This window comes from Sceloporus occidentalis, unplaced genomic scaffold (assembly GCF_023333645.1).
Source record: "Sceloporus occidentalis isolate IW3139 unplaced genomic scaffold, rSceOcc1.0.p SCAF_8, whole genome shotgun sequence".
In the NCBI taxonomy this organism is placed as follows: Eukaryota; Metazoa; Chordata; class Lepidosauria; order Squamata; family Phrynosomatidae; genus Sceloporus; species Sceloporus occidentalis.
The window spans coordinates 10,370,710-10,442,798 of record NW_028316988.1 but is presented as its reverse complement, the minus strand read 5'-3'; positions in this window follow the sequence as shown (position 1 = coordinate 10,442,798).

The window sequence follows — 72,089 nt, the reverse complement described above, 5'->3', positions numbered from 1 at the left end:
GCCCATTTATGAAATGGAAGCTATCAGGTGCTGTGAAGAAATAGTCCAAAGCTAATATAAAACCTGGGATTTTCTCAGGCTCTGGTTGCATCACAGAGCTTTTTTCTCTGGTGGAAAGATGCAAGGGCTAGCAGGTTTGCAAGCTGTTGTCGCACGTCAACAGGAGAGGAAAAGCTTTACTCTGACCTGCCTCTCCTCCTGTTAAATCGAGGCTTAGCGGTCCCTGCGGTCCAGAGATGCTGCTCCTGGTTTGCAAAATAAATGAAGTCGTTCTCTCTTTCTGACTCCTGCTCAGCCCTCCTGAGGATGAAGGTTTCTGTCTTCCCTTTCCCGGTCAGAAGAAACAGATGTGACTTTTGCTTAAGCAGGCCTTTCCCTATGTGCCGAAGGAAACCAAAGCCGCCTGGCGCCCCAAAGGCCCCGAAGGTTATTCTCCTTGTCAAGTCCAAAAAAAGAGGACAGGTGCTGCCGAGTGGGAATTGTAGTCCAACTTGCACGGTCGACATAAAACTAGTGCAGAGAACCACTCAGAAAGACCGACTCTTGGAAAGAACGGAAGGTTGGGTTTTCTGAGCTCAAAGCGTTCAGGATTCTCAGGAGGATGATTTTGGGAGATACAATCCGAAAAAGGGAGGAGAGAGCTGTTTCCAGTCTCCATGGCAGTCGTGTCACTAGGTTTAAATGCTGTAGCTCCAGGATCTCATTCCCACTACCTTTTAAACCGGTTCGCAAATTGGTTTGAAGAGGTTTAAATGATCCTGGTTCGCATTGGAACCAAATCGCTGAAGTGGTTCAGAGAGGGGGGTCCATGCACTAGACTCATTTAACCCGCATCTTTTTTGACACTGATTTTCCGTGCATCTTTTTGGATAAATTGATTCTGCACAAGTGTGTGAACTGGATGCGGATCGGAATCAATTTAAATTTGCCCTTTTCGCCGACCAGAGCAGGTCCATTTTGCATTGATTCCTTCTTCAATGCAAACCACAAGTGGGTTATTTTATTTTATTTTGCAGCAAGAAAATGCAATCGGGGTGAATGTGGTGCCAACCGATCCATCGATTCGGATCGCAGAGTGATTTATTTGTAAGTAGGAACGCAGTTGTAGTTTTGCAAACCCTTTAGCCTTCTCTGCCAAAGAGTGCCGATGCCTCACCAAGCTACAAACCCCAAGGTTCAATAGGACGGAGCCGTGGCAGTTAAAGCGGTGTCAAACTGGGTTAGTTCTACAGTGTAGATGCACCCGATGACAATGGAGCTCTGTCATCATAGGCACTTCTGCAGTCTGGATGCACCCAGAGTCTAACTACTAACTAGCCAGAGGTTTAGGTCCACTTCTCAATATTTTCTTCCTTGTATATTTTAGGTTTAAAATGCTTTAACCTGTTGTGCATTGAGCCCTGGTGAGCTGAGAAGCAATAGACAATTTAATAAAGAAAGAAGCAAATCTCCGCACAGCATGGTAATAACTTATCGAACTCCCTGCCACATGACGGCAGGGATGTCTACTGCTTTAGATGGCTTTTTCCTGGGGTTGGATCCTGCCTTAGTCTGAGCCAAGCGCCGGATCATAGGCAGATGCTCCTGACGGATGATTCGCTAAATGGAAACAAGCCCTCCTTAAACACAATCCCAATACCACAATTAACTCGGTCTGAAAAGCCTGATCAATAGCTGTTGACAGCAGAAGCCATCGGCGTAATGACCAGGGCAGATCAAACAAAGATATTGCAAGCAGCAACAAGAGCTTGGAAAAGTTTTGGAAGGTGCGTTCGTTTTTGCAGCAGAACGTCTTTTAGGACTACAAATCCCACAGTCCCCTTTCATGGGCAGCCACAGAGCTTAGGAAAGTTACGTTTTGGACTCGAAACCCCTTTCTGGATGACAGCTTCCAGAATCCCCCATAACAGACAACCACAGCATATAGGTGATAGATATATAATATATCATATAGTAAAATGCAATGTTGTATATAGTACTTTGTATGCTGCATTTTGTTGTTCTTACACTACTCTGTGACTGTAATAATTATTTACCTTCATAAATATGGACCTCCATATAGAGTACCCAAGATTCCCATCGACTTGCTGTTGTTTTATCATTGGATATTACTTTAATAATAATAATAATAATAATAATAATAATATAATTTATTTATATTTTCCCACCTCTCCCAGATGGATCGAGGCGGGATTACAGTCCACGAAAACACATATATCAGTAATAAAAAACATATAAAATGCATCAATAAAAATACAATTAATCTTAAAAAAATTATTGTTATTATTAACTGGGAATTTTAAGGGTTGTGTTGGAGGGAGGGATAATGGGTTTTATTCTGAACTTTTATTGTATTTTGCATTTGTATTTCACTCTTTTGGAAGCCGCCACGATCCAACCAGAGTGGCAGGATAATAATAATAATAATAACAACAACAACAACAACAACAACAGCATATGAAATAGTTGCGTTCCTTGGACTGCTGTTGTTGCGTGGCCCAGGCTGACCAGATGTCCTCCTTTTCCCAGGACATGTCCTACATTTCAACCCTGTGTTGAGGAGGCGATTCCAAAATGCCCTCCATTTTGAACTCCTTGGAACAATGAATCCCATTGTGGGAGATATAGTCCTGGAAATGAATAAATAAGATGAAAATGTGAGATGTTAGTCTACTTGGCAGCCTGTTCTGGTGGCTTTTTCTGGTTTCTTTGGTGCAGACGCAGCCTCTGCTAGAGAGAGTTAGAGAAGCAAAAAGCAGAGGCAGAGATGAGGTAGAGAAGGGAAGGCATTTCGGGGTTTTTTTGGGGGGGTTCCAGTTAGGTTCACCTCGGATTATGAAGAGATATGGAGAAGACTTAGTGAGATGTGTTAGAGTCAGTTAGGATTTGGATGAGATAAATAAGGAGCAATGAGAGCTAAGCCTTGGAGTTCTGGAACCATAAGTTTCTGCACGCAAAATAATCTTTCACTGCGTGTTGAACCCCCGCGTAATAAATTGTTATTTCCATTATACGCAGGACCCTTTGGGGAATGCTCTTGGAGTGGTTGCATCCGGACGCATGTCACCTGCGAAACATCAGGCGGGTTTGTACGGATGAGTTTGGATCCTTCAATTAAATTGGCACCGAATGGTATAAGGGGATTGGGATGACCGAAACTGTGATGATTTCAAAGGTTCATAGTTGGAAAAAAATGAAATGGCTACATTTATGGATTTGGCTTTTGTGGCTTCGATTATTCACAGGTTTGATTAGTATGTTATCTCTAAGAAATCTCTAGGTTCTCCAGCACGACTCTGCGAGAAGTTGACCATAGAGTCCCACTGGAAGACTTACATATTCCTAGAGGAAACACCTCTCTAGGCATTTGTAGGTCCTCCAGTGCAATTTATGGTCAACGTCTGATGGATTTTGGCCATGGAGCCGCACTGGATGACCCCTAGACATATTCCCTAGGCATTTGTAGGTCCTCCAGTGCAATTTATGGTCATTTTCTGATGCATTTTGGCCATAGAGTGGCACTGGAAGATATGGAGATTCCTAGAGAGGTGTTCTCTTGGGTAAAAAAAGAAGTATTTTATAATAATTTGCAGGTTTTTCACTTTCATGGCGGTCCTGGACCCCTAACCCCAGCAAATGTGGAGGACCCACTGTATCTCTCAAGTTGGGAACTGTTTCCCTTTCAGTCTCTGTCTCTCTCTCAGACACACACCAATAAACCTTTTTTCTTTCTTGACACCAGATAACCTTGACAAATTCCCTTATTAAGCCTAATATCTTTGATCAATCTCAATAAACACCGGCCGTGAATTATTCAGGAGTGAGATTTATGGTGCTCCTTGAATTCCAAATGAAGTCGGCGTTCCTCAAGACAAAAGTCTTCAAGACCAAGATCAGCTCTCTCTCTTCTTGGAGCTATATATTTTAATGGTGTTGATCCCATCTCTCTTCAGATGGATGTGATTTTCCATTATTTCCTGCAGGGAAGGGAGGAAAATGAGCATCCAGATGCGTGCCGTGATCCTGCAGTGACAGGTTCAACATCATGCGCAAGTTTTAAGTGCAGGAACTCATGTTCAGAGCGACACCGGCTGCATCTGCACTGCAGAAACAATACAGTTTGATACCGCTTTAGCTTCCATGGCAAAATGCTATGAAATTCCAGGATTTGTCCTTTAGTGAGATATCTTGCCTTCTCTGCCAGAGAGCTCTGGGTCCACCACAAACTGCAAACCCCAGGTTCCTATAGCATTGAGCCATGGCAATGAGGGGAATTATTTCTGCAGTGCAGATGGGATCAACAACTTTGGAGACCAGGGTTCAATTTCCCCCTGGGCCATGAAAACCCACTTTAGGCAAGTCGCACATTCTCAGCCCTTAGGGTTGCCGTAATTCAGAAATGGCTCGCAGGCACACAACAGGGCAGGGATGTCAACATTTTGGAACAGAGGAGAAGACCTGTACAAAATGGTGGAAAGCCATCAAATGATGATGCGAGAAGGAAGGGGACGTGGCCATCAAATGTGGACCACAAGAAGGGTCTCCTCCAGTGTAAGAGGCCCAGCATCCAAAGAACTGCTTCCACTGACACTGACTCCATCCCATGCTATCCGTCTTATTTCCTCCTTCAAAGACGACTCAGAAGCAAGAGAGCCATGGGTCTGTTTTTTGTCATTGTGTCGCCCACACTGACCCTTTCCATCACCGCCTGCCACTTTCCCCCCCATTTGCTGTTGCATTGATGGATGGGCCGGCTGCAGAAGGACCCTTGGCGGCCGGGTTTGCTGCCAAGGGATGATGGATGGCCAGAGGCGGCATTTATAGGAATTTGATAGCTGGCACTCAGCAGCACTGCCATAGTTTAGTAGTGCTTTGTTTGGGGTTGGTGGGGAACAGGGCAGCGGGGGAGAAGAGGGACTCCTTTAGCCCAAGGGTCACATTCAGTCCTAGAGATGTCCCCAGAGTTTGCAAATTCTTAGCATTGCAATAACTCAAATGTTCAATTGAGCATTTAGGGGGGGAATGCCCATTTTTAATGTGGCAAAGGCTGTGTCGGCACTGCGGAAATAATGCAGAACTGGCACCACTTTAACCACCACGGCTTTGTACTGTCATCCTGGGATTTGTAGCTTGATGTGGCCATTCTCTGACAGAGGAATGGCCCACAAAACTACAAATCCCAGAATTCCATGGGTGTCTGACTGCATTCGTTCTGCAACCAAAGTTCGGAGAGCCGATTGTTTGTCAATACAGGGCTTGACACAGACAGGGTGCTTCTGTTTGCAACTGCTTTTTGTGTTCAAAATTCACGATTAATCCAGGCACGTTTTGATCATGGATGTTAAACATAAATTTTATATTGAAAGTACAGTATTGTCCAGCGTATTGTAATATAATATTGTAATATAGAGATGCAGCGTAATATGTGTATTTTATGTAACGGTTGTGTTTTAAGTATGTTGTAACCTGCCTTGTGAGGAGAGGCGGGTAAGAAATAATAATAATAATAATAATAATAATAATAATAATAATTTTATTTCTTACCTGCCTTTCCTCTTGGCTTGAGGCGGGTTACAACATATTATTATTATTATTATTATTATTATTATTAAGTTTATAAACATATGCATTAAATCATGCTAATAGTTTAATAGCATTAAAGAAGATGGCGTCTCCATCTCTGGAGGTTTTCAAGCAGAGGCTGGATGGCTATCTCTGTAGGAAGTGCTTTGATTGTGTATTCCTGCATGGCAGATGGTTGGACTGCATAAATTCTATGAATCAATGAATTGCAAGACAAGAGATTCCACCTAAACATTAGGAAGGACTTCCTGACGGCAAGAGAAGTTTGAGAGTGGAAGATGCTGCCTTGGGAGATAGTGGAGTGTCCTTTTTTGGAGGTTTTTAAACAGAGGTTGGATGGCCATCAGTCAGGAGTGCTTTGACTGTGAGTTCCTGCATGGTGGAATGGGGTCAGATTGGATGGACTTTGAGGTGTCTTCCATCTCTAGAATTCTATGGTTCTAATGTAGTGTCTATCCAGCACCAATTTGTCTTGATGGAGCAACCTTAAGAAAAAGTTCCATGAATATGACTGCATCTCGGTCCATTTGTCATCATTCCAGTTTGTGCACCAAAACCTGAGGACGTTTTTACTTCTCCCCAGTTATGCAACGCTGCTTCTTCTGCAGGGCCCCGTTCTCCATCAGAGGACATCTTCTTCCTGGGGTTTTCTCTCTGCAGACCAGGAACGCAAAGAGATTCGGTGCCTATCGTTTTCACTCCCTCCACTCCACTCCGAACCACCTCCAGCAACACTTCTATTGATGTTTCCAGCTATTACCTTTGGCACCCGAATCCATTTCATTTGCGTCTCGGGCACCCATTAGATTCCACCATAAGGTAACTGCAAATCCCTTGCCAGCCTCTGTCCATTTTTAACAGCTTGCTGTTTTGATTAAATTTTTTAAAATCGCGCCAAGCGATGGAAGAATTCCAATAAATTAAGCGTTTGGTGGCTGGGATTTATCAAGAGCATAAAGTTGCCTTTATACTTCAGGAATCCATTTTATCTCCCTCCCTCCCTCCTCTCCATCTCTGGGAAAAGTGGGACAATTTATAGCAGGGATGTTCATTTCGTTTCCGAGACCTGAGCATGATGGACTCACTCTTTTATAAGGCTGGCAAGCTGTCGATGGAAGGGATGCCAGTCTTGGGGAGGCTGGCAAAGCAAGGGGCTATTGGAGTGGCCTGGAGACTGCAATTGCTTTGCTTTGGTTCTGTCAAGCCTTTCTAGCAAGGCCTTGAGAAGCAAAATCCAAAACTAGTTACATCTTCCAAGGCAGGCTACTTAAGGAAAGGACATGATAAAGTCATGGAATCATATAGTTGAAGGGACCCACCTAGTCCAACCTTCTGCCATGGATTAACACATAATTCAAGCACTCCCGAAAATGCCCATCCAACCAATTTTTAAAGACCTCCAAAGAAGGAGAACCCACCACCCTCAGAAGTCATTTATTCCTCTATACAGTCAAGAAGGTCTTCCTAAGGTCTGACTGGCATCTCTTTACTTGGAATTTGGGATGCACCTACACTGGAGAAATAATAACATCACTTGAACTACCACAGCTCCATCTGACAATCCTGGGATTTGTTGTTTGGTGGGGTAGCAGCACTCTTTGGCAGAGAAGACCCCGTAAAATGACAAATCCCAGGATGGAGCTGCAGCACTGAAAGTGGTGTCAAACTGCATTATTCCTAAAGTGTAGATGTGCCCAATGTGCAAAGTCTTCCTACCACAAAGACCTCCTGCTTCCAAGGAGGCCCCTGCTGCTGAGAAGACCTCTCTTAAAGTCACCTTGCTTATTCTTCCATTCTCTTTGTGTCTCTCTCCGGACAGGAGAAGACCTTCAGAGGTGACCTTGGGATGAGAGGAGATCTTTGGAAGTGACTTCAGGATGGGAGGAAATCTTTGGAAGTGACCCCAGGATGGGAGGAGATTTTTGGAAGTGACGTTAGGATAGATCTTTGGAGGCGACCCCAGGATGGGAGGAAATCTTTGGAAGTGATCTCAGGATAGATCTTTGGAGGTGACCCCAGGATGGGAGGAGATCTTTGGAAGTGACCTTAGGATAGATCTTTGGAGGTGACACCAGAATGGGAGGAAATCTTTGGAAGTGATCTCAGGATAGATCTTTGGAGGTGATCCCAGGATGGGAGGAGATCTTTGGAAGTGACCTTAGGATAGATCTTTGGAGGTGACCCCAGGATGAGAGACCTTTGGAAGTGACCTCAGGATGGGAGGAGACCTTCGGAGGTGACCCTTTCCTCTTTGTCATCTATGTCCGGAGGCTCCAGAGTTTCTTCTGAAGAGAATCTCTCCAACGATGACATGACAGTAATAACAATTTGGCTTTGCAACATCACAATTTTCTTACTAGGAGGCATTGCACAAACAAGACCTGGCTACATGAGTGTGAAGTTGTGCCTTGTCTCCTTGAAGCAGGATCTTGACCTAGAAGCAGACACAGACACACACAGATCTACAGATCTCAAAGATTCCCCCATCCACTACAGATTTAATATGCTGCATTGCATCTATCTTGGAAAGAACAGCCCTGGACTGCTCATATATACTCTCATCATATAACTGCGGGTTTGATAGGCTTGGCAGTCAAGGAGAGAGAGAGTGTCATGTAGCAGAAGAAATACCTCCAAGAAATTTGATTAAACCTGACATAAATTTAAGGAAGGCTTCTGTGAAGAGTGATGTGCGGAAAGTCGTAAGAGGAAATGTACTGTCATCGGATAAGTAGCTTTCCTTTCCCCATGGAGAGGGATTTGGATAAACTTTAGCGGTGCATCGATTCATTTATTGATTGCATTTATATCTCTCTTTTCTCTCAGATAATAGAGTCTCCCCTTTCCAAATTTATCCTCAGAGCAGCCCTGCAAGGTAGATTAAGTTGTGTATGTGAGCAGGAGAGATATTGATGGGCCCATAGTCATCCAGGGAATGCCTTGGTTGAAGGCAATAGCAGCTGTCAGTGAATCCACTCTGGATTTTAGTCCAAACTTTAAAGGAACAGTTGTAGGGGGAATGTGCCCATCGAAGATCCAAGAACGGACATCTATAGTATAAGAAGACAGGATTTTATTGATCATGGTATGCAGATGCCAGCACTGAAATTGACAGTCTTGAAGTTGGGTGCCAAATCTTCTATCCAATTTGTTCGCTTGATGATTTGTTCTCAGCACATGTTGCTTTGCAGTAGTGACTTGGCAACCTTGGCAAACAAATATATTAAAATGTCTGAACTCAGGGCTCCCATTCTGTTCAGATTCTGGTCTATCAAGGAAGGGGCAAATAAATCTATATTTTCTCTAAATGAAGTTGGGTCCTACTAATCTTCCCTGGTGCATCTGGGAGAAGCGGTTCCATGTCTTCCAACTCTAAGTACATATGTTTCAATGAATGTAATCCCTCCTTTTATCTTTCCCAAAGATAGCACCTTTTCTAATCTCTGCATGATGTCCAGTCAGCAGATAGGAACACAATCGTCTCACGGTCCTTTGCAGAAAGTCCCCATCTCTCAAAGGTTTGCTTCCAAATTAAAGGTTCCTGTCTGGCAGTTTTAATGGCAACTGGGTCACCTCTATGTTCCGGGAAGCCGCCATCCTAGAGAGAAACATGTCTCTTCCTTATTGTGCTGACACACACCTTTTTATGGAGAGTCCTCTGTTGCTTTTGTGTCTCTCCAAAACAGTTTACAGGATCTTTAAATAAACTCATGTCGTCCGTGATCTTCCATAAATCTTCATTACCACACGCCTCGGCTGCTGCTCTCGAAGTCTTGCTTCCGCCGTAATGGTTCCCAAAGTGCCCATCACTCTTGCTTGGGTCGAGAAGTTAATAATATTTTATCTCCAATAGGTATGTTCAGCCCAACCTTCCCCCTTCCCCATTCCCATCCCCACCCCGAAAGAAAAGATGTAAATATTGGTTGGATTTCTCTTATGCAATTGTTAATATGTAACCTACAGCTATGCATTCCCAGCTGCTATGTATTCACTCATTTCTTTGTCCATTGGGAAGCAGCTGTCTGATATTCCCACCTCCCTTTGTGCAAACAGGAGTTCGGTTTCCCACAGAGGTCCCTTTTCGCCAGACATCACTCACTGGAGAGCATGCATTACAATTCAAAAGAGATACCATTACAATGCAGACATCCATACATTGTAATGTCAACACCTGCCACGATGTTACGAAGTATGGATGTCTGTTGTGCATTGGTAGCCAGTGGAGTGACCCATGCGCCATGGCCTGATGCATCATGGGCACTGTTTGGCATAAAATTTGCCAGCCCAGACACTGGCTAGGAAGTGCCAGGTCACAATGGGAGCACTGGGGGAGCACTCATCAGAAGTGTCCAATGTGCATCAGAAATACCCAATGCACATCAGAAGTGTCCAGTACACAAGAGCAGTGCCCAATGTGCATCAGAAGAGCTCAGGTTGTATCAGAGGTGCCCAATGTACATCAAACGTACCCAGTGCATAACAGAAGTGTCCAATGCACATCAGAAGTGCCTGATGCATCTCAGAGCACTCTTGCCAGTGCCTGGATGTACAACTTTGCAATTCAGTAACAGAATCTCATTGCTATTTTGCAACATATCCAAGGATTATTTTTAAAGTTGTGAAAACTAAACCGTGAGGTGGGATCTCAACCATATATTTTAAGTGATTAATTGCATCCTTCTGGAAACTTCTCGGAGGTTCTGTTTGCTGGCTTTTAAATCACACACACAACTTAGTTGTGCAAAATTTTATGCCAGTCTGTTCCCTTTCAGCCTTCTCTTATGAATGCTCCTTCTCTCTCTTCTATCTTCCACAGTTTAGCAACAAATGGCTCCAAGCATCAATCTGGAAGGACTCTGCTCAGGGAACATCGGAGGGCTGTGCCTTGGGGATGCTGGGGCGCATCATGTTCCTATTCCTTTTCATAGCAGGCCTGGATTTTTATAGAAACTCCAATCCAGAAACATTTCCACTTTACTCAATAGTTATGAAGCCAATTTTGTTTCTAGCCATGGTGGAATAAACCCATATTTCATTTCAGCGATCCATCTCAACGCTCCATGTCAATGGACTGGTAAATCTGCTCTGCGTATTAGATTTTATCGGTCTAAAGTGCTGAACCTTATCTCCCCAAAACAGGTTTCGACCTTTGGATCATTTCTTTAAAGTTCAGGTTGAAACACAACATGGATTTACTATCCCAACAACATGGGAGCCATCAACCAGTGTTGGCTTTATTCATGCCGTATGGTGCAAAAGTCAGAAGCCAAAGATAGCCTGGGTTATCTTTCCTGTCCACATTAATAGGGCTCAAGTCACACAAAGTTTCCCAGAGACTGGGAAATATCTTCAGTGTTCATGCGGCCGCTGTAATTTTTAAGGCATTCTCTATTTTCCTCCCCTTTCCTCTTGGCTATTGGCAATCTCTCCTGCCAGCTAAAAGAAGAAGAATAAAAATGGTCCGTGTCAAAACCGTAAGCATCCTGAAAAGGTCAGAAGCATATTTCCAGATTACCTTTTGGGGCTGTTAAACCAAGATCAATATGTAAGAGTGTCCTCCTCGACGTGATCGCGGCTCAAAACAGCGCTGGCAAAAAACTTGTGGACCAACACTTTCATCAACTTTAGGAGTCCGGTTTCTGCTATTTGGGGTGGGTTTTTTTTTTGCCTATGGAAAATTTCTTGTGGATTTTGGGGCTCTGAATCAACTGCTGTGCAGCAGGATTGGGCCATTAAAAGACGGGTGGCCAACACTTGGACCCTGGGCCATATATGGCCCCAGGTTGTTTTTATGGCCCTGAGCTTCTCTTCAGCTTCACATGTCTGGAATCATCACTGTGCAAAAAAACCCCAAACAGCGAAGCCCTAGTAGCTCAGTGCCAAGTTCATGCCTTGCTCAGAGCTCAGCGCCAACCTGACCGGCTTCATCTTTGGCCTCTTCAATTAAGAAGCATCCCCTTCGTAACTGTTCAAAGGAGACCTTTCTGAACCCCGGCGGACACGCTGCCCCCGGCTTGCCTGGCGCTATCGCAGAGACCCGCTTGCTAAAAGCCGGGGCCTTTCGGAATTGTCTTTGCTCACAATGCTGCCTAATGAGAAAACATGCCACAATGATTATAGATAAAGGCAATTACTACAGCATAATTAGTTCCAAACACAAGAGCTTTTGTTAGGGCTCCTGCGTGGCCGTCCTGGAGGATTCTGCAGTGTTTTTGGCCGCAGTCTTCGATCTCGGCAGAACTGCCATACGGACCTCTGGTTCAGGGATTGCACAGAAGGTTTTATGCCTCACCGGAGAGGAAAGGGGGAGGGAGAAACAGTCCCCGCTTTGCTAAAAATTTGCATGGTTATTTCACTTAGTCACCAGGGCATCAGATCCTCCAGCGTTTCACGGGTGAAAATGGAGGGATGGGTGTCCAAGGAACATCCAAATGTGGTCAAGATGGAAAAGGTTATTAATGTTGAAAAACTCGCAAACTAAGAGAGGCTTCAGAAGTTTGCTTTTGCCAGAGCCCACTGGTGTATTGGTCTGAGCATCAGAGTATGACACTGGAGAGTAGGGTTTGAATCACACCTCAGCCATGTAAACCCACAAAAAACTATGGATGCCAGCCATGACAGCCTTCGACGTCCCATTGGGTAACTTTACCAAATCAGACTCTTTCAGCCTCAGAGAAAGGCAATGGCAAACCTCACCTGAAGAAATGTGCCAAGAAAATCCCATGATACATTGGTTTAGGGTTGCCATAAGTTGGAAATGACTTGAAGGCCCACAACGACAACAACAACAAACTGGGGAGGACAGGAATCTACCCAGTTCTCTCCTCTTCCCATTGCTGAATTAATTGAACACAAGCCACTTTTGCACTTTGGACTCAATTTGCAGCAATTGAAATCTGCTGAGGACAAAGGAGGAGGAGGAGAGGAAAACCAGGACATTTTAAATGCAGATGGAAAAGCAGAATGGCAGAGGATTAAATGCCAAATTACATTTGGAGGTTATGCAAAAGCAGGATTTTCTGGTTATGTCACATGGGCTTGAGTTGCATGCTTGTCTTCCGGAGCTGGGGGAATTAAAGGAGCTTGACAATAGTTACCGAAAATAGTGGCCCCGAATCATCTCCTTGCCCCTGTTCCTGGTAATATGTTGAAGCTTTCCAGCCTATTGCTGTTGCTTTCTCACTCGAGCTGATCCAGCGCATTTCCTCCGAGAGATGTGGGAAGAGAGCACCAGCCGGGAGGAGCATTGTCTTTGCGGTTGCCAAGTTAAATGGCTTTAAGATTAATACCGGCGTAAAGTAATTGTTTACATTAAAACTCTGCGATGCTTAATAAATAATGAAGGCATCCCACAGACTGCTCCATTTAGCTGCAGCAAGAACAAACAGCGGGGATCGGTCCAAATGGAGGACCCATGTGCGCCAGCCTCTTTCCAACACCCCACATGCGTATGCGCACATGTGCACACTTGGCATCCTTTAGTGCAGAGTTTAAAAAGCCACCTTTGCCCCCCTTCCCTTAGTTCCTGCATAATGCAATGATGACATTTTCTGGGCAGGGAGATCTAGGTCTCCCAGGGAGAAACGTCTGCAGGTGCTAGAATGAGAAAGAACCCCATATGGACCATGTGAGCCTCTGCAATTTTGGGTTGTTTTATAAAAGCTTTTAAGTTTTTTCTCCCCCCGAAACATGCCAGCATGCTGAGTGAGGAAGCAAAGGGAAATGCAAAGCTCATATTTCCCCTCCTCTCTCACACAAATAGTTGCAATGGAGATTTTGGGGAGAACTCCTAATGTTTCTTATTGGCCACTTAGACTTTTTCCTCTGAAAATAGCAGCAATAATAATATTTTTTTTAAAACCAGAATTCCCCAGCCTCCAAAGCATGGCAAAAATGCCTCCTGCACCCCTTATATTGCTGCCGCACTGCAGAAATAATGTGGTTTGAAATAATGGGATCCTGGGATTTGTAGTTTGTTGTGGTGCTAGGGTTCTCTGGCAGAGAATGCTAAATCTCTTGCAAAACGACAAATCCCCTTATTCTATGGCATTGAGATGCGGCAGTGAAAGCGGTGTCAAACTGCATCAATTCTGCAGTGTAGATGCAGCCTGTACCTCACATCTGGGAATGTCTCTTTTTAGGGGACTATTACTCCCTAAATTACCTCTGCAACATGACTACAGTTCTGGAAATTGTAGTTCTCCCATGTTGCCAAAAGCAAAACCAAGGCCCTTCCAGACTACCCAACTATAGTGCTATAATTCCACTTTAACTTCCATAGAAACGTCCGGTGGAATAGAGGGATTTGCAGCTAAGGGATGGGTATTTATAATTTTCAGCCGGAGAGGTAATTCACAAAATCCAGAGGAGGGAGAGCTCCATCTGAGAGATATTTCACAAACGTCACTCAGGTTGCTTTCCCCCAAAAAGGCTTAGCAAGGAAAGACAATGGCACGCACGAATCCGAACCCGATGGGTGGCTTTTTCGGCTAATAAAACCGTAATGGTTTGGAATTAGGATTTATTGCGCCACGCTGACGTTTGCTCAATACTTTTGAGTCAGTGACCCCAACGCTGGCTCTGAACTATTGTTCAATTTGTGCAGGCTGCAATTTTAAACACGGAGCACATGATTAATCCCTGGCCTGGAATGGCGCAAATTGGCGGCTGGGCGGAGGCGCCGAGGAAGGCAGCGAAAAAGCCCAAAGACAGAGCCGTAGATTCGAAGCAATTAGAATGGAGACTGCAAACATGGCCCTGACCTGCCGGTGGGTTATTTCCATTTGGAAATTTAAAGGTTGTTTCTCCCCTTTGGTTAAATTAGGAGAGGAAAGGGAGAACTCCAGGGAGCAATGTTGTCATGCGACTAGAAGGAAAAATAGGGTCAGTGAGACATACAGTATACTAGGGTTTGTTTCATAGGCTGAGTTTTGCACTTCCCAGGCATACTTTCCCTGGAAATAGGTTTCCCTGCCTTGGTCTGACCAATTTATTATTGTCCAGATACCTGGATGTCTATCTGTTGGCAATGTTTTGATGGTGTGTTCCTGCATGACAAGGAGTTAGACTGGATGCCCTTTGTGGTCTCTTCCAACTATGACTTTATGATTTTAGTCCCTCTTACAACTCTATGGTCTTTATCACACAGGCAAAATGGGAAGGTTAACCAAAGGTTAATCCGGGCTTGTCCAAAGTATTTCATGTAATTTCGCAAAAGATTTTCAAACGATCTTGCATGCAAACAGAAGGCAATCCAAACGCAATTGAGAGACATCCCAGGAAAAATGTCAAATTTATATATCCTTTTCCACTGCAAATGTGCAGTCAATCCGCATTTGCGTTAGTATGAAATGCATCTCCGGTTCGGCCATGGGATTCCTGTCGGCCATGGGATCCTGTCCTCCCTGCGCATGCGCAAAGACACTAATTCAAAATCAAGAATCTGATGGGTTCATGTGATGAATTCATTCACATTTGCACTGCTTTCTCTTTTGGATGGAGTTCGTCTGTGCGTGTGATAAACTACTACGTAATTTAGTGCATTTTCAGATAGCTCCCCTTTCTTCTTCTTTCAGGATGGTGACATTTCTATACTTCTATTGATGCAGCCTAGAATCACATTGGCCTTTTTAAGCTGCCACATCACAGTGTTGACTCATGTTCTACTTGTGGTCTACTAGCTTGGACTCCTAGATCCCTTTCACCAGGTAGCCTTGCAAATCGCAAGCTGGAGTTGCACAAAGCCCCTTCTTCTTGTCTGGTGTCAAGCCCCTGAAAATGGGAGGATTTGCATCCTCCTCTCTCACCGGACCGATGAAATCTGGAGACTTAGGGCCAGGCCTTGCAATTTGACAGTGAATCACTACCAGAGAAGCCTTAGCCTTTCCTCTTCTTCCAAAGAAAAATATTCCAGGATCCCACTAACTCAGTAACTGTGACGGGAGAGAAGAAAGTGCTCTGTGTTCCCATGTAACCAGGATTGTTGGTTGATTAATTTTTCAGAGTGTTTTCTGAGCATTACACACGTCTTCTGTGCCGACTCCAGAAAGTGGAAAGGGAGGTGGCGCATTTAACACAGCATCCTGATTATTAATGGATGCTCCCAGAATGCACAAAGCTGCAAGGAGTGTGAACATCTGAAACCCTGACAGGCCCAACGAAACAAAACGACACGTTTTAAAAATGGGGAGCCCCCCCCCCCCCCCCGTCGAGAGGAATCCTTGCATCTTGGTTGTTTGCAAAAAAAGAAAAGACGTAAAACGTGTAACTTGGAGCATTTAATGGTAACGTCCATGGGATGTTGGATGCATTTGCATTGCTTGTTTCTGTCATCCTTTGTTCAGGGGGAATGACAGGGTTTGGGGAAGGAGGGAAGGAGGGAGACAATAAATGAAACCCAATGAATTATTTGTGCACCCTTTAAAATAAACCAAGTGTTGTTCCATAGCTGTCAGTGTTTCCCAGGAGCTGTCTTATCGGAGCAATTAACTCTGATGCTGAACAGAGAGAAGTGGTTTCTTCTAAAATAATTTCTTTTTTAAAAAAGAAGATAATTAATGATATTTAATATTAAAGTCCCTGGACTGTTGGTGGATGAAGGGCAGCCCTCCCGATGTCGTCAGACTGCAATTCCCAATACGCGACGTGCTACAATTCCCAACACTTTGCACTTATATCCCACTTTTCACCCAAATGGGATCTGAGGCAACGATCGGTGCTGAACCTCTTTTGCAAACTCAGCACCCCCAAACAGCTTCTTGAAAGCCTTGGTTTGCTGTCAATACAGTTGGCGATAAAATGGAAACCAGCGAAAAAGGCCAGGGCTGTTAAAAACAATGCAGAAGCAAAGCACAGATAGAGAGGGCAGCACGTTTTTGCAAAGGCCAGCCTCAAGCAATCCTTCCTCAAAGCTGCTGCAAAGGCGGAGGTGTACCTGCTCCAGGTGAGTAACCTAGATGTAGCTCTTTAAGCCAAATTGGGGTTTCTGAGCCCTTTTCAAAGGCAGCCCTACATAGAGAATATTGCAATGATTCATATCACCGTGGCATGCACTACCTAGGCCAGATCAGACATCTCTAGGAATGGGCACAGCTGGTGCCAAGTAGGGCAGTGTGTTCGAAACCCACAGCATCTCTCTCTCGACTTATCCAGCTCCTTCGCACACTTTTGGGATTGCACACTTCAGGTCTCAGTGGCTGGCTTCATTAAGTCTCATTTCCTTCTTTGGCACAATTAGTGGAAGAGATTCAAAGCGTTGTGCTCCAGTCGCACAATGCCGTGCCTTTCTACAGGCAACCAAAGGTACAATCATGGGGTCCAATTACACCGACTTGTGTGGGTGCTTATCTCGTTGTCAAACTTTTGCCCAAGCTGCTTGAAAGTCGGGGGGGGGGGACAGGGAAAGGCAAACCCAGTCATTACAACGCTGTGGCGGTGAAACGTCTGTGGGGGTGAACGTCGCCGCCGTGTGCACTCAAAAGAATGAATCGCTTTCAGTGATGGGTGGAGGATTAAAACAAAGGCGGCTTTGCCAAAAGAAGGTCCCCCAGCCCCACAAGAACTGCGGCAAATGGCTTGGGCAATTACAGATTTTAAAAAATACAGCCTTTTTGCTGGTGCCACCGCACAAAAATGAAATGAAATCACACCTTGTTCAAAGAGGGAGGCTGTCTCCAGGCTGCTCTGGAAGCCATTGCTGTTCTTCTGCTGGGTCTCCATTTTGCAGACTATTTTATTTTTAAGGGAGGGAGGGAGGGGTAGGGAATGATGTAGAAGTGGTTTTATACTTATTATATGTATTTTATTGTTACTTTTGTGTTATTGTAACCCGCCTTGATCTGTAGGGAGAGGCGGGATATAAATAAAAATTATTATTATTATAGTATTTTGTGGGTTTTTCGGACTGTGTGGCCATGTTCTACAAGAGCTTATTCCTGACGTTTCGCCAGCATCTGTGGCTGGCATCTTCAGAGAAACTGAATTATTATTTGGAGAAAGATATCACTCTGTGGTGGGAATGGCCAGTGGGTTTAATAATAATAATAATAATAATAATAATAATAATAATAATAAATTAGTAGTCATCCTGGGAGACTTGGAAGACCATTTGCAGATCCTCCGCCCTGAAACCAGAGGATGGCTTCCAACAAAGAACCGCCTGATATAAAGGAGGAAACAGGGACCGAAAAGAATGATACATAGCCCTGTTACAAATATAACAAACGTTTTTCTATGTAGAGATTTATGAATTGGGCACTCGTCCAGTTTCCAATAAAGTGGCATCAACAAGTCCATTAATAATCTGGGTTTGACCACCGGGTCTTTGTAACTCTCAAAATCCATCTTTTGAGCACAGACTGCCAATGTTTTGGTTCTTTACGTTTTCCAGACTGTGGAAACAAGGCGGCACATTCATAATTACTTTCATCCATTAGCGATTTCTATTTTATTTCTATTTATTTTTTTGCAGGATGTTGGCTTTTCATCACTCAAATTCTTCCCTTTCTCTTCTTCTCCTTTCGGTTTGATTGTTTACACGCTTGGTGCCTCACAATGGAAACACCGCCGGTCCCTTTTGTGCCAACCAGGTTGGAGCACTGGCTTTCATTTCCATATCCATTCATTTCCATTTTCCAGCACCTCTAAAATAATGGGCGTTTGTTGCAAAATCAATGTTCGCTGCCTGAGCCGTTTTTAATGGCACCATTAACATTCATAACCAGTGTGGCATTTTATGGCAACATGTAGGGGTTTGGGGAATATGATACGACGGAGCAGAAACATACTTTTTTCAAGGCTTTGTGCTCTGAAATGTCAAAGAGGTAGCCTTCTATACACAGTGAATTTGCAACAGATTTGATTTCTTTCTGTGCCACGTAAGGTCACTGCACACATTTTCTGTTTTATCACACTGCAGGCCCCAAGATGCCAGAAATGGACTTTTCCTGGTATATAAGAACCGCCTTGTTGAATTTGTCCAAAGGTCCATCAGGCCAGAGGTGAGGACCCTGAATGCTGTGTGCCTTCAAGTCATTTCCAGCTGCTGGTGACTCCAACAGCAAAGCGATCGTGGGGTTTTCTTGGCAAGATTTGTTTGGAGGAGGTTTGCCATTGCCTTCTCCTGAGGCTGAGAGAGTGTGACTTCTTGCCCAAGGTTGCCTACTGGGTTTCATGGCTGAGCAGGAATCAAACCCTGGTAGCCCAACACTCAAACCACTATGCCATGCTGCCTCTTCAGTTCAATTGCTCTGTTGAAGTAATTTAATGGATGCCCCCCAGGAGTAGGAATCCGACAACCCATTGGCCATTTTGGTGGGGCCTTCTGGAACCTGCTATAATATGGGGAGGGTAATCTTTGTATGCCGGGCTTCTCTGAACCCCAGCATGCACTTTTGCATGCGAAAAAGCTGAGTATTGGTGGCAGGGGGATTATGAGACATCGGTTCCCCATTCCCATGATGACTGCCGCCCCACCTTTTCCTTAGTTAGGGATGCAGCCATTGGGGTGATGCCATGAGCTGAACTGGGGTAACACTGATCCTAGTGGTGCCACTGGTTGTGTTGATCTCTGCCTATGAAGTTATGCATTGATTGTGGTATGTAGCCCTTGCCTTGCATGAAGATGTTGCTCAGCTGAATGCACCATCAAATGCATAAGTGAATATGCATATGCAGCAGTGTGGGCATGCTGGCTGATGGGAAGAAAGATGAGAGATGACCAAACAAACTTCTTGTGGGAACGAGTTCCACAGCCTGGGAGCAGCAACCAAGATCCCTCTTTCCCACATGCCTGAGATGGTGGTGCTTTATGTAGTGTTTGCTTGGTAAACCTCAATAGCTTAGTCCTTCTGTGTCATGACTGGCTAATACATCTTATGGTGTGCTATGTGCCGTTGCGTGTCCTTGTGGGTAGATTTTCGAAAATGAGTCACAAATGGTATGGTATGTATTTGCTTCGATGCCAGCTTGCTCAGCTTGAATGCTGACATCCGGACTGATGTAGTATCATGAAATAAATACATGACTTTGGATCACTGATCCACAAACCAAAAACTGGGCCTGTTTCCCCTTCAGTGTTTTAGACACTAACAGGGCTCCAGCCGCTGTGACTTGGGGGAAACCACAGAATGAATTTTAGTAAACTTTCGTTGTCTCTTTGTGCAGTTTTATCTCAATGAACCTGGGCATCATTGCTTGACCACTCCACTGCCATCTCCAGCCACTCGCCGGTCCAAAGGATCCGACGACGGTGTGCTTTCCAAAACCACTTTGGTCTCTTTGTTGTCATGGCTCCAGGCAAAAGGAAGATGACAATAAGACTAATTTGTCAGCGGAATGTTGATAAAACTCCGGTTATTGCAGGCAGTAAATTAAATATGGACACATTTCTACCTTTATTTCCCACCCAGGGAACAATATCCACTCACAGCAAACTCCGAGGAGAGTCAGGGATATAGAACTATCCATCAGCGTCAAGAGTCATGCTGAGAAACCCATAAAAATTAAGGCATAATTTTTCATTGCGGTAGAGGATTTTATGGATGCTTGGAAAGACAAGCAAGCCACAGAGTCATAGAATATGAGAGTTGGACGGGGCTGCAAGGGCCATCCAGTCCAACCCCATTCTGCCATGCAGGAAATCCAAATCAAAGCATCCCCATTGACAGATGGCCATCCAGCCTCTGTTTAAAGACCTCCAAGGAGGGAGACTCCACTACACTCTGAGGAAGGAGTGTGTTCCACTGTCAAACAGCCCTTACTCTCAGGAAGTTCCTCCTAATGTTGAGTGGAATCTCTTTTCGTCTCTCCCAAGAGCAGGCCTTTTGTAGAACGGATGGGTCTTGACGTCCCATTGGAGACTGAGCTCTCCAAGTGGCATCCGCTGTTAGACAGGGACTGCTTCTTCCTTGTTCCTTTTAATGCCGATGAGCAGAAGTGGGTTCCTTACCCTGACAGCTCGAGTTTGTTTGAAAGAGCAAGGCGGCCTAATCCCAACCATCTGAAGGACATGACAGGGGAATGATTTGCTTGTCTCAGCACAAGCCGCGCGATGTACAGAAAGTCGAAAATCAAAAGGGAGATCTGCATATTTTAGAAGCGCCTTTGAAACGGCGGGGCACCTGTCTCTTACATTCTCATTCTTCTGCATCTAATGAGATGAAAAGGGATGAAGCAGGGACCCTGTCTCCCAGCTTCTTTGCAATTCTCTGGCTGGTGAGACATCATAAATGGTGACAGCAAGGGCCCGTTTGGATGGGGACCGTGCCGCCTCCCGTCTCCTCTCCATGGCGACCTCAGGCCTGTCCTGCAATCCCAATGGACAGAGTTCATGCAAAAGCAGCCGGCCTTCCAAGATCCTCCAATGAGGATTTGCTTCTGCAAAGCCTCTGAGCCTAAGAAGAAAGAGGTGTCGGTGTCAGTAGTTTGGAGAATAATTTTTCCTGGCAAATTGCACTTGCAGTTGGCTTGCTTGGGTCCCAGGACAGGTTCCACAGACGTCCAAAGAAGGGAAAAGTATTTCTGCATTGGGAGCGGGAAGTAAGTAAGTAAATATAAGGTATAAATGAAATAAACAAGCAAACTACTGAATCTTATGGCTTAGAACTGTGTAGCCAGCTCCGTCTGTCTGTCTTTCTAAGCTACCAACCCACTGAATATCTATCTATCTATCTATCTATCTATCTATCTATCTATCTATCTATCTATCTATCTATCTATCAATTGATCTATCGATCTAGATATATGTGTGTGTGTGTGTGTGTATTGCTAGTTGATGTTCTCTAGTCAGCTGCGAAGCCACACAAAAAGGGCAACTGAAAGGCAGCAGGTGGCCATAGTGATGGAAGCCAAAAGCGAAAGCTGGTGACGCTCCTACCGCCAAAGCAGCTGCCAAATCTGAGACCTGGGGCTCTATGGACGCCGGTCCCATATGTGCAACACATTCAAAAAATGTCCACCGCACAATTGAGCCATAAATAGAGCTTGTTGGAAGGGCTTGCCTACTTGGGACTTGTCCATGGTGCTGCAGGTCTCAGATTTGGCAGCAGCAATAGGACCTTCACCAATTTGGACGTCTGGCTTCCATTTCTGTAGCCACCAATGGCCTCTTAGTTGGCTTCTGCATGGCTTCCCAGCCTGCCTTATGAACATCAGCTGGATAAATCATAATAGAGGAACGGATGCATGGATGGATAGATTATCCAGACAGACAAGAATGACTAAGTTTGGCTGATGTTCCCCAAAGATCACTCGGCAACAAAGGCGTCCCTGTTTACTCTTCTGTGGGAGACCAGTTTCATTGCGCAGGCCATGGCTTTTCCAAATGACTAATCAATTATTCTTTATTAGCTCCTTTTCCCTTCATTAGTCATTTCTCCAATGCCTTCCATGCTTCATTAGCCCCTTCTCAAGTAAAAGTAGATTTCAAGAGCTACAAAGCACTGGATAATTTATTTTATTGAGCCATTTATTTTCCGGGTACATTTTTAAAGGTCAATTAATCAATCTAAATGGAAGGGTGAAGTATAGATTACCAGGGAGCTTCCCTCCTGATGCCTTCCCTTAGGAAGGAGATAGAGAAGCTGTGGACTATGGGTATTGTATTTTTCCTACATCCAAACCACAGTCATAAAATGCAATTAGTTTATTGTTACCATTCCATCTTGGGATGGCAATTTCATAATTAGCGGCAATTAGGTGTGTAATTAAACAGGCCACTGGCTTCTTGGATGAGGCAAAATAGGTTGATGTACATGGCGAGGAAGAGATGGGAAAGCAAGGGAGATGACCTTTAAGGGAATGAGCTCCTCTCAGAAGCTCATTCCGGCAAATTACAGTCGATGGCAAGTTGCCATAGTGGGTGGCTACCTCCAATTCTACTATCTTCAATGCCTCTGTCCCTTGTAGCATTTAGGAATGCAAAGTGAGTGACGTGGTACTACAGCCTTTGGGAATTGTGGAGTCAATGAAGCAGATCGACACGGGAAACATGGGACGCAATAACCCCACATTACTGCATATTCCCAGAGTGGCCTGCGCAAACTGCTGACTGCTCTCCATGTGGCTAGCCAGGTCATTACAGCAAGGGTGAGCATTTGGCTACTCTGCTGCTCCAGTGTTACATTTCAGTGCGTGGTAACATCACTTCTGCCCACCTTGTGTTGAGTGGCAATGTTGTGCCATTGAGTGCACAACGCAATATGTAACCCGTTGCTCATGTGCAATGTCATGAACGCATGAAACAGCATGCGTAATTGCATGTCTGTGCTCATGCACGCCCATGTGTGCCTCTGCATGGCCATGTTGTGTGCAACTGCACCTCTGCAGCCTTGAAGGAGGTCATTGCACATCGGATGAAAGCATCCCACCACTTCTGTAGGAAAAGCTAAGATGCCCAGCGACAGCTGTGGCAAATGGAGCACACCCTTCAGTCCTGGAGTTAATTTTATCGACTCAGAACAGCAGAGGAATAGAAAGGAGGGCAAAGCAAAGCAAACCAAAGCTTTGGGGAAATGAAAGGGTGGAGCGATGAGGGAAGGCTTCACATCCTCTGACATGTGTGAAATGCGACTTTGTCACAGGGAGAACTTTCTGTGCCTAATTTGTGCCTCGCACTTTGACACATTTGCCATCTGCCAAAAACAAAAAAAAGCCTGTGGTGGAAGACCCTGTTTGATATGTGCGGAGGGATTCTTTCTTTCTTTCTTTCTTTCTTTCTTTCTTTTGCACGGTGGTGTAGAAGGAATTAAAACACTTGGCAGAAACCTTGGCCAGCCTCCTGTAACACAATTATACTTTCAAGAGACTAAATAAATATTAATAAACTATAAAGAGCGCCGCGTCCGTTCACAAAGGAGCAGCTAACAGATGGTCCGTAGTTAACCGTAACATTATTTTCACTTGGAGAGATCGGGTGATATAACAGCCCAGGAGATCTTAGGACCTTTTTTTTTTTTGCAAAACACAATTTTTTTTACACCAAATTAAAAAAAAACCATTTATGAACTCAGTCCCATCTGCCATGCTTAGCTTGAGCTCAGTGATGGAGGAGATGAGTGTGCGGAAATCATATTCCAAAGGTCTCTTGCTTGATTTAAATTTATGGTAGACCTTCAACGTTTTGGTCTAATATGCCCAAGGGACTAGTATGACTTTTAGTGGGACATCATGGCTCTGGCAGTGATGTCTGGAAAGAATTATATCCTCCTCTATCCTCTTTTGTAAATGCTGATGTCAAATATTCTCCACATCTTACAACTGGGTTCATCTGTCCCTATTGATTTTTCCTGGGTTCTTGTTTTTCCAATCTCAACCAGGTTCCTATTGGTTGAGATCATGGAAAGCTATGGATCACTCTTAAAGAAATGTATGCACTATAAGATTTGATCGTCCTGAGTAACCTGTACTCAGAACAAGAGACCACCATCAGAACAGAATATGGAGAAATAGAATGGTTTCCAAGGGGGTCAAGGAAGTTTGCACTTTGTTCCTCTTGCTTAATTTACACACAGAACATAAGATAGGGAAAGATGGATTGGACTCGGAGGAAAGAGGCATAAAAATTGGTGGAAGGAACACCAACCATTTCATCTACGCAGATGACACCGTACTGCTTTCAAGAACTGGCTGAAAAATAGCAGAGACTTGAAACAGGTACTGAAGAAAGTTAATGAAGGACTTGCAAAAGTAGTGTCATGGTTGAATATTAAGTTAACAAAGGCCGTGAGTGAGGCTGTGATAAGGAATTGCAATGGGGTCCTGCTTCTGATTGTCACAGCCTTGGTTTTTGATGGAAGGGGGCTGGAAGTACCATTTTCTTTGTTTCCCCATAGTCAGCTGAAATCTGGGGGAGGAAGGTCTGGCCAGGATATGTTATTTAGGGGCTCTCTAGACCAGTTTTCCTCCGGAGGGATGCCGCAGCAGCCAAACCATGCAGCATCCCTCCGGACCAAAAAGAACCCAGAAAAAATGGGTTTTTTTTGGCGTGTGGGGATGACATCATCAGTGCGCCATTGGCGCACTGTGACGTGTCCATGAAGAAGCACAGCACCGGGAGGTGTGGAGGCAGCGCCGTGCTTGTGTCATGCATGTGCGCCCCATATGGATGGCGCCATGTAAAGATGGCGGCGCCCATACGTGCTAGGTTTCTGGAGCATGCGGATGTTATGTGCTCTGGAACCCTAGAATAGGCCCCAGGTCACTGCAAACCAGCGGACTGTACTGGGCCTAAGTCTCACCAACATAACTGAGTAGCAGTCTAGGATTCTGGCGCTATTTTTAGTTTTTGGTGGTTTTTCAGGCTCTCTGGCCATGTTCTAGAAGAGTTTCTTCCTGACGTTTTGCCAGCATCTGTGGCTGGCATCTTCAGAGAAAGATGCCAGTCACAGATGCTGGCGAAACGTCAGGAAGAAACTCTTCTGCAACATGGTCACATAGCCCAAAAACCCACAAAAAACTATGGATGCTGGCCATGAAAGCCTTTGACTTCACGCTGGTGCTATTTTTTTGAACATGGAAAACAAGCTGAATGAGGTTCCCCTCTTTTTGTTCCAATACAGCATGACTCCCCGTATATGTGGGATTGGTACCCAGGGTTTCACTTCCCCATATCTGAAAATATATGTTCTCTCTAGGCACAGAGTTGCGCTGTGGGACCTAGAGATTCCTAGAGAGAACACCTCTCTAGGCATTTCTAGTACTCCAGAATGATTCTATGGTTTGTGTCCAGCAGAAGTTGACCATAGAGTCACGCTGGAGAATTAGAAATGCATAGAGAGGAGTACTCTCTAGGAATCTCTAGGTCCTCCGGTGCAACTTGATGGAAGTCAGTCATTTCAATAGTGTGGTTTTGTGTTTCCACAATAAGTCCAGGAATGCATTCCCTGTAAATATGAGGATACTGTACAATTTTCACTTACACCTGATTTTAGTCTACAAACTCCTTCTTCTCAGATTCTGTTCTTTGGGAGACGCGGGACTCAGTTAATTCTCTTCCAAACAAAATTTCATTTCATGGAAGAGCCTTTCTGTCCAGAAAGAGCAGGCTCCAAATGCTGTAAACCAAATAATAAATATTCTTATCCCACTGATCAAGTGGAAAAAAAAGGGGTTTTGGAATGGCTTATGCGTAAGCTGTTAAAAAAGAGAAAGGCAATAGCAGCAAGCTTCTAATTGGACCTTTTAGTGAAATATTCAGAAACCAGGGATGAAGCTGGGATGTGCACCTGATCCTGGTTAAAGCAAAGGCATGGGAAAAAGAGGGAAAAGAGAAAAAAAAGGAGCCTTAGAAGGCAACGGAGGCCAATAGAGTTTAAGTAGACATTTCAAGGATAGAGATGAATATAAACAATCAGCAGGGAAGCCATTGCCAGATACAAACAAGCTGTTAAGGTGGAGAATTTAAGGATTCCTCCAAATAAATTGTGCAAGGAAGGATAATGAGGGAAAGAAAGCAGCTGTTAACAAGGAGGCAAATATTTTCACAGCGAAAGATGGGATTTTCCTGTAAGAAATGCTGAGAAAGCAACCTCTGCAGATGTGCGCACATCTGAAGCTCACATTGCCTCCTCGCTTCATCTCCTTTGGGTTCACATGCCCACTTTGGTTGTGACTTTGAAAACTATAGGAGTACAGTCGAACTTCCACATTTACGGCCTTGACTTCTGTGGATTTGATTCATATATCCTCTCTAGGAATCTCTAGGTCCTCCAGCATGAATCTAGGGCCAACCTTCACCAGAGGTTGAGCTGGAGGACCTAGAGATTCCTAGAGAGAAGGCTTCTCTAGGAGTTTGTAGGTCATCTACCACAATCCTATGCTCACCCTTTGGGAGATGTTGACCATAGAGTTGAGCTGAAGAATCTAGCGATCCTTAGAGAGAGTACTTCCCTAGGCATCTGTAGATCCTCGACCACAATTCTATGGTCACCTTTTGGCAGACGTTGACCATAGCGTTGCACTGGAGGACCTAGAGTTTCCTATAGAGAACACTTTTCTAGGCATTTGAAGGTCATGTACCACAATTCTATGGTCACTTTTTGGTGGATGTTGACCATAGAGTTGCAATGGAGGACCTAGAGATTCCTAGAGAGAACATTCTCTAGGCATTTGTAGCTCCTGTGCCACAATTCTATGGTCCCCTTTTGGCTGTAGAGTTGCACAGAAGGACCTAGAGATTCCCATTTTCAGTTTTCCCCTTTTCACAGGCTCCTGCATGCCTCACCCCAATAAATGTAGAGGGGGCCACTGTATAATTGGTAATAATTATAATTATAACGATGTTTGGGTTTTGCTTCTGCTTCCATGGACATAGGCCCCGGCCAGGCTTTGTGCGTTGGAGGTGAACACTCTTGGGCACACGCCTGCTTTAAAAGAGGACACACATAACCTTGGCGGAGGGCGGTGGGCTTTGTTTCCTTAGTTTATTGTTTATGAATGAGGCTGTTTTTCCTGGTATTTAGCAAAAAAAGCCCTTCCCTTCCTTCTCTGTTGTCTGTCTTTTCATTAAAGGACTTTGTGATTTATCTCGCAGTCTTGCTCGCGCATAAGCACACGCTAATGTCCAGATGGCGCAGAAACTGCTGATGTGATGCTGAGGCACTGCTTCTATGCTGAAGCTGATGCGCTTGATTAAGAAGGGACCGACTTCCACTAACTCTTGGGAAATATATGCTGGTGTGAAGAACAAGTGCTAGGCAGACACTCCACAAACATCCCAGGGAGACCTATACAGATAGATATATTTATTGGTCCTTCTCTGCCAAGAACATACACTGTAGTAGATGAAGCACATATTTGGGTTAGTTAATCCTGGAGTAGCTTCAAGCCAGCAGACACATGATTCTGGTACTTTTGGTCAAAGGCAGTAAATAAAGATTAATTGATTGCTGATACATGATTCTAGCACGGCGGAAGAGGTTCTTGGGAGGCTGGATGTCCATCCATCAGGAATGCTTGGATTGTGTCTTCTTATATATTGGAATGGAGTTGGAATGGATGACTTTGGGGTCCCTTCCAACTCGAGGGACTTTTTCACACGGAGGAATGTATCACCGTCCTGAAAGAAGAAGAAAGGGGGGCAATCCGAAAGTGCAAGGAATTACATAGTAGTTTATCGCACGCACAGACGAACACAGCGTCCATCTGAAAGAGAAAGCAGCGCAAATGAAATCATCACATACGTACCCATTGGCTTCTTGATTTTGAATCAGTGTGTTTGCGCATGCGCAGGGAGCCCAGGATCCCACGGCTGACCGTAATCCCGTGGCCAAAATGGAGATGCATTTCATACTAATGCAAATGCAGATTGACTGCGAATTCGTAGTGGAAAAGGGTTTATAAATTCGATATTTCCCCAAATTTGGCTATTCCTGGGATGTCTCACAATTGCCTTTGGATTGCCTTCCATTTGCGTGCAACATCATTTGAAAACCTTTTGCAAAATTACATGAAATACCTTGGACAACTCCGGATTAACTTTTGGTTAACCTTCCAGTTTTCCCCGTGTGACAAAGTCCGTAGGATATGATGCAATTATTCTGAATGGAGGGAACCAAGGCTGGGAGAGAATTTCTATTCCCGAAATGCCTCTGTTTATTAAAAGTTGCCGCACAAGCTTCAGAAAGAACCTCCATCTTGGAGGCATAAAACGCCGATATAAACGTGAAAGCTCAATACAGATTAAACATATGACTTTCTAATTTACAATCTGGACTGAGTCCATTTTTGGGGAGAGATGGTGAGTGAAAAGCAATGCTGTTTTCTCCTGCCTTTGGCTCCGTCTGCCTTTCGACGTCTCACACAGAACTTCAGTTTTATGGTTTGGTGATTCAAGTGTTTATGAGCGAGATTACTTTGCTCAAACTGCAGGCTCCAGATCAATAAATTCTGGAGAAACAATGGCTCTAAAGGGCAGCTTTTTGCACAGAAAGACTCTCTTTCCCTCCCTCCGCACTTCGCTCTGGAATTCCTCTGAATTTGAACAAGGGAAAGAGAAAGAAAATAAATAAAGGATCAATGCAGCTTTCAGGGTAAGGGAGCAATTATATATCATTGACGTATGAAGCAAAGCAAAACAGGATGCCGGTTTGCCCAAAATGGCATGTGGGATCTTGCAGCGGGGATCCTGTTGGTGTCTTATGCAAGCGCACAATTATGGACATTTTTGCATGATGTATAACGTCTGAGACCCAGTGGTTTGAGCATAGACTAGGACTCTGGAGATCAGGGTTCGAATCCACGCTTGGCCATGGAAACCCTCTGGGTGATGGGAATCCACAAACTCTGAGCCGCAGGAAAACCCATGATAGGTTTGCTTTAGGTTCGCTGTAAGTCGGAAACAACTTGAAGGCATACAACAATCACAGCAAAGGATCACCATAAGTTGGAGTTGACCCGGAAGCACGAGAAGACGTGACTTATTCGAAGATATGATAATATTTGGTAATGTAGAAGGCAGCTGGAAACGAAGAAGACCACATTACAGATGGAGGAACCCCTTCAAAGAAACCATAGCTGCCCTGAGTTTGGAAGACTCACTCAGGTCTCTCATTCGTAGGTAGGGCTGCCATAATTGTCCACTTTTACCAGGGACAAAATGTAGGACAAATTCAAGACCAAACTGTAGGGCAACTGCAGGACAAAACTCAGCTCAAAATGTAGGACATTTAAGGTCCACCATTTTTCTTCAATGTCCTACATTTTGGGCTGAGTTTTGTCCTGCAGTTGTCCTACAGTTTGGTCTTGAATTTTTTCCACATTTTGTCCCTGGTAAAAGTGGACAATTATGGCAACCCTATTCGTAGGTCAAAGTCGACTTGATGGCAAATAAGAAGGACACTATGGACAACCAAATATAATCTTATTTGCACTTACACAATTTTTGAAATAGTTCCAACCTAATCTGGATCAATCTTTCGTTTCCAAAGGAAGAGACTTTGATCCTTCAAATGGTGGGATGCTTTTTACATGACGGTTACTTTTGGCCCCAAAATTCTCATTGTCATTAGAGAGGCTCTACTATTGCCTCTCCTGCTATATTGATGTTTATTGTTCTGGGCTCCGTTCATTTCCAATTATGATTCATTTTCATCCAATTAAGCAGCACCTAGACTTCGACGTCGTTATCCAGCCCAATACTCTTTAATTAGTTGGTGAAGTATTAAAAGTCAATTTTAATTATTTCCAATGGGGTTTCAATGAAATCTCAATTAGGCCTTGGATCTGTCTGTTCGAATCGATCGCTCTTGATTTGGTTCTCTTCGATGCCGTTTACGTTTGCTAGGTTTGACAACTGTGAATCATTGTCACTGAGTCACTGGATTGCAGTAAGGTTGAGGGATATAAATATGGTATTGTTGTTGTTGTTGTTATTATTATTATTATTATTATTATTATTACAGAGTGGGGAGAATAGGGGAAGATCAGTTTGGTGCTGGGCACAATTGAAAGTGCTGGTTATGAGCGACAGAGCCCTGTAAGGCCCAGGTCCAGGATATCTGCCAAGGGCATTTTATACACATTTTGTGCATGAAATAACGTTTGCGTATTCCGAACCATGCTATAAGTGAACATATCACTGTCTCAGCCAGCCATGGGGACAGTTTTGGATTCTGGACTATTTCAGATTTCAGAATTCTGGATGAGGGAGAATGGGCCTGTCGCACGGGGCTAAAGGAGCGGCTTACCTTTCCCAAATTCAGGGCTAATTCGGGAGGCGGCTGGTTCCTATCACACATAAATCGCCCCCAAATCGCTGGCCGGATTCATCCTGGATGCAGCCTGAGTCATCTAAGATGCTGCGGCAGCCATTTTTTTGACGCTGGACTGAATTTTAATTCTATTTTAATGTTCACTTTTTGTATGTTTTTAATTGCCTTCTTCTTCTTTTTTTATTTAGTATTTTTGAAATTTTACAAACCAAAACAGATGTAATATTCTTTCCATACATATATGTACTTTTGCATCTTATTCTTTTTTTTAAACCCTAAATATCCCCCCAGTTCCCCCCTTTCCCCCCCGGAGCCATTCCCTCCTTTATACTCCATCCAAAATCTTAACTCCTCCTTTGGAGGTAATTTCCCATCTTCTTTTCTTAGTACATTTTCAATACATTTTTCCCACATTTCATCAAAATCGTTTCTTTTTCATAATCCTTTTTTTACTTTCAATTTACATGTTAATTTGTCATTAACTGCTAACTTCCAAACTTCTTTATACCAATCCTCCAATTTCACATTTATTCTTGTTTTCCAATTTCTTGCTATGATTAATTGCGGAACAGTAAACACATTTGTTACAAGGTTTTTTCTTCTTTCCATTCTACTTCATTATATATTGATAACAATACTATGTTTGGTTTTCTATCTATCTTTACATTCATAATATTTTATATCTCTAATATCACTAGTTCCCAAAATGTTTGTACCTATTTCCATTGCCACCACATTAGATCTAGATAAGATCCTGCTTCCTGACTTCCTCTCCAACAGTATTTTGAATTATCTTTGTTTATATCATGTAATCTCACTGCTGTCAAATACCATTTCCAGATCAATTTATAATTTTCCTTAATTCGCACTGATAATTTTTTCAAATGTCTTTGTTCCCAAATCTTATTCCATTCATTATCACAAATTTTGCATCCTAATTCATCTTCCCATATTTCTTTTAAAATAATTTGGTTTAATTTTTTCCTCTTATTCTCCATTAATATTTTATAAATTTTACTAGTTCTACCTTTCATATTTTCATTTTCCTCCATTTCTTTTCCTTTCTGGATTATTTGTTCAAATTGTGTATATTTTTCTATATTTTTTCTTCCAATTTTTAGACCATTCTTCTATTTGCATAAAATGTAACCAGGATATATTTATTCCCCTAAGTTTTTCTTTTATATTTTCTTTTCCTATTTTTAATTCCATCCAATTTTCTATTTTATCTATTTTCCTTTCCTTTAATTCTTTATCTAATAAATCTTTTAAATTTTTTGGGAAAGATTTTTCCATTATTATTGGTGTTATCATTGACTGTGATCAATTAATTAATTGTAAATATCACTGCCATCGGACCAGCCGTGTTATCATTGAGTTTTCATTCATTAATCCTTTTTTATATTTATTCCATATTTCTAATATATTTTTTATGAATGGGTTTTCAATTCCTTTAATTTCTTTCCTACTAATTTCTTTAAAGAACATTTTCTCTATTTTCATATCTATCTCTTTTTCCCCATTTCTAATCAATCCAAACCTGGTCCATCCAAGATACCTTCTATTACATATCTTAAGTGGTATCCTTTTACATTAGGGAGGCCTAACCCTCCTTTTTTCTGAGACTCGTACCAAAATTGTTTATTTAATCTACTTCCTTTCCCCCAATTACAATATACATTTAGTAACTGTTGCTATTTACCTAATTCTACCTCAGATATTTTTAGTGGTATCATTCTGAATAAAAAATTTAATTTTGGTAAAATTTTCATTTTGACTAATGCTATTTTTCCAAACCATGATAACTGAATTTTCTTATATTCTACTAATCTTTTTCCAACTTCTTTCCGTAGTACTATAAGTTTTTCCCTTCCATTTCTTTTAAGTCTTTCGTTATATTAATTCCTAAATATTTTATATTACTTTTTATTCTTATCCCTAACTCTTTTTGTTTCATAACCTCCAATTCTTCTTTTTTTGTATAATTAAATAACATAATTTCTGATTTATTCCAATTAATTTGAAGTCCTGCTATCTCTCCAAATAGGTTCAAATGTTCTTTAATTTTTCCTGTTTTGTCCTTTAAGTCTTTAATAGTTAATAACGTATCGTCGGCAAATAAACTAATTTTATGTTTTCTTCCCAATCCTATTCCTTCCAAACAACTATCTTTCCTTATAACATTTGCTAACATTTCTATAACCATTGCGAATAATGTTGGTGAAAGTGGGCATCTTTCTCTTGTACCTCTCGTTACTTTTATTTCCTTTGTAATTTCGTCATTAACTATTACCTTTATTGAATTATTACAATATAATTGGTCTATCAAGCCCTTTATTTTTTCCTCATTCTGAACTTTTTCATAATTACTTTTAATGTTGGCCTTCCACATAGTCAAAGGCTTTAAATATATCAAATGCCAAGATCCCTGCTTTTAATTTCCCCCAATTACATGTATTTTACTCAACACTCTTCGTACTAAATTAGACATCTGTCTTCCTTTCACAAATCCATATTGATCTTTCCCTATATATTTATACATGCATTTATTCATTCTATTTGCTATTAATGCTGTCAATATCTTTGCATCCTGATTTATTAATGATATAGGTCTATATGACCCTGGGTCTGTTGAATCTTTATCTGTTTTTAATATTAATATTACCTATGATTGCTGCCATGATGCCGGGATTTTTTCTCCATTTATTATTCCTTTATATAACTCTTAACAATTTTGGAACTAGTATTTTTTCAAACACCTTATAATATTCAGGTCCTAAACTGTCCAATCCTGGAGTTTTGCCATTTTTTAATTTCTTAATTGCATCTATTATCTCTACCTTTCCAATGGGTTTTTCCAGTAATTCCTTATCTTCTTCCTTTAATATTTGTCCCCGTTTTCTTCTACATGATTTTCTATTTTATCTAATTTTTTTTCCTGCTTGATATAAATCTTTATAAAATTCTTCAAAAATCTTTATTTTTTCTTTCATCGTCCCAGATCTGTCTTTCACTGTGTTTATCATACTTTCCATTTTCTTTTTCTGTGTGGACCTGGCCAGCATTTTTGAGTTTTTATTACTATATTTGAAATATTCCCTTCTTAAGTAAATCAAATTTTCTTGTACTTCATCTATTTCCATCTTTTGCAATTCCTCCCTTTTTGCCCTTAATTCCACATAAATCTGCTTATTTCTATTAACTATATATTTATTCTCTAATTGTTCTATATCTCTTTCTAATTTCTTTTTTCTTTATTCCTGTCTTTTTCAAAGGTTATGTGATTCTTTTATACATATTCCTCTTGTTATTGCCTTCATCGTATCCCATAAAAAACCTTTTGTCACATCTTTATTATTTGTATCCCATGTTTCTTGCCATTCCTTTCCAATTTTATCTGCTATATCTTTATAATTCAATATCTTGGTGTTTAACCTCCACCTCTTTATTTGTTCATAATCTCTCTTAATAATAATTTCTGCATTCACCAAAGCATGGTCACTTACTTTTATACTTGATATTTCGGTATCTAAAACTTTATTTATCATATTTTTTGAAACAAAAATGTAATCTATTCTAGTATATGTTTTATGTACAGCAGAATAATATGTGTATTTCTTTTCATCCCCTTTTACTAATCTCCAGACATCTTTAAATTCCCTTTTTTCATTATTTTATTTAAGTTTGTTATATTTCTATGTTTATCCTTTACTGAGGGGTTAGATTTGTCTTTAATCTTATCCATTTGCATGTTAAAGTCTTCTGCTATGATCACATATTGTTTTTGTATTTTTTCCACTTTCTTTAACACTCTCTCTCTCATTAATTGTCTTCTTCTGAATTGTGAGTGGCGTTGGGTACAAATTTTGGGGGGAAAGTGGGATAAAGAGGCGATTTGTCTTCTGTTTAAAAACCTTCGAAGAAAGAGACTCTGCCACACGCCAAAGAAGCATCTTCTACTGTAGAACAGCTCTTATTGTCATTAAATTCTTCTTAATGCTTATGTGGAATCTCTTTTCCTGGAGCTTGCATCCATTACTCCATTGCTCCATTGCGTCTGATTCTCTGGAGCAGCAGAAAACAAGCTTGCTCCATCCCCAACATGGCATCCTTTCAAATATATAAACAGGGCTCTCATGTCTCCAAGGGTAAGACTCCAACAGGGAGGTGGTCCTTGAATTTCATTCAAAAAGGACCCACTGTCTTTGATGAAGTCCATCATGAATGCGGCGGCCAGTTTTCCCAATGGGGAAGAAGCCCTGGCTATGCTTCTTTGCATCCGATGATCCATATTTACATAAGTAACATTCATAGTGCGGTATTCAAATTTGCAGCTAACGACCTGCTCTAATGAAGACCAATGAGGGAAATAAATAGAAGCTGGCAGATGGATACAGAGGGAACAAAAGCTGATAGAAGTGGAGGAAATATTTGCGATACGCTCAGATTTTCTGCTCCTTGCATCGCACAGCGCCTTTGGGTTCTTTGCAACCTCATAGTGCAGCCTTGCTAAACCTGGTTGCCCTTGAGACCTGTTGGACTATATCTCCTAATCGAAGGTGGTTACTGTTGGGAATTATAGCTCAACGCATCTGGAAGGTATTGGTTGGATGGAGACTGTTGGCTTTCTTAGGAGATCAGAAACCTGCTACTGATCCGTGGAGGAATGTTGGGTACGTTCTGGAATACACTCTTTGTTTTAGCAGAACTTAGTGGTGTGGGAAAGAGATGAAGTATCAATAGGTTAAAAGGAGAGATGGTTGTATTCTTGAAAATAATCCAGTGTGTTTCAGCTTGGAGGTATTTTGTGGCCTTCTTCAGGGCCATGGAAAGAAAAAGGGTCAACCCATGGCTAACAATGGCTTGAATCCTGCTGGGGACTTATGTCTGTGCAAAGTAAAGTTGTGCAATTGTGTAACATCTGTATCGACTAAGGGTCTGCTGCTATGTTGCTACATAGCAGAGTCAGTAAAGTGCTCTATGCACATTGGCACAATGTCATAGAATCATAGAATCATAGAGTTGGAAGAGACCACAAGGGCCATCCAGTCCAACCCCCTGCCATGCAGGACATCCAAATCAAAGCATCCCCGACAGATGGCAATGTGCCTCAGTACTTATGGTCACCATATTAGTCTTGGTGCGCATCATGTTGGTCCGAATTGCATTGGGTCCCAATGCGCATCGGGTACTTTTCGCCCATTACACATCTTTATAATTCAATAAAGAGGTTTTGAAGCCAGAGTACCAGAGTCAAGAAAGAGATCTTAAGGGGGAAAAGGTTTAAGGGTTGGAAATGTGGGACCAGCATGGAGAGGACTACCATCACAGTAACACACAACAATTTTGCATGAACAATTTACCATACTTAGGCTTCATCTGCTCTGCAGAAATATTGCATTATGACGTTTCTTTAACTGCCGTGGCTCAATGTTATGGGACTGGTAGTTTGGTGAGATATTTAGCTTGCTTTACCAGAGAAATAGTCCCCTCCCAAATCCCAGAATTCCTTAGCACTGAGCCACAGCAGTTAAACTGGTGTCAAACCGCAATATTTCTGCAATGCAGAGGCAGCCTAGGAAGCCTTTGTCTCTAGGAGATGGAGCTGCACTTGATGGATTCTTGTGTAACTGTTTTGTGTTGGAATCTGTTTCCTTTATGTACATTTGTGCACATCTGTGTCTCTATTAACCAAACCCCCACTTCCAGCTTGATGGGACTGAAAGCAGTTCGAGCGACGGATGATCCTTGGCAATATTGTTCCCAATGAGGTTTCCGATTCCCAGCTTTGGTTGCTCTCGCTGAGTCTCCGGCTGGTGATTTATGGCTTTGATTATTATAGCCACCCGGGTATCTTTCCTGTTATTAATGCCATTGCCATCCTCGCAACCCAAGTCTGCCTGGAAAGTGATGGATTGATCTATCAGCCATTTGGCAAGATCCATGGGAGGAGGGGGGATGGGGAGGAGGGACAGCATTGTGGGGCTTGTGTACACATGTTTGTGTGTGAGAGAGATTTGTTGCATGCAGAAACAACAGACGTGACTCAGCTTTTGATTTTCCATCCCCAAGGCAGTTCCCAATGCCTTTTAGAAATGGTCTAAAACCATTTTATGGAGCAGTGATGTCCATAGTTCATATCTGAACAGTCCGAGATGAAATTTTCATTCATTCCTAAATGTTATGTATAAGGTGTCCAAGATCCACTTGCAGGCTGAGAGATATTCAGTGTACTGTTGCAAAGGATTTTATTTATTTATTAACTAAATATTTATTTTTATTTTTATTGTTGTTATTATTATTATTATTATTATTATTAAATAAATAAAATCCTTTGCAACAGTACACTGAATATTTCTCAGCTTGCAAGTGGATCTTGGACACCATATATATATATATATATATATATATATAAATATAAATATATATATATATATGAGAGTGAGCAAGAGAGAGAGAGAGAGATTCCGGGACGGTGTCGGGAGAAAAGACATGTATGCATAGCATGCACAATGAACATGCATATATAAGGAAAGAAGCACCCAAATCCAAGCTTTAGGCCAGTGATTCCCAAACGTTGGTCCTCCAGTGTTTTGGACTCCAACTCCCAGAAGCCTTAGCCAGCTTGGCCAGTGGCCAGGAGTGTTGGGAGCTGAAGCCGAAAACTTTTGGAGGAACAAAGTTTGGGAACCACTGTTTTAGACCATCCCAAATCATGTGCCCAAATCTCCAGTGGATTCTCCTCTTTGGATCTTATGGGTTAGTCTGAACTAGAGTAGACCCATTCAGTCATTAATGGTTACCCAACAATTGATTCAATGACTTAAGTCGGCACTCACCAGCGGGCATTGGACCTCAGTTTGCGCATGTGTGTGTCTGTGTGTTTGTGTACATTTGGAGGTGCGCAACGGGTGTCTCTTGGCCGTAGGTTCTGGATTTGGGTCTGCAGTGTCTAAAATTACAAGCACCAACTCTAGAAAAATCAACATTTGGGGTCGGAGGGGGATGTGACCCCCTCCAAACAGATGCATTTTTCTTCAGTTAATATAACTAAATATCATTCCCCGCCACCCGCTTTGCTTCTCAATTGGAAACAGTGGGAGGGCTGGACGGGGCAATGGAAATCTATTATGTAATTCAATCCATCTCCACCCAGGCGCCTTTCTCCTCCAATCGAACTCGGCTCCGTTCAGGAGGTTCTCGCCTGGGTGGCTGCCGGCACCTGCCTTTTGATTTAATGCCTGACATTTCTTCCCCAGTCCCTGCCCCGTGTGCCACCTGGACGCCTGTGCCAAGCCCTGGCAGAGATGGATGGCATTTGCCGTCGGAGGCAGCGCGGTGTGTGTTTATTAGCAATGGGCCCCCACATCTCTATACTGTCGGCCCTCTGTATCCACGGTCTCTGCATTTCCCATCAAAGTTCCAAAAAGCAGAACTTGATTTTTGCCATTTTATATAAGGGGCACTCTCAGTTCTTTGTGGGTTTATGGGGTCTATGTGGCCTTGTCTTGGAAGAGTTTATTCCTGACGTTTCGTTGGCATCTGTGGCTGGCATCATCAGATGTACACATTTCTCTGAAGATGCCAGCCATGGATGCTGGTGAAACGTCAGGAATAAGGCCTTCCAGAACAAGGCCACATTGCCTGATAAACCCACATAAAACTATGGATGCCGGCCATGAAAGCCTTCGACTTCACATAAGGGACACACTTTTATTATGCAATTGTATTCAATAAGACTTGAGCATCTATGGATTTTGTTATCCACAAGGGGTCCTTGAACCAAAACCCAGCAGATACCCAGGGCCCACTGTATATTCCCTAAAAGTAAACCTCGATTTTGCCATTTTATATATGGGACACTATTTTATTGTGCCGTTGCATTTAATGGGACTTGAGCATCCACCAATTTTGATATCCTTGAACCAAACCCTAGCGGATACCAAAGGCCCTGCCATATAAAGTCCTGATACATGAGCACCCTCCCTTCCCCACCTCAACATACAGTCCTTGTTTTAATTGCCCCTTCATTTGGTAACGTGATGAGATCCATGCCATTCTTTCCCTATGCATTATCTGACTGATTATTGGATTTATACATTGCTTTTCTCCTGGAAAACCTTAAGTCTCGGAGCTGAATCAGATCTTCCTCAGGTTGCAATCCATCCTTCGGCATGTGTCTCCAGCGGAGCAAACCCCCTTCTATAATGTGGTTGTTTTGTATTGATCCTGCCCTGCCACCATTCTGATAAGCTGAAGTGCTTTTCTTATGGCTCGTTCCTGGAAAAAAGGTGGTTAAAATAAAATATAGTTAGTATTTTGAGCCCAGAGCCAGAGAGGGGCATTGGTTGAGCATTGGGCAATGACTCTGAAGACCTGGGTTTGAATCTCAACTCTGCCATGGAAACCTATGGGGTGACCATAGCCAAAGTCGCACACTCTCAGCCTCAGAGGATTGCGATGGTGAGCTCCCTCTGACAACAGCTGCCAAGAAAACCCCATGATAGGGTAGCCTTAGGTTCACAATAAATCAGAAATGACTGGAAGGCATGCAACGATAACAGCTTAGGAAAAAGACAACGCATAAGCAGGTCCTGCTAGTCTGTCTAGATGTAGATTAAATGCTGTGCAGACTCCGGTTAAGGCAACGTTGCCAAATACCCCAAAAGCCCATGACTGTGCTGGATATTCCTATGGTATTTCTGTCCCATTTTTCGCTGCCTGTCGCAAGGGGAAGTCAATGACAGAAGAGCGTCTGGACGTCATGCTCCAAAACAGTGGCTCTAAAGGGCAGGGACTGCGCCACTGAGAACGAGTTCCCTGGTAATGAAGACAAATCTTTGCAAGATGGTTCCGCCGGAGCATTTTTATTTTTTGGGAAATGTTCTTGTCATGCACACCCAAAACCTAGTTGCAAGCAAAGAGGTGCTCATGAAAGTTGGTGGCTAAATCTCTTGGAGTCTCAGTCCTGATATTTGCCTAAATGCCTCTGATGTCATTTTTTGTTGATGAGCAAAGAGGCAGAGATCTGAGCTCCCGAAAAATCCCCTTTTAGGATGGGCTGAAAACAACCACCACCAAAGATAAAGCAATTTGGTGCGAAGCCTCCTCTTCGACTCATTACAAAAATCCCCATTATCTGCCTTTATCTCCGAGCCAGAAGTGTTATTTCAATTTAACAGTGGATGAGAAATGCAAAGGAAATGTAATCATGGGGCCATAGATGTACTATTTAATGTCAGGATGACAGATGCTTCAATTAGGAAGACAGGCTCCTCTCTCTCCCCCCAAAATAGATAAAGATGAAATTTTTATAAGGTTGTGCTGTTGGGTGTTTATGGTACAGCACTGTCTTACAAGCTTTCATTACAATATACATTTGGGAAAGGGGAAGAAGCAAAGGAAAGGACAGCTTGTGTTTGGAAGGAGAGACCTCATGGGTTTCCCAGTATTTGTGTCCACTCATAAAAACAGTTCATCCAAAGGGTCACTTTCTCTGCATCTTATTTTCCTTGGCCTTCGGAAACAGAAAAGGATGGATGGTGGGATGGGAATGTGGCGCATATTTTCTGGCAGTGGAGGATCAAACTGGATCATGTTTCTGGGAGGATCCCTACTGATCCCAGTTCTTTATGATCCTTTGGATCCAGTTTGCTCTGAGACAGAAGAGTCAGCTCTCCTTAATTCTTCCTTAATGAGGAGAACATCTGACATTTATGTCCAAATGCATTGGAGGAAATAGACTTTAGTCTGCAAAAACTCATGCTGCCAAGTTCTTTCTTTCGGTTAGTCTTAAAGGTGCTACACGATTTCTCTGCAGCTGACATTTGTGTGAGAACTGGCTTGGACACAAGGAGGTTCTTTCAGTTTATTTGCATCCATTTTATTATGGAAACACTGCATGCAAACACATATATATATATACCAGGTGAAGTACCCTGTTTCTCAACTCATTAGCGATTCCCTACATGGAGCATCCTTTCTCTCTGCTGTTTGTCATATATCCATCCTTCCTTCATTCTTTCCTTCCTTCCTTCCTTTGAAGTTCCCCAGAGGCCTTCTAGTAAACAACAACAACAACAACAACAACAACAACAACTGAATATGTCAAAATTGACTACAGCTTCCCCTTCAATGCTTAGGGAAAGCTTGCCACCTAGTGACTGAAGATGGTACTGATAGTGACAGAGAGATTTTAATTAAAATGATCTAATCAATGTAATAGCAAATTAGCTGTGAGGTGCTCACCCCTTGGGTTCACCTGGGGGTTTCTTGGTAAGATTTCTTCAGAGGAGGTTTGCCATTGCCTTCCCTGGGGCTGAGAGGCCTCTGAGGCCTCTAAGGGAATGGCTTCTGCGAACTTGTATGCAAAACCAGCAGACAACCCACAACGCCGCTCCTGCTCCACCAAGATGCTTAAGACTCCTTCAACCCGTCTCAGTGTACAGAAGTCAGCTGTGTTCCTAATCGCTTCCGAAAAGGGACTTTAATCCAGCTGTTTCTGTTATTAAACAGGCTGGGGGAGCAGAGGTCATGGAGGATTTGATGGCGGATACTGTCCTCCATCGCACAACCGGGCCCAGAGCTCATCCCAAAGACTTCCTTGCTGTTGTGAATTTCCTAAGGCTGACCCTTAATCCAGGTGCCCCACCAATTCCATGGCATCAGTTTTGTCTGGGGACTTTTTGACATCATGGCTTGTCGTCTCTGACATGGGATCCATGTGACGGCGCCTTGCTTCTCTTCCTTGCAATGCGAGTGACCTCCTTTCCATCTTTTGCAAACTTATGACTAATCTCATCTGTTAATGACTTGTCCTTTCCTTTCCTTTCTTCTCTTTCTCTCTCTCTCTCTCTTTTTGTAAAAAAGGCAAGATTATCTGCCTAGGCAGATTATCAAAGCGTCCTCAGACGATATGATTGCATCCCCCTCGTCCTTTATCCCTCCCCTTGCCATCTCTAGAGAAATAAATAAAGGGGGAAGGAAAATCCATTCTTGAAAACCTGATCTCTCTCTCTCCGCATCCCAGCAAACAACAGTCCCTGTCCCCTTGGGGCCAGATTTTAATATCTTGTTTATCTTGGAGTCTGGAGCCATGAGCTCCCTCGGATTGCTAAACTGTTGCGTAAATCAGGATCACAGCCACTTCTGACCTTCGAAGAACACTTCTCCCCACCATCCTAAATTAAAAAACACAGTCCTCTCACACCTGAAATGCTTCATTTTAAACACGAGCGAGGATACCCCTTTTAGTATGGTTGGTCTTCATCCTGGAGAGATCTATTCAGAGGTAGCCATGCTGGAGATGCAGCAAAATACAATAGCATCCAAAATCCACAAAACAGGGAGACCTTGAGAACCCAAATCCACAAAATACGTGAAGCAAGCTTTTGAAGCTCCAATGGCAAAGCTGTTAAGAACGATAAAGGAGGGAAAAAATTATAAAACTACTATGTTAGATATAGGCTTGCATTTCCCCCCCCAAGTTGTTGTTGGTGCTTTTTTTGGGGGGGAGAGATCTATGCAAAGTATCTTCCTCCTTCTGTCCATTTGTTACTGGGAAGAAATCCTTCCAAAGTCCAGGAGATAAAATTTGAATTTTGTTAGCAATGCAAAAAGGAACTTCTTCTGAGACCCAAGATGTCTCCATCCTTTGTACTTTTGCATTCTGGAGAGATGTGACAAATAGGTTATATCCTGGGCCTGGAGTTGGACTATGAGTCTAGAGACCTGGGTTCGATTCCTGGCTCGGCCATAAAACCTAATGGGTAACCTTGAGCAAGTCACACTCTCTCAGCCTCAGAGGATAGCAGTGGCAATTCCCGTCGCAAGAAACGTGCCAAGGAAACCCCATGATAGGTTTGCCTTAGAGTTGCCATACATTTGAAACTATTTGAAGGCACACAACATCCACCATCTTTTTAAAAAGCATTTTTAAGTGTGTTGTCATTGTTTGAGATTTAGCTCCTTCCTGAGCATCTCTGCAGATGTTAATTTTTTTGTGTGGGTGGTTGGTGGGGAACGGATGTGCCTTAAATGCGCTGCGCATGCATAGAAATCCCGGCCCATGAACAGTAAGGCATCACGCCGTGCACAGCTTGGGCGCTGCAGCTGCGGAGGTTCGTTTTCCGCTGCTAATTGCACATTATTACATTTCCCAGGTATATTTTTAATCAGAAGAACAAACAGCTCCTTGGCTTGTCATGGAAGACTCAACGGATCCCACAGATAGATCCGAGCCTTTGCTGAGACCCACAGAGAGAGGCTGAAGAAAAACAATGATCCTTGGCATGAGATTTGGGATATTTCGATGCCGAAACAAGGGATGGAGGCACAAGATACATGCATTAATGCGCCGCAGAAATGAAGCCAAGAAGGAGCTGACTCAATGGTGGGAATCATGCCTCATCCCAGATGTTGCATGTCCCAGCATCTCTTACCATTGGACCTGCTGGCTAGGACAGCTGGGAATTGCAATCCAACAGCATCTGGAGGGGTACATGACTCTTGTGCGTGTGTGTGTTGTGTGCCTTCATTTCTGACTTATGGTGACCCTAAGGAGAACCTATCATGGGGTTTTCACAGCAAGATTTGTTCAGAGGAAGCTTGCCATTGCTTTCCCCGGAGGCTGAGAGAGTGTGACTCAACCAGGATCACTCAATGGGTTTCATGGCCGAGCTGGGAATCGAACCCTGGTTTCCAGAGTGTAGTCCAACACACAAACTACTACACCGTGCTGCCTCCTACCCCTTACGTGACTCCTACTCCAGGTTAACCCCGTTGTTTAGTTCTCTAGAGTAACATGGTGTATTGATTTGAGCGTTGGACTACCAGGTGTGCCATGGTCTTCCTCTGAGGCTGAGAAAATGTGACTTGACCAGGGGGATTCCAGGGATGAGTCGGATTTGAACACTGAGTAGGATTTGAAACTACTACAGATGCTGGCGTTTCGTTGCTGCTATCCGAGGAGTTTTCCACAGTGCTGAACCCAATAGCATCCCTGAGACAGAACCTGGAATCTCTCTCTTAAAGTTCAAATTAAATCCCAAGAACGGATGTGTTGCTCCATTGAAAGTCTTCTAACCATATTGTGTCTTCTTGTTGCTGTTGTGTGCTTTCAAGTTGTTTCCGACTTATGGCAACCTTAAACCCTCTCAGGAGGTTTTTCTTGGCAAGTGTCTTCAGAGAGGGTCTGCCTTTGCCTTCCTCTGAGGCTGAGAGAGTGGGACTTGCCCAGAGTCCATTGTTGCATGCCTTCAAGTTATTTCCAATTTATGGTGACCCTAAGGCCAACACATCATGTCTTGGAAAGAGTTGTTCAGAGGAGCTTTGCCAATGCTTTCCTCTGAGACTGAGAGTGTGTAAATTGCCCAAGGCCATCCAATGGGTTTCATGGCCAAATTGGGACTCGAACCCAGAGTCGGAGCCCAACACTCCAACTATGCTGGTTCCATGTCTTCGTGCCAATTGTTTCCAAGACAAAAGAGCTTTCGCTCCCAGCTGTTCTTTGTCCTGAGATGACAAAGCAAGCTTTTGAGTGCAAGTGTTTGATGTTGGGGTTCTTGCAAGCTATCATGCGCTACTGCGGGCGATAACCTTTCAGAGTAGACTGCGGAGTAGAGACAGAAACAGATGCAGAGGGAGAAAGTTTCAACTCGGATGGCCTTCTAAATTGTGCCCCGACGGATATGTGTGCCAAGCTCTTTGTAAAAAATGCCAAGGGTCAGGCTTGATGTGTATGTGTCAGTCTTTCCGAATCCATCCGGGCATAGCTTCATGTACAATAAAAATAGGGCAAGGAACAATTGGCGTTTAAAAAACGTACGGCTCTGTTTAATCTGGAATTATGCATGCTTGAATAAATTATGCATAGGATTTCTTTTTAGGAAAAAAACTTTTTAACGAAAGAAACGGCATTAGAGGCGCTGTAAACATTTGCTGATGTCTCTGAGTTGTTCCAATGAGTGGCACAGTATTGTAACTCATTGCTTCTGTGCCTGGAGGAGAAATGTGGAAAATCTCTCATTCATGATCATTTGGAGTTTCTATGGATGATGATGATGATGATGATGATGATGATGATGATGATGATAATTTATTTTTTATCCCGCTTCCCCGATACGATCCAGGCGGCTTACAACAGTAGTTAAATCCATATGCTTTCTACATTTCTTTCCCATCCTCGTTTCATGTGACGTCGTGAGACTTTGGCCTCCCTTAGAGAAAGAAACCATGCTGCCCTCCATGCGCGCTTCATCTGATTCGCCATCTGCATGGATTAGAAGCTGGATGCGATCCACGTTGTGGTATTAATCCATCTTTGGCCATTGTGTCAATGCATTTATTAACTGCGTCTCAACTGGAGGGAAACACCTGCGGCGGTTTGCGGTGAAAGGTGCTTGTGAGAGAGAGCCAGATTCCTAAGAATTCGGTAAAACCAGATCAAGTCTCCTTCCCTCGCTGGATGTTTTGCATTTAATATTCCTGAGCAACAACGAGGCGCTTGTCTGTCTGTGCGCAACCCTGTTAGTCTCCATTTCCATATGGCCCTTGGCTCCGCTTTACCATACAGATCCGATTACTCCAAACCAGCTCATTTCTTTCCTGGAAGCTTGACAGATATAAAGGAACGCCAGAAGAGATTTCTTCACTCCCCTCCCCAAACCCTATCTATTACCCCCCTGGATATCTTTGGCAAACATTTATGTCCACTGATTTCCATAGAGGGCAGGCTTGCATTAGGAGATTTCAGGATGCGGATGCCTTTATCCAGAATGCTTGCAAAAACGGGTGGAAATCACAATCTTAGGGTTAGCGGTGGAGTTGTAGAGCCAGGATTTGCAGAATATACTGCGGCTATATAACTAAGTCACTTTCTGATGGTGGGCTAATAAGGACCGCTGCACTCTTTTGGCCATGCAATGTTAGCAGTAACTTTTAGTTACCTTTATTGCAGTGGTTCCCTACCTTTGGTGCTCCATTTGTATTGGACTTCAGATCCCAGAAGCCCCAGCCAACTTGACCAGCAGCCAGGAATTATGGGAGCTGAAGTCCAAAACATCTGGAGGACCAAAGGTTGGGAACCACAGCTTTATAGTTTCAGGATGTGGCCTTCTCTAATCGGAGATGGCTAATCGCTCTTAGTCCAAGTGCGGCCTTGTGTTGTGTTGTGTTGTGTTGTGGGTGTTGCGGCGACAACAAGGCGGTGAGGCAGAAAATGTGTTTTGTATCAAGACTTCAAATGAGTTTATTTTATAAGTGTAATTAGTAGGAACTCCTTTACTTACGATAGAGAAATGAAGGTGCAAAGAATTAGCGTAGATACTCGACTATACATTGACCTCATGTATAAGTTGAGGGCAGGTTTTGGAGCAAAAATGATGGAGTTTGATCTGACCCATGGATAAATCAAGGGTAAAATTTAGGGCCATGTAACAAAGGATGTAAAGGACGAAGTAAAGCAAAACAATGCCACAGAACTTTACACAGTTCCAGGAGGCATAACAGTTTGCGCTCATATTAAAAGCTGGATCGATGAGAGAATAGAGGGAAGCCAGGGTTTCCAGGACAGCTTTTTCTCTTGCTTTTCACCAGAGGATGCTTCCTTTTCATATTAAAGTACAATACTTAAGTTGACCCATGGATAAGTCAACTCAGGTTTTTGGAGTCACTATTTTGACTAAGATTTCTAGACTTCTATATGAGTATTTACAGTACTTTTAAAAACTGTGCTCTTTACACAAAACTGTGAACATAAATTGATTTAATTGCAAAATGCACATTGTTTAAAAGCATTTTAAAAACCTCTTAAATTCTTTAATATGCATTTCGTCTCTTTCAGTGATTTTTGTTTTAAACTTTAAGGTTTTTCTCTCTCAAACTGCTAAATGGTTATGCTCTGTTTGCCACACTGAGATCCGAAGATATAGAGCATGAACATTTTTAATGATGATCCATTGGTAACAGTATACAAACAGCTTTGGTCAGTGTGACGGTAGCAAACTGTTCTTTGCACTGAAATAGTAGGTAATTAATATTTAAAAACAACTTACATGTGCTCTTTTTTCTTTTGTGCATCAAGTTAGTTCACAAATAGGCCGGGATGCTGCACTTTGGCACCTTCTGGGCTGTGGTTTGCAAAAGCAGAGCTCAATTTACTGAGTATAAAAACAAAACAAGACAAAAAAAACCCATGCCTTTCAGCAGCCACAACATGATTCTCCCATTAGGAAGGGAGAAAGAGTGGCTTGTGGTGCTCTCAAGATTGCCTCTTAATAATCTCCATCAGACACCGGAAGGTTGTGCAATGGGCATATACAAACCCTTGGAACAGCCTTCAGGTTTAAAATGCGTCTGTGTATGTAGAGTTGTGTGTCTTGGGGCTAGTCCACATGTGAGTGAATTATGTGAATTCCTGCAGGTTTGCACACGTTCGCATTGACCTTAATGGTCTTCACTTTCCTGGGCAAATTCACATCTGTTCGTCTTCCCTCTGCCAAAAATGCACAGCCATGCGAATGCCCACAAAACCAGTAAAACCAATGGACCCATGCATAAGGTCAATATAAGTTGAGGCAAATTTGATGGAAAATAATTAAAAGAATGTAGTCATACTCACCTCATTTGAACACCTAACCTCTGTGCATCATAGGGTATGTATAGTAGCAAAAGGACATGGTTTGCAATGCAGATCATGTGGCTGGACCCAAGACATGTTGAGGTCTATGCTAACCTCTGTGCATGTAGTAGATACACATGGTTTGCAATGAAGATCATGTGGCTAGACCCAAGACATGTTGAGATCTATGATAACTTCTGTGCATGATAGGGCACAATTGTATAGAAGCAGAGGGACATGGCTTGCAATGAAGATCATGTAACTGACCCAAGACATGTTGAGATCTATGCTAACCTCTGTGAATGATAGGGCACAATTGTATAGAAGCAGAGGGACATGGTTTGCAATGCAGATCCTGTGGCTGGATTCAATGCATGTTGAGATCTATGCTAACGTCTGTGCATGTAGCAGATGTACATGGTTTGCAATGAAGATCATGAGGCTGGACCCAAGACATGTTGAGATCTATGCTCAGTAGCTTGCATAGAATTGTGTCTTCCAAGTCAGCAGGCCATGAACATCAGTAAGGCAGGACCTCTACGCGGTGCCTACACTGGTCTATTGAACATTGATAGGACATCAATACATGCTCTAACAATGCCGTTTAGCACTTCAGAGCGGAGTAATGTCGAGGAAATTAGCTCTCTCAAGTGGGTGTCTACTTGGGGGATTTCCCGCATTATTGACAAGCTTAAGCAATGCACGCTTCCTTTCAACTCGGAGAGATCAGAAAGCAGCTGTGGATGGACAAGAATACTTTCCGTGGTGTTATAGACTTTAGATGAAATATTAGCTCCAGTGGTCCTGTCGCTCCTCAAGGCAGGAATAAGAAAATGGAGATCAATAAGAGACGCCGGGATAAAAACCGAGCATGGTCTTGCTGCGGGGATAGGAGCATCCCCATCAAAGATTTTTATCTCTCTGACAAATTGAGAGCGCAATCAATTCTTTGCCGCTTCGAAGTGAGTCGACTTGCGGAGATTGTCCTTTCCCTCTTGAGTTCTGCGCAGCATTTGTGGAATACCAATGAATTTGGGAAAAACATGGGACATAGAAGCAGATGGCTCTGAATGAAGAGGGAAAGTCTCTGCATTAGTCTGAGATGAGAGGAACGTTGCTTTTTGTACAAATCGAGCTTTTCCCACCAACTCAATCTGCATCCTTTCACTATGGGACAGGAGTGGGGAAAGTCTGCTCCAGGCCATTTCTGGGGTACATTAAAAAGATTTTATGTACAGCGCTGTGTAAATTTACAGCGCTTTATAAATAAAGGTTAATAATAATAAATAATAATACTTACGGCACCCCCAATCTTTTTGCAATTTTTTTCTTCTTCCATTCTTAACTTACAAAATTGTTTAAACTTTAACTTGACGGAAGGAGCCATCAGAGTTTATCACACGAAGGAGATCGGGAGTTTATCCCATGAATATCCTGGAGTTTATCATATGAATATCATGCAGTTATGCAAAACGATTTCACACGCCGCCACACAAAAGCCGCCACTAAAGCGGTCACAAAGAAGCATTAATGCACACCTTTTTTAATTTCGGGATGTTTACTTGGAAGCAAGTCTTGAGTTGAAGAAAATGACCTGAATAGGAGGACATAACACCTCAGCTTCAGTTTGATCCCTGTACATATCTACTCAGAAGTAAGCCTTATTGGAAACAGCTTGAAGGCACATGACAACAAATCTATTTGAGTTTAGTGGGGATTAACAATAGGGTTTGGTGGCATAGTAATTCAAGCATTGGACTATGACTCTAGAGACTAGGGTTTGATTCCCAGTTTGGCCATGAAACCCACTGGGTGAATTTGGGCAAGTCGCACCCTCTCAGCCTCAGGGGAAGGCAATGCCAAACCTCCTCTGAAGAAATCTTGCCTAGGAAACCCCAAAAAGATGATAGGGTAGCCATAAATTGGAAATTACTTCAAGGCACACAGCTACAACAAGCGTAGGCACCAGCTAAGCAACAAAGAAAACACCCGCCACCCTTGGCTCACTGCATAAACCCACAAATCTTGATGCAATCTTCTATATATGACTCCGGGCGGAGAGAGATATTTGGCTTTTCATCTCCCATTCTGAACAATGCATCCAATCATTTCAGATGGAGAAGGAAAAACACGCTGTTTGTACCATTTTAAGATCCCCCTTAAGATTGTAAGAAGCATAAATGGCGTGGTTGACCTTGGATCACCAATGCGCACTTACTGTGAAACGCATAGGCATGTTTCGTTCACACCCTCCTTAAACTATAGGGTTTTGTGCTTATGCAAAGAGCACAGCGTGTGGGCATGAACGCATGGAAGCACATAAAACCACCGACAGCCTTGGCCGAGACCCGGACTTTTAATTCTTCCCATCCACCATCCTGAATTCAAATGATGCTCATTAGGCAAAATGCAGTGGAGTCGAGCTGGGGAAGAAAAAGGGCCACAGATAAAACCTGACACTGCTGGCGGCAAAGCTTGACAGACTGAGCTCCTTCTCGTTTGTGAGAAGAGAAGGACGGATGCAAACCCAATTTGATGGGTGTCGTAAGTGAATGACAGTCTCGCTTTGGGCTTTCAATCTGTCAGGAATCTACAGGTGCCAAGGCTCAGTGTCGTTTCTGATGAGTATTCTGAAAAGGTGACATGCTTCTCCACTTTTCTCCACTTTGCTTGGCTTCCCTTCCAACAAACCTTGGATTGCATTTAGTTTAATTGCACAGCTAAGTACTTCTGTCCAGGGGTTATTGAATGTGGTTTCTGTTAACACTCATCCCACTCATTCCCATTCTACCCAGTCCAGAGCTATTCCAATGGATAGCTGATACCCGGCATTTTGTCCAGGCCAAGTTTCCAGCAAAGCTAATGTAATTATAATACGGTGCAAATATTCTACCAGTCTTCAGTCTGCCCAGAGCAGGGCTACTCCAAGGCATAGCCGATACTCGGCTCCTGGTCCATGCCAAGTTTCCAAAAAAATGAAAGCCAATGCAATCATAATATGGCACTGGTCCCCAGTCTTCCCAGACCAGGGCTAGTCCATCGCAAACTTTTTGTCCACACCAAGTTTCCAAAAACACACACGGCAGCAGGGATGCCTTTGCTTGGTCGGTCCCATCCCTGGTTCTGTCCTCCTTTCGCCATCCCTGGTTCTGTCGACTATGAAGAGCATACACTTGTGACTCTTGTAATGCCATATAAGCGTTACTGGAACACTCGAGTTTAGACACATGGAGTGTCTGTGGTGGCAGCAGTTATTCAAGTGCTGTCCAGCGCCCAGGAACTATGAAGGCACCCAACATAAGGACCTCTTTCTATCCCACTGCAATGGCATCAAATGTGGGGACGATCAACACATTTGATGCCATTGCAGTGGGATAGAAGGAGGTTCTTATGTTGGGTGGCAATGAGATACATGGACCCCTCCCCAACAGCCCAATGGTAGGTCTGGTCCATCCAAATACCAAGACTCTGCCATCTGAAAGTATCCTCAAAAGCTCCCAACCATTTTTATTTCACTCAGGGTGGCTAGTTGTAGCATTGCCATAGGGAATCTATTCCAGATTGAGCTGAGGAGGGTTCAGGTTTGGATGCCTGCTGCAATGTGTGAAATGTCTTCTGCTTTGAGGGATGTTCTCTGAGCAAAATGTTCTGGAAAGACACTCGGCGTCAGACAGAGTTCTCAGCTGTGAGAGCGATGCTGCTGCTGCTGGAAACGTCTTCCTTCTCCCTTTCAACAAATGCATCCTCCTGATAGTCTGTCAATAAACCTGGGCCTGCTGTTTATGTTCTTTCGCCCGGCCTGCTTTTGGCGGTTTCCACCTGTCAGGCATCCAGAGGCAGCACCCGCTGCCAGCCAAAAGGCGGCTGCCAATCTCCCGGGGAGTGTGAATAAGAAGTCATGTATCCCCCCATATATTTTGCGGCTCCGGCGTTTTGCCCATTAATTTCTAAAATTCCTGACAGTTTAAGAACGGCTGTGAATTACGGCCCAATAAAAGCCCAGGCCCAACTGCAACGGCATGAAAGCCAGCAGGGAGGCAATGAGCCAAGGCAAGCTGGAGAGCACAGAGGTTGCCAGGAGAGCCTTTTCCACCACTTCCTCTTTTTCTTCCTCCTCTCTTCCTTCTCCTTCTCCTCTCCATCTCCTCCTCTTCTTCCTTTTCTTCTTCTTCCTCCTCCACTCCTCCTTTCCACTACCTCCTTTCCCTCCTCCTTTCCTTTCCCTTCCCTTCTTCCTCCTCTCTTTCTTCTCCTTTCTACTACCATCTGTTTTCCTTCTTCTCTTCTCCACTCCTCTTTTCCACCTCCCTCTATAAACTTCCCTCTCTTTTTCCCTCCTGCTTTCTTCTTCCTCATTCTCCATTCCTCCTTTCCACTACATCCTCCTCCATCCTTTCTCCCTTCCCCTTTTCTCTCCTCTTCCTCCTCCTCTTCCTCCTCTCTTCTTCCTCCTTGAGACCAGTCCAGCCACATCTTTTTCTTTGGAACTACCTCCCTCTTTCTCTTCTTTCCAATGGTAAGCAGCACTAAATGCCCCTCCAGGGACTTAAAAGCTGTCATGATGGAGATTGGATACGAAGCTGTCCAGACTGCGTGTTATCCCCCTAATGTTGACTGTGTATGATTTAAGATATTAAAAAATAAAGGCATAAGCAAAAGTGAGCCTGGGTCCAGACCATTCAAAGCAATGCTTCCAAAGTGCCTTGCAAAGGGAATATATAGATATGTGCAAACTTCATTTGATAAAATAGTTGTGAACACAGAGGGGGAAGGAGAATTATAGCTAATTCGAATACAAATCCACAAGTGTGCGGCAAAAAGAGAGAGGATGTTTCCCCCCCTTTAAATGAAATCATGGTTTATGCACTACCAATTACACAAATGCGTGTCCATTGGGAGAGGCAAATCAAGTAATCGCACTTTAATACAACTTAACGAAGTTTATGGTCAAACCATTAGCTGAACGAACAGTAAAACAACATATAACCCTGGCAACCTCCCAGCAATGTTAATTTGTTTGAAAAATATTTTTTCAGTGTGTGTGTGTGTGTGTGTGCATATATATATATATATATCCCCCAGATAAATGTAAGAAAAACCAGAAGGGATGCATGAGTGTGTTTGTATACATGGAGAGCTTTGTGTTCTGAGCTGGAACTGGCTGCAATGCTAGGCGTCCCCAAGTTTTTCTTTGACATTGAAAACTGAGATCTGTCATTGCTCCAAGAGAAGTTTGATTGGTGGCAAATTGATGTAGGAGGTTTACAGAAGAAAGAAGTGTTATAGACCTTTAACTGGTCCCAATACAAGAGGTAGAATTAGGCCCCTAAACAATGAATCCCACCCAGACCATCCCAGGACCCACACTCCAGATCTCCATTCATGATAAGTCCCTTTTGGATCCTAATATTAAAGGATATGTCTAAGGTCTGGTTGTTGTTGTGTGCCTTCAAGTCATTGGAGACTTATGGGGACCCCATCACAGGGTTTTCTTGGCACACTTCATCAGATTTCCCATTCACAAATGAATCCACTGAGGCCGAGAGATGTGACTTACCCATGGCTTTCCGTGGCTGAGCCAGGATTTGAACTCTGGTCTCCGGAGTCGTAGTCCAATGTTCAAACCACTACACCACACTGATAAAACATGCTCAAGGATTAGAAGTGGTCCTCCAAGGATGAGCAGGTGGTGCTGTCAGCCTTACAACCCAACTCCCTCCTTGCAAGGTTTGCATAGAGAAGATGTATCTTGCGGTTGTGTTTTGCACCAAGTAGCCTGCTTTTCTGAAGTCTGTTTCAAAGTTTCTGCTGGGAACGGAGCTGGTTTTGTTAGCTTCAGAAGGAAGAATCCACCTTAGAGAGAACCTGAATTGGTCCAAAGGGACCCACTCTTCTCGAATCAGATGCAAAACCTCATCAGGAACAATGGGACTCCTTTCATAAGCCGATGTTTGCAGAAGTCCGCTCAGATTGATACTATTATTTCCCACTGGGTTAAATGTTCCTCCCTCCCCCACCTTCATGCAAACCCCTCTGGAGTGGATCTGACATTTTACGGATTAATAATGGAAGCCGGCTTGTTTTTGTTTTTGCCCCCAAATCCCAGCAACCCCATCAGAAGCGAATGCTGATGCGGAAGCAAACCCAAAGGGAGCTGGGAAGTTTCTTGCGGAAAACGGCCGCCTGATTGTCTCAGGTGTACTTTGCAGAACTTTCTGGGAAGGCCATTGATTTCAAGTGGATCCTTTGATAGAAACTCTCGCCGCCGTAATAATAAATGACTCCAGCCTCCTGCTGTATAAACCGGAGCTGATGGAACTGTAATATTAATCACAAAATCTGTGAGAATAGAAACCAGGCTCATCCAAATGTAGCAATTCTCTCTCTTTTTTTGGCAAAGCTTTGTAATAGCTTGGCGGTTTCTTTGGCTTTGTTCTTCTTTCTCTTTTTCATAAGGGTGGGTCACGTGTCAAGTAGGTAATTCAGGGCGAAGGAAAAAACCCTATGATGGAGTCTCTTTCTTTCCCTTTCAAAAGTATCCTAAGATGCCTATAGGTATAGCGGAGGTGCGCACGCATGTAATTTAATGGAAGAACCAGGTATGCACAAAACCCACAGGTGGGATGCCATTTTGCAAATCCGGCTGCAGAAATGGATTCTCTGGCTGTTTTCTTTTCTTTCTTTCTCTTGCTCCTCTTCTCTTTCTCATCCTCCTCAAATCTCCATTATCTCCCTTGTATTAAAAAAAGAATCAGGCTTCAGTTCGGTGTGTGGGGTATGGGACTTTGTAAGGGCCTAAGAAGTAGAACCGAGACATTTTGCAATGTCTGTATTCACCTAGAAGCAGTGATTTGCAAACTTTGTTTCTCCAGATGTTTTGGATTTCAGCTCCCAGAAGTTTTGACTCCTGGCAGCTGAAGTCCATAGAATCATAGGCCTCATTCCCACTAACTTTTAAACTGGATTGCAAATTGGTTTGAAGTGGTTTAAATGACCCTGGTTTGTACTTGAAGCGATTTGGAGAAGGGGTCCATGCGCTAGACCCATTTAACCCACATCTTTTTGATGCTGATTTTCCCCGCATCTTTTTGGATAAATCCATTCTGTGCAAGTGTGAACCAGATGCGGATCGGAATAGGTTTAAATTTGCCCTTCAGCCGGCTGGAGCGAGTCCATTTTGAACCGATTCGTTTGTGAAAGTGAACCTCGAGTGGGTTATTTTATTTTAATTTTGCAGCAAGAAAATGCGATCGGGGCAAATGTAGTATGAATTACGCTCCGCTGCTGAACTGATCCATCATTTCGGATCGCAAAGCGACTCATTTGTAAGCGGGAATGAGGCCATAGAATGATAGATCCTATGGACTTCAGCTCCCAGAAGGCCTAGCTAGTTTGGCCAGCAACCCAAAATACTTGCGGGACCAAGTTTGGGAATGGCTGACCTAAGGGTTTCAAATGAGGCTTGGTTTTTCCAAGATGGACAAAGTGTCCAGGCTGCAGCAGCCCAAATTTGTCCACTATGAATTCTTTAGACTTTGGCAACAGAGAGCTTTCCTGTCTTATGCATCCAAGTCTAATATTCATATTTACTGAATGTACCTCGTTGCAATCCTTCCATATTGCTCCATTGCCTTCTCATTCCATATCCAATATGAGAAAGTCCCAACATTAAAGATACTCAACCACAGTGGTTTGGATCTTGTTGAAAGTCCCAACTAGGGTAGACCCATTGGGTGAATAGGGGTTACCTATGTGTTGCTCACCTTTAAACAGTTCAGTCAATGGGTCTTTTTTCAAGTTGGAGCTAACTAATAGGTAACGACGGTGGTAGCAATAACAATAATGGTCATGGTAATGACTGTTTTGTCACCGAGTCAAGCCAACACCGAAATTACACTTTATCAGTGCTGGGGAGAAAGTCGACAACTTAAATGAGCGTCTTCATGTTGAGAACAAAAATGTGATTATTTCTGGCACGCATCCAAATCTCTCAAAAGTAAATTAAAGGCAGTGATATGTTAATTCCGACGGTTGGTACACAGATGGAAGATTTCATCTAGCTCAAATGATCAAATTGGGAGAGAGAGAGAGAGAGAGAGAGAGAGAGAGAGAGAGATTAAAGAAATAACAACAACATGGAATGCTATGCGGTATAATTAAGTTATGAGGAATGATGTTCAGAAGTTGACAGTCTTCTTCGTCAGCCAAAACTTTGCATGTTTTTTTCCAGGACTATTTTAAGCCGTGTTGAAAAAACACAGTTTCCCAATGCTCCTTGAGCAATTTTCGCTTGTTGATCCCTCACTTGTTCTCTTGAGCATGTTCTCTTCCTTGTCTCCCCAATCTGATTGGTTATTTTGCATTGCGCTGTCATTGAGCATTGATCGGCCGCAGTCACATATGCCTTCAGTTCCAGAAGTATTGCTCTCGCTCCGAACTGACTTGGTCTAAGATTCTAGATTGGCTACTTAGGCCTCTTTCCCACTTACAAAAAAAGAGGTTTGCGACCTGATCACATTTTCTGTCGTTTTCTGGCCTCAAAATAACCCACTTGTGGTTCCCATTCATAAATGAATCCACTGAAAATGATTCAGTTCCAGCCATCCGAAGAGGAAATTTGAATCGGTTCCAATCCACTTGTGGTTCACACTTGCGCAGAATCTATTTATCCAAAAAGAAGCGGAAAAAATAAGTGTCAAAAAGACGCGGGTTAAATGGGTCTGGGGCATGGGCCCCCTCCCCAAATCGCTTCAGCAGTTCGGATTAAGTGGGAACCAGGGTCGTTTGAACTGGTTCAAACCGATTCGCGATCCAATTTAAAGGTAGTGGGAATGAGGCCTAGATCATCTACTTAGTTAAGCCACTTTCTTAATAGAATTTGGACATATAGACGTTTCAGCCCGGAATATCAGTTTGCAAAGGGATCTAGTAGCACTGTTGAGACTAACTGGGAAACAGCTTTGGCAGACTTGGTCTAATTCCCCAGATACACAGAGTGAATTGAGACCCAGGAAGAGATTTATTTCAGAAGGATTACACACACACACACACACACACACACACACACACACTGTAGACTGGTTCAGAAAAGGCAAGGCTGGAACTAGAGCTTTAAGCACACAGACACACACATACCTAATGACACAGATGGGGGATCTAGACAAGTTTGTCCCCCTCTTCCTTCTTTCTTTCCTGCCTGCCTGCCTTCCTTCCTGCAGGCAAAACAGCCACATCCTCAGAGCAGGTGATTTATTTGACATGTTTATCACAAGTATCCATTGCCACAAGCAGGGAGAACAGTGATGCGGCTCCAGCAGGCTGTCTAGCGGTGCTCCGTTGGCTGATGATTTATTTGGCACGCTGCTCCCGGAGTCTCCAAATGCTCCCTTTTTGAATGAGGCCTGGAACTATCTTGGAAGCTACAGCAGAGACAGGCTTTGTCCAATTGCATATCCCAGCATCTCCTCCTCTGCAATACTACAGAATCCATGGGTCCCAAGTGGTGCCAAGTCCACTCCATGCATCTGGAGCCCATTGCGAGGTACATCCCCTTCCTAAAATGCAATTGTTTTTCCTCCCTCCAACCCCGAAAGCAGAAGGACACCTTCCACATCAACAAAACATTGCACTCTGTCGGTGTCTAAGGTCTAAAGCATATTGCAGAAATAACCTGTCTTGAGACTGCTTTTACTGCCTTGGCTCAATGCTAGGTAATCCTGGGAACTGTAGTTTGTTGGGGCACCAGAACTATCTCTGACCAAGAAGGTTAAACGTCTCACAAAACTACAGTTCCCAGAATTGCCTAGCAATGAGCCAGGGCATTTAAACTGGTCTCAAATTGGATTATTTTTGCAGTGTGTTTTAGACCCAAGTTGCCTGATGGAAGTGGCTGGATGTTTTTGTCCAACGAGGAACAGCCGCATTTAGTTCAAGACTTCGGAAGTAGAGGTTTGTGTCTGTTAGCATTGCACACGGGTGTTGACTGTGTATGAAGGCACATGCACATGTTGGTCACAGACCCACCATTCGGAACTGGGTCTTCCTCTTTCCCTACTGGCTTCAGCCTTACCAAGCATCATTGCCTTCTCTAGAAAGTGCAAAATTATGTGCAATATATTGGATGACCCTGGATTCTCGCTCGGTTAATCTTCCAGTTTCTCCCTGTGTGATAAAGTCCTATGAGTCTATGATCCTGTTGGACTCCCCAAGAGGACATTGGTCATATGCTGCTGTGCAATAGGCTCTTGGCCATGGACAACTTGCGCTGAGATGTGCATGATGCGTGAGCCCAGAAATATCAGTTTTCAGGAGACTTGTTGGAAGTTTCCTAGAATGTGAGAGAAGGAGGGAGTGTGAAATAATAAGGAACGTGTGCACTCTTTCTGCCTGGGCTTGCTGAGGCTCTGCAAAGCCATCGCTCCCACATCTGACATGACAATGACAGCAATGGGGGTTGAGCTACACCGTTTTTCTTGAGCTCTGAAAGCCGCATCGATCTCGCCGGCTGGCCATGCCAATTTGCATCAACACCGATTTGTGCTGGGAAATTAAGAAAGAACCAACCCGGCGTGACAAAAGGGCCGGCTCCTTTTCTTGCTGCTTTGCTCAGCAAAATTTGCCCCCAAAGAAAAGAGAACCGGGATCCATTTGGCTGCCCAGACTCTGATATTGAATTTGCGTTTGCAGATGCAAAGCCAATTAAGGAGTTTAAATGAAAACGTGACCCGTAACTCCATTTGCCCTCCGCTTTTCCCCCGAGAGAGAAAAACCCAACAGGTATTACAGGCGCCACTCAATAAAACAGAGCGGCCTTTCCCCTCTCCTTTGTTTTTAATTGTTGTGACAACTTATTTCTCATAGTTGGCAACTACTGGTGAGATGCCTTGTCAGATTCAGATGGAAAACTGGACCAAGGCATACATAGTTCCTATTTATTGTAATGGCTATACATATCCTAAAGGCACCCGATCTCCCCTGATCTTTGCTAATATCTTGATATTTCAGAGGGAAATCATGTGTGGTTTTGGAGACAGGCTAAAGCAAAACTGGTAGTTTTGCTAGTATGTTATGGAACTGGTTGCTGCATAATGTCAGCAATGCAATTCATTGCAATGTAATAAAAAACACCAGTGTGGTGTAGTGGTTTGAATGTTGGACTATGACTCTGGAGACCAGGGTTCGAATCCCATCCTGGCCATCTAACCCACTGCGTAACTTTGGGCAAGTTGCACTCTCTCAGCCTCCTCTGAACTAACTTTGCCAAGAAAACGTCATGATAGATCTGCCTTTGGGTGGCCATAAGTCAGAAATGACTTGAAGGCACACAACAGCAGCAAACAAATACACAAGACATGCGTTACAGTATGCAGTGAATAACAATTTTGCAAAACTCGACATTCACACCAGTAAAAATGAAAACAAAGCAAGCACAAACAAAGGGGAAACAGCAACACCACTATAGTTTTTGGTGGTTTTTTCGGGCGATGTAACGCCACTGTCCTTGCGGCAGGCAATGGGCGATCATTGCCCCTCTATTTTAGCAGGCGAGTCAATCTTAGTAGAAAATCAGCATTTGCAAAAGGAATGGAGATGGGCCAGGAAATCATCTTTCCATTAGCAGAGGCCTTTCCAGAATATGGAAAGATCAATTTTGCTGATTTTAGTTTGGACAACTTGGAATTTTTTGCCACTGTCGCTGGACATCTGTGCAACCGATTTGATCGGGTTGGCCCTTGCTGGGTCTCAAATACAAAATGAAACAGGTTCATCTTTCAACATCTGGCTTCCTGACATTGGAGGATAATGGATCTCACCCGACGGCTCTACAATGGATAAGGTTTATCCCTTGCAAATCCCTTGCAAATCCAGTGCCAGTTGGAAGCACCCAGATCCTTTGGAAGCCTGGTGGTGCCCAGGACAATGGATGCATGTCCTCCTATGAGAATAGCAACTTCTCTGTCTATGGGTGCATCTACACTGTAGAAATAATGCGGTTTGGCACCACTTGAAATGCTACAGCTCCATCCGATCGAATCTTAGGTGTTTTAGTTTCACAAGGTCTTTAGCCTTCTCTGCCAAAGGGTCCTGGTACAAACTACAAATTCCAGGCTTCTGTAGAACGCAGCAGTGACAGTGAAAGTGGGATCAAATTGCATTATTTCTAACTGTGTGCCACAAAATGAGGCAGAGAGGTGTGAAGCTACATAAGAGCATGCTATGTCACTGTTCACATGGAGCTCAGCATGCACATCAAATACGACTGCTGAAGTTTCTAAAAACAACGCCCTGCGCATAGCCAGCCCATCTTGGTTTCCATGACTATTTCCCCCATGTCTTCTTTTCACATCGCTGGAACAATTAGGTGGAAGCATTCATACCTTGCTGGCATAACACTGGCGCAATGGCTTCCATATTTGAACCCGCCGCCCACCCGACCCTTTCAAACAATGGAAAACAATTGTTGCCTAGCTGGGAACTTGTTCCAACTTGTCTTTATGCCTCTCCTCCTTGCCTTCTCTGTGGGGCTCCTGGAAAGCAACCGTTCCATAAGGACGCGAAACAAAAACCCGCAACCCAAACAGCGGGGAAATGTAAATGGATTTTAGCTGCTCCTCCAAAATCAGAATTGGGATACAGGGCCTCATTCCCACTACCTTTTAAACCGAATCGCAAACCAGTTTGAACTGGTTTAAATGCACTAGGCCCATTTAACCTGCATCTTTTTGACGCTGATTTTTTCCTGCATCTTTTTGGATAAATCGATTCTGAACAAGTGTGAACCAGATGTGGATTGGGATCAATATAAATTTCCCCTTTGACCGGCTGGAGTGGGTCCAGTTTCAGTTGATTTATTCATGAATAGGAACCACAAGTGAGTTATTTTATTTTATTTTGCAGCAAGAAGATGCACTCGGGGCAAATGTAGTGTGAACCATGCTCCGATGTCAAATTGATGCATCGATTCGGATTGCAAAGCAATTTATTTGTAACAAGGCCCAGGAGTAAAAAGTACATATAGGGGGAAAAGAAGGGGAAATGGCTTCTCCTCAACCACCCCATATTGTTGTGAGAGATCCCTTTTTGCAATGCAAGATGTTTTGGAGTTAGTCTTCCATGGACAATTAAGAGCCGTGAGCTTTGCAAAACTCCTTCCTCCCATTTTGCCTCTGACTCAGATGTAGCATTGCACTATGCCCAAGGCACTTAAACATTATATATTAAATCCAGACTCTGTCATATTTAATCAAAGGCATTTAAAAAACTCAAAGCCTGTAAAAATTATCTGGGGCCAAATATGGCCCGAGGGCCCAACCTTATGCAACTGAATTTAGCAGTTTAGTTAGTCCCAATTTCCAACAATCCATCAAGAGATGTTAGAGGACCAATTGTGATGATGGGAAAAACACCAGCATCTCAATGAAGGAGAGTATGGGAAGATGAAGACAAGATTTCTTGCTATTAGTGGTTCAAGGAGAGGGTGGGGAAGAAGCCCCCAAAGATCTTTATCTCTGATCAGATGGCTTTTATTTATTTGGAAATAAACAAGACAGAGAAGGCAGCCAGATAGCAGTTTCCCCATAAATAAGCCCTCCACCACCTCCACCCAAGACCTTCCTCTTGGCTATAAGTAAATAATTGATTTTCAAAGGGGCTTCTGCTTTTGCAAAGCTATTTCAATTACCTGGGCAATGGCAAAGAGCGTCGTGGGAGGTTAATGCCTGCAAAACCCGTCGGAGGCACGCGCCTCTGCTTGCGCCGCCTCACATCCGTCCCACAGAGAAGGATGATTAAGGATGCCGAGTGATTGATACGAGAAGGAGATGACAATATTTAAACCCCATGATACTCTGCTCCAGGGGCAATTTGTGCAAATGGTTCCTCCATTAGGAGGATGGTTCGTGTGACATAGCGCTCATCCGACTGGGATGAAGTGGCTGCCTTTCAGATGCTGTCGAAGGGGGAGAAAGGAGGAGGGAGACAATATCAAAGATAAATGGGGAACATGCTTTTGGGGGCCCACAACAGGTGTTTCCAAGATTATCTATCCAAATTGGATTAGGTCAGAGGACATATTCATTTGAATTGACTTTGTGTTTCCCACAGACCACAGTGGTCAACTAGGTGACCCCCAGGAAGTCCACAATGTTGTTCACAAAGTCCACAAAGTCAACCAGGTGCCCTACAGAAAATCCACAATGTTGTCCACAAAGTCCACAAACTCAACTAGGTGACCCCCAGGAAGTCCACAATGTTGTTCACAAAGTTCACAAAGACAACTAGGTGCCTCCCAAGAAGTCTGTATGGGATTGCGGCACATGTGGTCACCACATGACGTTACACTGAGCATCGTGTCAATGCACTTTGCCTCTAAGCATTGACTTTGGGCATTTCACATTGCAATTTCACAGTGGGTTCTCAGCCGTGGTGTTAGGAAGGATCGAATTAGGGGAATTTTAATTAGCTCAAATATTGCTGAGAGGTGGTCCTAACAATACTATGTGCCAGGATCGTGTCCCAAAGTGTATACCAGAGGTCGCCAGCACACCCCAAGAGAAAGAGACTCTGATACCGATTAGGTGCAATTAATCTAATAACATTTATTAAAGCACAAGTAAAACCACACAGACCCAGCTCCACCAGGGCTAGCCTGAAGGAAGAGGCTCCTCCCTCCTTAACTATCACCTTCCGGCCTGAGAGGGAGTGATCAGGCAGGCCCAGCTCCACCAGGGATAGCCTGAAGGAAGAGGATCCTCCCTCCTTAATTGTCATCTTCCAGCCTGAGAGGAAGTGATCAGGCAGGCCCAGCTCCACCGGGGATAGCCTGAAGGAAGAGGCTCCTCCCTCCTTAACTGTCATCTTCTGGCCCGAGAGGAAGTGATCAGGCAGGCGCAGCTCCACCAGGGCTAGCCTGAAGGAAGAGGCTCCTCCTTCCTAAACTGTCATCTTCCGGCCTGAGAGGGAGTGATCAGGCAGGCCCAGCTCCACCAGGGCTAGCCTGAAGGAAGAGGCTCCTCCCTCCTTAACTGTCATCCTCTGGCCTCCCATTCCCCTCCAGCTATGCTCTGACTGTGTGGGGGAGAGGCTTGCGTACCCTAATGAAGTTGTGAGCTATGCTGGCGGTGGTATAATAGTCATTGGTAGGGCCTCCCATGCCAGACAGATCACAACCGAAGGGTCTGACCAAGAGTGCCAAAGGGCAGGATGGGCTCTCTAGCCTTATGGCAACCATCCTAGGAGAAGGAAAACTCTAATCCCAAACCCGGGCAGATGGTGCTCGTCTAACCCTGTAAGGTCAACCATCTGAGAGAAGGAAACTCTAATCAAACCTACAACCCGAGGACCTCGCTGCCACCGTCCATGCTTTTCAAGGCCTCAGCAGTCGAACCTCTGGTTTAAAGGGTGAAGCCAGTTCTGTGCATGCTGCACTCCACCAGAAAAACTTATTGCACAGGCTCCAAGGATACATCCAACGTCATCAACACGCTTGTAGAAAGCATGGATGGGTCCTTCCTGAATCTTCGTTCGTGAAGTAAAGCCAAGAAGAAGAAAACCACACAGCAAAAGGGGGCACATACACACACACACACACACACACACACACACACACACACACACACTCAATGCTACAGCAGGGGAGGGGTGAGTTCGGGAGATAGGCTGAGAAGGAGAGGCACCAGTAGGATACACTACCTTAGAAGTCTTCTCCGGGAAGTCCTGATGAAGCTTGGATGGACAGTGAATCATGGCCGCAGGAACGGAAAGAGGGCTGCAGAGGCTTAAGAGCCGAGTTGAAGTTGGTGACAGTGAGAGCTCAGTTTAGCTCAGTGATTTCAGCAGAGCTCAATGCTCAAAGAACCCAGGCTCAAAAAACCCAAGGAGGGTCTGAAAACTCAGGGTTTATATATGGGGAAACGTATCCGGAGGCTATGGGACTCGCTAGACAAAGGCGTTGATTGCCTGGGCTTTGTTAAGCCGAGAGCAAGCAATGGGTTGCACAGTGCATTAGGTCAGGACACAATTCGGAAGGGCAGCCGACTTGATTGCTGAGCCGTTCAGCTGATCACTGGCCCATTAAGGGAGAAGCCAAGTCCATTGTCTTATTTGGGCAGCAGAGGCGATTCTGGTTTGGCGACTCCCAAGACTTCCTATGGAATTTCCCAATTTTAGCTTTCTTTCTAGGGCTCTGCCTGGGTCAGGTGAGCTGCCTACGTGGCCCCTCCGCTTTTAGGTTAATGGTGGGTCCTCCGTGGGGTCAGTCAGGGCTCATAGCACAGACCGCATGTGCCCAAAATTTTATATAAATCCAAACTTGGTAACAGCTGATACTGACCATCGACCCACATACATTCCACTATGATGGTCTTCGGTATAGATAGAATCATAGAATCGTAGAGTTGGAAGATACCACAAGGGCTATCCAGTCCAACCCCATTCTGCCACGCAGGAATTCTCCATCAAAGCATCCCCATTGACAGATGGCCATCCAGCCTCTGCTTAAAGACCTCGAAAGAAGGAGGCTCCACCAAAATCTCCGAGGAAGGAGTGTGTTCCACTGTCAAACAGCCCTTACTCTCAGGAAGTTCCTCCTAATGTTGAGCTGGAATCTCTTTTCCTGGAGCTTGCACCCATTTGTTCCATTGTGTCCTGTTCTCTGGAGCAGCAGAGAACAAGCTTGTTCCCTCCTCAATATGACATCCCTTCAAGTATTTAAACAGGACTATCATATCACCTCTCAACCTTCTCTTCTCCAGGCTAAACATACTCAGCTCCCTAAGTCATTCCTCATAGAGCTTCATGGTTTCCAGACCCTTCACCATTTTATTTGTCCTCCTTTGGACACATGCTCCAGTTTCTCAATGTCCTTTTTGAATTGTGGTGCCCAGAACTGGACACAGTATTCCAGGTGGGGCCTGACCAAAGCAGAATACAGTGGCACTATTACTTCCCTTGATCTAGACACTATACTTTTATTGATGCAACCTAAAATTGCATTGGCCTTTTTAGCTGCCGCATCACACTGTCTCTCATTCAGTCAGGTGTCCCCCATAATCCTATATCTGTGCATTTCGTTTTTCTGCCCTAAGTGTAGTACTTTACATTTCTCCCTATTGAATTTCATTTTGTTAGCTTTGGCCCAGCTTTCTAGTCTATTAAGGTCATTTTGAATGTTGATCCTGTCCTCTGGAGTATTAGCTATTCCTTCTAGTTTGGTGTCATCTGCAAACTTGATGAGTATGCCCCCAATTCTGTCATCCAAGTCATTGATAAAGATGTTGAATAACACTGGGTTGTGTGTTATGTTGTCTAACATAACTCACTGGTGGATATTCATGCTATAATGAAGTAATGCAGGATTTCAGCCTATGGGAATTGTGTGTCTACAACATTTGAGGCCAGAGATGGGGAGCTACTGCCTGAGAGGGTCCCCAGGGTGATCTCTGTGGACTTCTGGGGAACTCTGTGAAAGTTGTGTTACCTTCAGTTGTGGTTTGGCTGAGGTACACTTTTAGAGCTATTGAGGTTACCAAGAGTTTCTTAATGTGTGTAGGTCTTCTTTCGTGGGTTGCTACTGACCCTTGATGCTCACAGGAGGCCAGAGTAAGTTTTTCCTAGCCAGAAGGTTCCCATAAGCACTGCTTTTGTGCAGCTTGAACAAACCAAAGGAGAATATATACATTCTGTAGCTGTTTCATTCATATATATATATATATATATATATATATATATAACCACTGCCCAGCTACATAATTGCTGAATAACTTAACTGGAGGGAGAAGTCTTGATGGAAGACTTTTGGCGAACTCTGGGGGGTGACCTTTTCATTGAAATTTATTGGCAGTGCTGGCAAAATATGACACTTCTGGGAACTGGCTAGAGAGGGCACTTACAGGATTGAACAAAAGCCACGGAGGAGGCCACCATGGACCCCAGGACCTGGAAATGCATGCTAATTATTTCCTTGCAAATGGAGCGACTTCATTGTCATTATTCCTCATGATGAAGAGTACGATGAGACCCAGAGGACTGCCTCTCTGGGAAGAGGCTGACCCAAGAGTCCATTTGGTGACTTGTGACACGGGCAACGTCTCCCTTAGCCATACATAAAACACAGTCGATTACATAATTCCTGTCCCCAAAATGCCACCACCAATTTAGTACTGAATGGCCTAACATCAGTGGTCAGTCCCAGGTCTTAGGATAGGGTTCTTAAGACAGAGCTATTGAACCAATCTAAATTGACTATGGTTTCAGTGGCTCCTCTCTACTGGAACAACCATGGGATTTATGTAGATTCTCTTTGCAGGCAAGTCCATCCCACAATTTTTCACATTGAAGAATAAACCTCTTCTTCAGATATAAGCAACCTCCTTGGTCTTTATGGCCCACTACATACCACCCCAAAAGGGTGGGCTGGAGGCAGATGGTTTACCTGTGGAGGGATGCTGCAGCAGCCATACTGTGCACTGTCCCTCTGCCCCAAAAAGAACCTGGAAAAACCAGGTTCTTGATGCTGCGCTTATGTCACGAGTGCGCCATTGGCACACTTGTGACGTAAGTGATGCACAGCAACATCTATATGCTGCACGTCACTTATGTCACAATGGCGGCCCCCGTATGGACGGGAGGTCACCATTACACTGCCACTGTGATGTGTTAGGGTTAGGGACCATGTGGTTGATGCACGGTCCCTAAGCCTAGAATCACCGCCTGGATGCCGCTTCTTGGCAGTATGTACCAGGCCTATATGTCATGGGTTTCACCTTCATTGGGTTGGTCCCCACCTTCATTCAGAAACTGCCTCTTCCATTCAAGATCCTCTGCATGGACCTTCTCAGTTCTCTGATCAGAGCTGAGATCTTCAGAAGAAGAACCTGAGATCCTCCAAAGAGGCCTCTCTTTCAGACCAATAACCTTCACTGTCACACTTGGTAGGTGCATGGGATAGTGCTAAGAAAACACTGGGAGATGGCTGTCATAAGTTGGAGCCAACTTGAAGGCACATCCCAACAACTGATCTATCCAACAGACGTCCAGAGCAGCAGGACATCTAATACGATGACTATGAGAGGTGGCATCATTGCGCCCCCATTGGCCATGCAAGGAAGGGATGATGGGAAATGCATTTCCACAATACTTAGGGCAGCACATGTTGCTCACTGTTGGTCCTCACTGACTAGGTAGGTCTTTTTGAGTCCTACCTAGAGATGTGGGTGTTGAACTTGGGACCTTTGGCATGCAAAGGGACTCAAGGATGGTGTGATGGGTGCCCTTGGTCAACATAGCAAGCTGTTATTGTTTCTTTTTATGGTTGTAACCCTCTTTGATCCTTTGGGGAGAGGCGGGCTATAAATAAACTTGTTGTTGTTGTTATTATAATTATTATTATTGAGCCACTCTACTTGAAATCTGACCTAGTGTTGCTTACACCAAGTGGCAGCATCTCCATAGAGTTTGAGCCAAAGTTGACCCTGAGACAACGCACCACTTTCAGTAGCATTGTCTGTAGCATTATTATAATATATATATGGCAGGATACAGACCATCCCGTTGGGGCGGCATGCACCCAACCCTTTTCCTGATGGATTGGGGCCTGAGCTGCCACAGCGGCAGCCCCGGAGGCCCCGATCTGCCACTTCTCCAGGCTGCGGGGAAGTGGCAAAACGCTGCTTCCCCGTGGCCTGGAAAGGGGTGTCCTTGGGGCTTCATGCCCCAAGGACACCCTGACAGTGGTGGGAAGAGAGAAAAAGGGGCCGCTTGTCCCCTTTCTGTTTTGTATCGCTGGTGCCAGCGATACACAGCAAGAAAGGAGCTACATTTTGGAGCTCCTTCCGGTGCCACTGAAAGCGCGCCACAGGTGCCCTGCAGTGGCGCCAGGACATAACGGCTGCACCGCGCTGTTTGGATGCGATGCGGCTGTTACGTCAAAATATCGGCGCCCATGTAGACAGGGCACCGCCATTTTGATGTCCTGGTGACATACTAGGGTTGCGGGGCATATATATAAGCAACACACCGAGGCAACCCTAGTACATCACCAGGACGTGCTAAAAGGCCCATTTGTACAGGGCCATATATATATATATTAAAAAGCTCCTTGTGGCAATTGTGCCAGTTCTCTGAAGTTGGAAAGCTGTTCCTCTCCTTCAAAGATTTAGAGACATGATGCTCTGACTTTCATAGAGAAGCAAAATACCTTTTTTGGGTTAAAAAATAAAAGCCAGACGGCTGTGTTTCTTGGATGGCGCCTGCTAACAATAGCACTTTCCCAGCGAGCGTTTGCTGGGGTTTTCTTAGGTTTTCTTCTTCTTTTCTTTTTGCTTTGTGGAGATGAACGTTCTCTTCTTCCCGGCAACCTTTCTTCTTCATAGTTTTCTTTCTCTCCGTTTTTATAAAAAGAAATATAATATTCGACTGGAGAGGTAAGATGTCATTGTACTTTAACTTGAAAATGTTTTTTTGTTCTTGACAGTGTGAGGGAGGGAGGACTAAGAATTGATCCTGTTTTCTTACATTCACGTTTGATTGCTCTCTCTCTCCCTCTCTCTTTCTCATTCTCTTTTTCTCTTCTACCTTTCTTTTCCTTTCCAATAGAGTTTCCAAACTCTTGGTCCCAAGAGATGATGGCTGGTGTCTTCCATAGCGATGTGTGTCATGCGCCAAAACTGGGTGTAGTTCTAGCCCAGCTTTCTTTCGACGCTGAATACCGGCACATATTACTGCTATAGCATATATTTCATTAAGGATAAATGATCTGGGCAAGTCACACTCTCTCAGCCTCAGGGGAAGGCAATGGCAAACAAATCTTGCTGAGAAAACCCCATGATAGAGTCACCTTAGGGTCACCGTAAGTTGGAAATGACTTGAAGGCACACAGAAACAACAACCACCATAGTAACTTGTACACAGCAGAGGAAAGTGTTCCAGTTGGGATTGGAAGTATGCCTTATGCTTCAGTCTCATGCTCAATTGCTTTTAAAGTTCAAAACTCCAGAATGGATTTACTGACACTGAAGGTCTCAGCCACACCATGGAAGCCATAGTCATACAAGCACCAAACCGAATGCCTTTCTCTTCATAATCCCTGTTGTCCAAAATGTCCAGTATCAAATGGTCAACTCTTTGTGGAGAAAGGACCTGCTCTATTAGCAAATAATGATAGGCAACTGGCAGCGGCTGTGGAGCTGCATGAGCTCCCCCAGGAGATCTGTGAGGACCATGCGTCTTCATGTTGTTGATGTCAACTGCCCTGGAGGAGGCCTGGATTCAAGGTGACCCTGTGAATAAGACACCTCCAAGACTGTCCTTCACTGCCCTGCTCTGGTCCTGCAGGTTCAGGCCCATGGCCTCTCTGACTGAGTCTATCCATCTGTTGTGTGGCCTTCTTTTCTTTCTATTGCTTTCCACCTTTCCTAGCATTATTGGGGCTTATCGCACAGGCCCCTGGAACGGGCCTGTCGCGTTATAAAAGGGGAGGAGATGGGAATGGGAGGGGGCATAGAATGCATCTTACCGCACTGGAGAATTCCGCCGCCGCCGCTGCCAGAACTTCCCATTGCGTTCCAGATGTGTCCCAGAGGGGCGATTTTCAGGAATGCTTCTAAACCATTCCTGAAAAATCACATCCTGGGGAACGCATCCGGAACATGATGGGAATTTCTGACGTTGGTGGCGGCAGTGTCAGTGGAAGCGGCGTTTTCCTGTGCGATAAGATGCGTTCTATGCGGCCTCCCATTCCCATCACACCCCCTTTTGTAAGGCGACAGGCCTGTTCCAGGGCCTGTGTGATAAACTCCAGTCTTTTCCAGTGAGTTGTCTCTTCTCATGATGCGGCCAAAGCATGACAACCTTAATCTAGTCATCTTGGCTTCCAAGGGAAGCTCAACCCTGATCTGTTCCAGGAACCATTTGTTTGTCTTTTGGGCCATTCACAGTCTTTCCAACAGGTTGATTTTCTTTCTATTGGCTTTCTTCATTGTCCAGCTCTTGTGTTGATATGGGAAATACGATGCCTTGGGCAATCCTAACTTTGGCATTCAGCCTGACATCTTTGTAGTTTAAGATTTTGCCCAGTTCTTTCATAGCTGCCCTTCCCAATCCTAGTCTTCTTCTGATTTCTGAACCGCCATCCCCCCTCTGATCAACAATTGATCCAAAGTATCAGAAACCTTAACACCCCACAAAAGTGAACCCCCCATGCTCTCAATGGGTCAGTGGAGCATTTTGTTGTTGGTGGTGTGTTTCTGGCCCATTTTGAAATCATTTCCTGTTCACTTCCTGCTCTAAAACAGGTCTTTCCCCAAAACTTGTTGAAAATGTCCCTCCATTGGGCAGTTTGAGGACATTTATGGAGACCTTGGGGTCCCCAGAAGCCACAAAAACAACCCCGTGGGTCTCACTTTGCTCACTCTTGTTGCAAAGCATAATGCGTACCATGCAATACAGAGAATACACCTTGTATTTTTTTTATTCTGGCCCTTTTCTCTTCAGCTGGTCTACTACTCAGTCAACCTCTTTCACCCTCCAGGAAGAGTTCCTGGTTCCCTAGACAGAGAGTTCATGGGGTCGCATCCATTTTCCGGGGCCCATTGCTTCCTTCGGCTCCAGGGGCTGCTTGCGATTTAAGCCCAATAGTTAAACGGCCAATAAAAGGTGGTTCTGGGCCATATGACTTCTCCTGTTCAGCACTTTTTTTGTGGGCTTGCCATACATCTCTGTAGGTTAATGATCAACAGGAGGGTCCCTGTTCACTCGCTAATGGATGTCCATGTCTGCGTGTGAAACAGGGAGGGAAAATGTAAGGAACTGAACCAGGGGACCAAAAGGTTTCTCAATTAGCATGTAAAAATCCAGGAAGAGGTTGAACTTTTCCGATTTGAGCTCTGACTTGCGTTCCCAAGGGAGACGTAAGAGCAGACCAGCTTCATCTTTCTGAGAATCATCCTAGGGAAACGGGGAAAGGGTCACCGAATGGGGCCATTTGAATGACTGCGTTTTAAAAAAAGGACGACCGGCAGCGAATGGGCAGATCCGTCTTTCTTATTGCCCTCCTTGCTGTTCCTTAATGGCAAAGGCATTGCCTGGTGGCATCGTCTGATAAGAAATTTCAGCCCGAATGACACCGGGTGCGACAAATCTCTCCATCTGGATTTTGCAATGGTTTCTCCTCCTCCTTTTTTGTGTCAAAGATGGTCCACAGACTTTGCAACACTGAAATTCAGACAAAATGTCACATTTTCCCCAATGCATAACTCCCAGTTGCCCCATTTGACTGCATCCTCCGTTGTCCCGCTTTTAAAAATGCCCCCATTTCTCTCTTCTCTGGTCATTTTCCCACTTTGGTCTCGGCTTCCTCCAATTGCTGGGAACCAAATTAAAGCAACAACCGTAACAATGTATTTTCTGTTTCATTATTGTTTATATTCGAAACCATGTTTTATCTGTAAGGAGGGAGGGGAGGGGGATTTATTTATGTTGTGTGCATTTATCAGAGCTGTATTGCATTTTGTTTGTGTGTTGGGTTTTATTATCGTATTATTGTACTGTATCTTATTGTGATGCTAAGCCACCTCGATCCTATGGGAAGAGGTGGGATATAAGTAAAATTTATTTATTTATTTATTATGACAGTAGATTGCTTTAAAAAAAAGATGACGGGCAGAAAATGGGCAGATCCATCTTTCTTATTGTCCTATTTGCTGTTCCGTATTGGCCGAGGCATTGATTGGTGGCATCGTCTGATCACAGATTTAAGCCCAGCATAGGGAGAAAGGAGAAGATAAGATGTGGAAACTTACCCTTCTTGCAATGGAAACCAAACATTCCTGAGGACTGGAGGAGCCACCAAAATTATTTTCCATTTCTTCAGCAGAAAAAAGCCACTTTGTCACATAGATAGCGTCAGGCGTCTTTGCAAGTTGTGGCCAGGTCAAGCAGGAGAGCATTGCAGAGTGCAACATCCGAACACATGGCTCATCAAAAAAAGCTTTTGTCAGCCATGGACGAGGATGGTTTTTCCCTCCCCACACACAGATGCATCAAATGGTCTGGAAAATTGGTATGGCTTGCTCAAAGATATGTCAGACAATCTTTCTCTGGAGAGGTTGTAGTGGGGTTTATTTTAATGCCTTCCCGGTCCCCGAGGTCTACTTGTACAACGAGATTTTGCAAACACAAACGGGGTTGCCCTTGCAATGCACACAGTTTCTCACACATGCCACAGATCATTGCTTCAGCATTTCCCAGTACCCATTATTTCAGAAAATGATGCTAAAAACCTGATTCTACCCACCGACTGCGCATGGGAATCCTGATCTGCTTTCGCTCCTTACAGTGAGTTGGAAACGTTTGCACTTTTTAGTCCCCAACTCCATCACTTTAATGCTGGAACCTGGAAGGAGTTGAACATGGACTCCTACTTTGCTTTCCCAAGTTTTTCAAGTAATTTTTGGCACATGTAAAGGGACCTTGAGGGATCAAGGTGGATGTTTTTGGGGTCCTGAGCTACTCTTCCCTTTGAGTGGTGATTTTGGTTGTTTTCTGGGTGATTTTGTGCCCCATAAAATTTACATAGGGAGGGGATCAGAGGGATTTGAAGAACCTGACACTAGGATTTTGGCTATGGATGAGATCCTTCACTGAGAACACAAAAGCCCGAATTCGGGGACATACACACACATGAGTCGTGGCACACATGAAGGGATAAAAACCCGCAATTTTACAACAGATTGTAAAATGGGATTGAAGTTGCGTAGACAACATGTTCGTCTGTGCATTGGCCTTGCAAATCACACATTCTACATTATGGTTGCCCACCCTATACTTTCCATGGCAGTCATGCCTTGTATACTATATGTTGCGATTACATATTGTGGTTGTGCATCTTATACTTTTTCATTGCGATTACACACATTCTGCATGGTGGTTGTGCAGTGCTGCCATGAGCTATATCTCCATGCCGGTATTTATGCTATGCGAAGAGGATGCTGGATCAACACCAAAGTGTACAATGATGCTCATGGCACCTGTGCAAAACTGCAGTTCCTTAGGGAACGCAACACACAACCCATGGTGAATGTGAACGTGTATGCACATCCATTGCGATGTACAACCTTGAACGGTGGTGCGTGGCCTGCGCAACCTCACTTTGGCATTCTCGAACCCAATGAACTGCTTCAGACAGG